This window comes from Nymphaea colorata, chromosome 2 (genome assembly GCF_008831285.2).
Source record: "Nymphaea colorata isolate Beijing-Zhang1983 chromosome 2, ASM883128v2, whole genome shotgun sequence".
Classification (NCBI taxonomy): domain Eukaryota; kingdom Viridiplantae; phylum Streptophyta; class Magnoliopsida; order Nymphaeales; family Nymphaeaceae; genus Nymphaea; species Nymphaea colorata.
Window position 1 is genome coordinate 22,329,419 of NC_045139.1, and position 72,089 is coordinate 22,401,507.

Consider the following 72,089-nt stretch of genomic DNA (forward strand, 5'->3'; position numbering starts at 1 on the left):
CTTGAAGACTTAGAGTTTCTCTTGAGCTCTCTCTCTCTCTCCCTCTTCCTCTTTTCATTTCCTTCTCCAACTTAGAGCAAGCACTTTTGGAGCTTCATTCAAAAGGGGATCTTCAAGTGAAGATGTTCATCTTCCTTAAGTTATTTCCCATTAGAGGTATGTAATCTTCATCTCTCTCATTTCTCTCTTCTTTCTTTTCATTAATGTTCTTATTATTATGTTATTTCTTTCTCTTAAACATAGTGTTGTTGTTGTTTTCATTTTCTCTTCTCATCTTCATCTCCCCATGGCCAAAGGAGATAGCACTCAACCTCTTTTTAGAGACAAGATGCTATGCTCAAATGCACCGGGAGCATGAAAAGATGAGATGATATCTTATTTTATGATTAAATCATGTTCTTTCAAGTATTCTTGTTGTTCTTGTTCTTTCTCTATATTAATATCTTATTGCTCTTTCTTCTCTTCAATAATATATTCTTGTTGTTGTTATTCTTTTCCTTAATGAATATATTTTTGTTGTTATTGTTATTTCATTTCTTCAATAGTCTTGTCCTTGTTATTTTCTTTTTTTTTTTTCTTTCTTCTTCCTCTTTCTATGACCAAAGGAGATAGCCCTCAATCTCTTTTTAGAGACAAGAGGCTATGCTCAAGTGCATTGGGAGTGTGAAAAGATGAGAAGATCTTTCGTTTCATGATTGAATCATGTTTTCTCTTTTATTAAATATAACATTGTATCTCTTTCTTCATCTCCCCACGGCTAAAAAAGGTAGCTCTCAATCTCTTTTTAGAGACAAGAGGCTATACTCAAAGTGCACCGGGAGCATGGAAAGATGAGATGATCTTTCATTTTAATCATGTTCTTTCTTTTCATGAATACATTCTTATTGTTTTTTTTTTTGTTTCCTCTTATTTTCCTCTCTTCCTCATTTCTCCATGGCCAAAAGAGATAGCTCTCAATCTCTATTTTAGAGTCAAGAGGCTATACTCAAGTGCACCGGGAACATGAGAAGATGAAGTGGTATATCAATTCATAGTTACATCATGTCTTCCCTCTTAATTGAACTTTGCTTTTTCCATCATTCTCTTTCTTTCTTTCATTCCTTGAATGTTATCTATAAATTATGCACGCATGATTGCTTGGTTCTTTACTTACATGTGAATGTATGGCGGGAATGAGAGTGTGGTTTGGGGACTCTTTATTTTCATATTAATTTTTGAGGTTGGGACTTGTCCAACCCGGGATAAACCCTCACGAAAATGTACATGTTAATATGCATTTTCATGGCATTTTGCGCTAGATTCTTTCTTAATCATCACATTAGGAACCCTAACGAGTGCTTCGTTATGTTGCTTGTTTTCTTTCATACCCAACGGTGGAAGAAATATATCCCTTACAACAAACTAAATAATAACATTCTATACTTATATAAATCATATTTTCCAAAACATTTTCAAAAAGAACCTTCTAATATGGCCTTAGGGACTTAGCTTAGACTCTTGCATGAGTCCAAGCTCCCCTCCGGCCCACATTAAATTTGAAGTTGGTAATTTTAAGTTGTTCCTTGATTTTTTTTAATCTTGTGAAGGTATGGATGTATACACATGTTATATACATTTATGCCAACATGATGACCCCCATCTTTCTCTCTCTATGCTTTCACTTTCTATTTTATAAATTTTCATATGTGCATGGATACGTATGTACATGTGTTCCATCTCCTCTCTTTCAAATATTTATTCCTCTTTTCAAGACAAATATCTTCTCTTACAACATTTCTCATACCCATATATGCGTATGATATTTTTCTTTTCCTCTAAAATCTCTCTTTCTCTTCGAATCAATACATCTTTTTCTCTTTATATGTGATGATATGTACACAAGTATGCATGTCTTTCTCTATATCTCTCTCTTTCCTTTCATAAGAGTGTTTTATCTCTTGTATTCTTCTTAACATTCTCATCTCATGAACTTTCTATTTACCAACTTCAATAAGACCACAAATCAAGTAATGACCCAATATTGGAATCATGCTTGATGGTCTACAATCTCTATCCATTTTCAAAAACTTTTCCTTCTTATATATAATAATTATAACAACGAAATCTTAGATGTATGTTATGGTAGGAATGATATTAGATGAATGTTGTGGTAGGAATGTTTTACTTTTTTTCAATCATATAGTGTAAATGCATTCATGCATTCTCACCCACTTTATTTCACTTATGATCACAAGCACCTCTCTAAAAGAACTTAAGCAAGAAGGGATGGAGCTCTAGCTAGGTGGTAACCGAATTAGAGCAAAATCTCAAACCTACTTAAAGTCTTAAGAGAACACTAAAGTGATTTCAAAATGTTTTCACAAGTTTTTCAAATGATATTTACTAGTTTCACTTTTTCCTCAAAACATTTCACTTTTTCAAGCAATTCTTCAAGAACCTTTTCAAAAGTTTGAAACTCCAAACTTTCAATATTTTCTACACCGCATATAGAATCAAAAAGATGTTTAAGTTAAAACGAAATGCATCAATGATAAACATAGTCCTTGGGTTGATTACCCCCGGTAAAGGCACCGGGAATGGTCGATCCTCGTACCGACGGGCGAGTCCCTTTCTTTCCTCTTTCAAAACAAAAACCTTATTTTTCTGGAGCACTCCAAAACCAATGAAAATTTTGAGATGCAAACACGTAGTTATATTTATACAAATATGTATATATAATAGGTTAAATGAGAGTGAATAGATTGTAAGATTTCGTAGTCTTCATGTTTGGGCATAGTGTTTGAGAAAAGGTGTAGATGACTACTTACGTAACTATATAAAGGTAGACCTGAAAATAGTCACATGTAGAGTTAAGAAGGTTAATTACAATGTTGAGCATGACACTAAATCAAATCATGATAATAAGGAGTAGACATGATGGTCAACCTATCGGAAATTCAGGATGCGATACAATATAAAGAGAACCTTTTATATTCCATGAATGCATAAATGTATATGATTTGAACAAATCTATGTGAAGACATGAACAGGCCTCATTGTCAACTATGTTTGAAGTCTTGTGATTCCATGTCAACAGATTTCGTGTGACCAATTTGTTGGGTAGAAAAAATCACTTGTATGAACATAACTACAAAAATAAGTAAATATGTATATATGTTTGTACATATATTGTTTTGTTATTCTTATTTAGAATGTGAAGATCATTTCAATTTAGCATTCTATGACAGAAAAGGAAATAAAGAAAGAAAGGAAGCTAGTGACGACCTTGTACCAGAATTTATACAATTTAGAATGTTGTTGACACAGAGAAACCATACTATGACTTCTAGAATGTCTCATGATTTAGTTAGTGATTGAATAGGGCTATGAAGTTATGGCACCAGCATGAGGTTAAGAAATATTTCATCCACCAAATGAAATCTAGTGACAATAGTGTATGAAGTAATAGATTTTGCATGTTCACTAAAAAAGCAGTAAGAAGAAATGCAAAAGAGAATCAATGTGGATGATTAAATCTGGATGGTTACTAGCTGTAGGAATTATTGCAAATTCCTTAAGTACTTTACATAGAAATATATAATCCTAGATTAGCCATCTGATTAGAAGGATCTGTCCAGCCCAGCAATTGTTACATGCTGAGTTTGTCTTATGCTTCCCAATTACTGTTTTCTAGAGACAAACATAATAATATTTAAGATGCCTCTAGACACACATTACTATGCATTCTAATCCAACTATCTAATGAAGAATTTTTGGAATCAGTTTTATTTCCTAAAAACAATGCAGATAGGCTTGAACCTGCTACGTCTTTTATCGATGTGTTGACTTACAAAAACTCTAGTGGCTGTCAATGATCATATTTCAATATGATGATGTTTCCCCTTTTTGCAAACATGCTGATCAGAAACAAAGAGCTTCCTAGGGCAGGGAAGAAAAGACGTACCAAAAAAAAAAACCATGGAAAAGAAATATGCTTAGCTTGTGAAATTCCATACATAGGAATAAAGGAAAATTGGGGACAGGATGAAGGGATCCATAGAAGCCATTCTGCTATTGGATTTTAATTTCATTCAAAGGAATCAAGGTCACATTACTCTAGAAGTCTCTTAATGGAGGGAGCAATGTAGAATGTTATTAGACTTGGGAAAAATCTGAAGAACATAAGAAATAAGAAGGCAATGGAATACTGGTGATGCTTAATGATCATATTTATATTAGATAGTGTCTAAGCTTTTGTATTGCCTTCTAACCCTTTTTACAGCATGCTGTCCAGTTGTATACATCTACATGAGTCCTTTTAATATGAATTATGGTATGACTATATGCTCATGTCCTATTTCTGAGAGTTTTATTTACCACATTTAGTTTGCTAAGTTTTTAAGATGTTGGTGTTTTAAAATGAGCTCTTTACAATGAGCTCTTTACAATTGACCAAAGGCCTTGACTGCTTTTCAGCCTTAAAATTTGATCATCGAGCTTTTATGATAGAGCTTCTAAACTATGATAAAGATAATTCCCTATAAAGATTTTCATCAGTAGTATAAGGAATCTATGCGAGTGCAATTGTTATATTGAAAAGAACATAATCTAAGGAAAGTAAACCACGTCAAGGGTTCCTATACATGATGATGCATGATGCATAGGTTTAGCCCCAAGTTTCTCTAAGGATTGGTGGTCCTTAGAATTGAAATGGCCTTGGGAATTGTGTCAAAGGTGTAATTCTATGGAAATCACTAGAATGTGTTCTATAATGCCAAATCCTTGTGTAGACACATAAAAGTAAACATTGATTAGGTCTTATGCAATGGCACTAGTGAGTGCGAGCTGAGTCTTGTGGTTGGTTTTATCCTGGAAGATAGTGGTGTAGTATGATCGCATTACGACCCCTCGCTTCTCTGTCTACACTAGTCTGCCCACAGGGTATTAGGCAGCATAAGTACTCGAGCTTCTATTTTTTGTTACTATTGGAGAGCAAGGCTTCTCCTGATCCCTCAACCCGGGGGGCCGGTCTATCTAGTAAGTACTCGCTAGTAAGTATGGTCGCCTAGTGAAAGGGTTTTGTTCTACTTTTGATTGTGCCTATAGGGATTTTCTACTAACGACCATATTTACTAGCCATTTGGACTATTGGTGTAAATTTGTAACCCATAATGGATGGTGTTACTATGTTTGTGGTAGTAAGCTATAACCGATAGTGAGCCATAATTCTGAGTTGTATACTAATTCTATTTTGAAATAATTGTTTATCTATTTTTCTGCACCATGATCTACCTATGGTATGAATTTTTCCATACTCAGAGCAACCTGACCCTCTCCCTTCTATCTCTATAGGTAGCTCTTGATTGACTGATGGATTTTTTGACAGACTCTCTCAGTTTTGCGATGGACTGGCCTTGGTGATCTAGGCATTGGGTCGAGTCTAGGATTTTTGTGGTTGTTGTCATTTGAGTCGATGTAGTCTTTTGTTTGGGCTCTACATGGGTCCTTGTCACATTGTCATTATTTGTTTTGATGGTCATTACTAAGGATTTGATTTGCTTTTTAAGACTCGTTGTTCATTTCCATCATATCTATGAAAAAAATTGGTGTCAAAACTTGGGTCAAGACAAAATCAAATGAACTGGTGTTTTTAGGGTTATAGTAGAAAATACAAAGGACATGTCTATTTAAATCCAAAATCTAGCAAGGTCCTTGTAACCCAAAATGCCATCTTTGACAAAATGGGTTTTTTAGAAAAACTTCAACCTTCATCCTAACTTCCTCAACTTACTTATACCAATATTGCTCCCTCATCAACTTCCACCAATTTAACATGTATCTACTTACTTCTATTTAGCTTGTTATCCCCCCTACCACTCATGGAACCCAATTTCTTTAAGCAGCCTTGTAAAGACGCCAATTGGAATTGTTGTTATGTTAAAAAGTACCACACTCTTAGAAAAATTGCAAGTGGGAGCTTCTTCATCTTCTTTCAAATCAAAACATCGTTACCTCAAATTGAATTTTCAAAATAAAACATAAGATTCATGGTACATTGGAACACTACAAATCTTGTCTTGTAGCTCAAGGCTACATGTAACAAGCAGGCTATCAATTATTTTGACATAGTCAATTTGGTTGTCAAACCCACTAAAACTAAGAACTATTCTATCCATTGTAGTTTTTTCAAATGGATGGTTAGACTATGTAACATTCACAATGTCTTCCTCAATGTTTGCTTAGGCTGTCCTATGATATGGCTGTACATATGTCTACAAACTAAGGAAAGATATTTACAAACTCAAACAAGCACCTCATGCCTGATATTAGAAACTCAGTTTTGGTCCATAGTTTAAAGTTTTCATACTTCTCACATTGGCAACTCTTTTGTTTATCCGTAAAAAATGAATTACTTTCATCCTAGTATATGTGAACGACATTTTCATTATAGGCTGGCCCTTATCTCCTCTTAGTTATTTGGCTTGGCAAAAACTCGTTCAAAGATATTGTAAATTCACATGTTTTCTCAGCATTGAAGCTTGTTAGACCTTACAAGCCCTTCTCCTATATTAGAAAAGGTGTTGTGATGATATTTTTACAAAAAATGAATGTGGTTGGTGCTAAACTAGCTCCAACTCTCATTTTGAATCCAAAATTCTAGGACAAATAACTACAACAATTTTTCTTGATCTGATTGAGTATAGAATCATGGTATGTGCTCCCCAATACCTTATTTCAATTAGGTCAAACTTCTCCCACATTGTTGTTGACGTGAGAGAAAGAGAGAGAAGAAAACTCGTAATTCTTGTTATTGGTCTCTTACCCTAACCCTCACTTAAGGGAGAATTAGGGTAAACAATAGAATTACAATGAAAACTTGAAAGTTATCTAAAATTATTAAAGAGCGGTCAGGTTCTTTAATATTCAAAAATCTGCCTCATCATCAATACTCTCCCTCAAATTGGAGCATAGATATCTACATGCTCAGCTTGCTACAACACTTTCAAAACTCACTAATTGCAAGAGCTTTAGTAAAGATATCAGCAGTTTGTTCCTCAGAGACCATGTAAGTGGTAGAGATCACTCTTCCTTAAACTAAATCACGAATGTAATGACAATCTACTTTAATGTTGGAATGTCTAGGCTTTCGAACATGGATTTAACCCACGTTAATTCTGTTGCTGTTTGGGCCATAGCTCTATATTCTAACTCTGCATTAGACCGTGAGACCACATTTTGTTTCTTGCTCTTCCAAGATATAAGATTTCCTCCTAAAAAAATGCAAAAACCAGTAGTAGATTTTCTATCTTCAACAGATCCTGCGTAGTCTGCATCACTGTAGGCTTGGATATCTAAGGTTTTCCCTTTATTGAATAACAGTCTTTTGCCAGGAGAAGATTTTAAGTATTTGAGTATCATCAACGTAGCTTCCCAATGAACCTTCCTTGGTTTTTCCATAAACTGACTCAGCTTTCCCACAACAAAGCTAATATCTGGTCATGTAACTGTCACATAAAGAAGCTTTCCAATCAAAGATCTATACGTCTTAGAATCTACATGCTCTGCCTACTCATCATGTAAATGCAATCGTGGATGCATGGGAATGGTGGCAGATTTTCCCCAACATTTTTGTTTCTTGTAATAGGTCTAAAATGTATTTTCTTTGAGAGAAAACCATTCCTTCCTTACCACGAGCCACTTTTATCCTAAGAAAATATCTCAAATGTCCAAGGTCTTTGGTGACAAAGTGCTTTTGAAGAAATTCTTTGGTCTCAGTTATACCTTGTTTATAGTTGCCCATGAATATAATATCATCAACATATATTGCCAAGATAACCATTCACAATGCTCCCTTCTTAACAAACACTGAATGATCAAGAGGTGACCTCTAGAATCCACTCTGTGAAACAATATCAGATAGTTTATGAAACCATGCATGGGAACTTTGTTTCAGTCCATATATGGCCTTTCTCAATTTGCACACCTTCCCACACTCTCCCTGAACCTTGAAACCAGGTGGTTGTTGCATATATACTGTCTCCTCAAGATCGCCATACAAGAACACATTTTTAACATCCAATTGATGCATCTGCTAGTCATAGTGAACTTTAAGAGAAATCAAAAGACGAATGGTCCATAACCGAGCAACTAGCGAGAAGGTGTCAAAGAAATCAATACCATACATCTGAGTATATCCTTTTGTAACCAGCCGAGCTTTATAGCGTTCAAGGGTCCCATCTGCATGGTATTTTACAATAAATACCCATTTAGAGTCAACAATATCACAACCTGAAGGTGGATCAACCAAGTCTCATGTGTGGCATTCCTGTAAAGTATGTATTTCCTCTTCCATAGCCCGACCCCAATTAGGGTATAGTAATGTTTGCTAATGACAAGTCAGAGTAGTATAAGTAGATAGAGCATGAACGAATTGTCGCACCTTGTCACTTACATATTCAGAAGTCATGTACTATGAAATGGGATGAATGGTGCACTGACGTTTACCCTTCCTCAAGGTAATAGAGAGATCCTGCAAGTTAGAGATAACCGGAGGTGAGGAATCAGGTACACTTACCTCAGGAGAGGATGACGGAGGAGAGCCATGTGAGAGACCCGGTCAACGAGAGTAGACTAAAGGAGGATTTGAAAAACGACTCCGGGGTGGAGATGGACTCAGAAGGGACATAAGTGGGAAAGGTGAGATTGACAAAGGACATTAAGGGAGATTTTCAGAGCAAGAAATAGGTGGTTGTGGGTAGTATGGATGAGACTCAAAAAATGTGACGTCCGCACTGACATACTCTTTCTGGGTGAGAGGGTCAAAACATTGGTAGCCTCGTTGGTTCTTCAGATAACCAATGAAGATACATTTTCGGGCTTGGGCAGCAAGTTTATCTCGCTTTGGTCCAAGAATATGAACAAAACATTTGCATCCAAATACACGAGGTGGAGTTCAAAACAATGGACGATCAAGATAAAGCATTTGAATTGGAATTTTGTTACGTATAGATGAGGATGGTAGGTGATTAATGAGGTAACATGCAGTTAATATTACATCCCCCAAAAAAAAAGATGGTACATGGCTCTATATCATGAGTGTACGAGCGACTTCCAACAAATGTCGATGCTTTCTCTCTACAACACCATTCTATTGCGTGGTATGTGGACAGGTAAATTGAGGAACAATTCCATGGTTTGAGTAAAATTGTAAAAGGTTGGACGATTTGAATTTCAGAGCATTGTCAGCTTTCAATAATAGGATTTTGAAGGATACATATAGCAGTAGACCATTCCTTCAAAAGGAAAACCCAACTAACACGAGAAAAATCATCCACTACTACCAGATAATACCAAAATTTAGACCGGTTAGCAGTACGGCTAGGCCCCCACACATCAACATGAAGTAAGTCAAACAGACTATGACTTGCAGGATTTAGACTCGACAAAAAACTACTCCTAGTGTGTTTTCCAAGTTGACAGGCTTCACACTGGAGTGACTCTGACACGAAAAGTTGAGGAAACAAGCAACGAAGTTTTGACACTGATGAATACCCAAGTCTGAGATGCCACTAAAGACAGGTAGGTTTGGATGGGACTGATGTAGCAACTATGTCCATGGCCTCAGACAGGAAGTTGACTCCCCCTCGTTGATGGCCTCCACCAATCATCCTCTCAGTCTGCAAGTCCTGGAACCAACACGAACCAAGATAAAAAAATGACTCTACAGTTCAAATCATGAGTCAGCCCTATAACTGAGAGAAAGTGAGTGGGAAAATCAAGAGCAAACAATACATTATTCACAGTTAAACAATCAGAAATTTTCACACTGCCCCAACCGACAACGGGGGAGAATTTCCCATCTGCAAGCTTCACCTGTCTAGGTTGAGGAAAATGGTGAAGCATAGTGAATAAATTTAGTTGACTGCAGAAGTGGTTGGAGGCTCCAGAATCAACAATCCATGACATACCTAGATCTTGGTTCTACATAGTGATGGAAAAAGCGGAATCACCCACAACCATAGATGCTAAGGTGGAAGAGGAGCATTTTTGAGCAAGAAATTGTTCATACTCAGATTTACTAATACTAATAGTGACCTTTTCAGCAGATTCTGTAGTATCATCTTCAACATGTGAGGCTTTGGGATATGAGCAGAACCCTTGATCTGTGATGACTTAGAGCCTCGCATCATTGGCTGACTATGTTTATTCTAGCATCTATCTTCTAGATGTCCAAGTCTTCCTCAGAACGTGCACTAAAATCTACCACGTCCACCTCTTGGACCACGACCCCCCTCTCCCTCTATAGAAGCCCTGTCCTCGACTTCCTGATATGGCTAAGGCCTACCCACAGCCTCTTGGAACAACATCAATTGAGGATGGAGTAACTGTCACTGCCAGACGACTAAGCCTGTTATAGGCTTCAGCAAGGTCTGGAATTTTAGCCTTAGTCAACATTTGGGCTTTTGCCACTGCAAACTTAGGAGATAACCCAACTAAAAATTTGGCCACCATGTGCTTTTCAAAGTGAGTTTTGTAGCATGATTGTCAAGGGGGACGTAGAGCTTTTAGTCTCTCATAGGTGATTTGACTGACATAAAGTATTAGGCCAGATCTGAGTCACCTTGTTGGAGCTTGAGAAGTTCTTCTTCAACCTGCAAAATTTTGCTCATATTCTTATCGTGGGAGTAAGTTTGCTTCATAAATTCCCACATCTGTTTGGCAGAGGTGTACTACGCAATTGTAGGAGTGATGTGTGTCTGCATGCTATTCATAATCCATGCCATAACAATATTGTTATCTTCTTCCCATGTAGAATATTTTTCAGACGTAGTTAGGAGTTCCTCTTCTTCAATAACATGTTTTTTTTTGTGCCCCTTAACAGACATCATAAAAACACGAGACCAAATTTCATAATTTGTGCCATCCAACTTCACTGTCGACCCAAATGAAAGAAGACTCCCAGAACCTTTATGGTCTCCTTGCATATCAGTAATAGTATCTCTCTGTTCCATATTTATGATCAAAACAGAATATGTATGCTCACTTTATATGGACAGAAATGATATGTGTGTGCAGGCAGGTAAAAGAAGTCACAAAATTTCCCTTGGTTTCCCAGACGTTATTAACATAGGCAGAAGTCACCCCTTTCCACACGACCCTAAACAGACAAAAGAAATTTTGCTGACAATGACTGCTGCAAAGAAAAACTTACAGACAACTACTGTCGCTGCTTCTGTTGTTCCCACATCAACCTCTCAAACAAAAAGTCCACATCTTGTTGTTCCACAATCAGTAATATCAACAGATCATTTCCACGATCAGCAACACGTCTCTACGAATAGCAACAACATCCAACCATCTCCAGTAGTTGTTGTTCCACCATCAGCCGCATCAGACAACCATCTCTAGCAGTGTCGACCTTCTCCACGAAAAAAACCTACTGCACATGTTCCACCAATGGAATCTGATCACGCTTTCCACATAGGCGTGATCAGACTCCACCAACCAGCAAGTAGTAGAGAGGAGGAAGAAGAAGAAGACGAGAGAGGAGAGAAAGAGGTCTGAAAAACACTAGAAAGAGAGTCGCTGAAAGTCTGCCAATTGCCAGAAAATAGAAGGGATCACTCCGCCACCGCTGACTCTGATACCATGTTGACGTGAGAGAAAGAGAGAGAAGAAAACTTGTAATTCTTGTTATTGATCTCTTACCCTAACCCTTACTTAAGTAGAGAATTAGGGTAAACAATAGAATTACAATGAAAACCAGAAAGTTATTTAAAATTATTAAAGAGCGGTCAGATTCTTTAATAATCAAAAACCTACCTCATCATCAACAATTGTTAACCAGGTTTGCCAATTCATACAAAAGTCAACTTAAAATCACTGGTTGGTCATAAAATGTTTTTTAGAAATGTGAAAGGCACCATATACTTGGGCTTTCCTTCACATAGATTTGTTCAAATCATATACATATATGCATTCATGGAATATAAAAGGTTTTCTTTATATTGTATCACATCCTGAATTTCTGATGGGTTGACCATCATGTCTACTCCTTATTATCATGATTCGTTTTAGTGTCATTCTCAACATCATAATCTTGTAATTAACCTTCTTAACTCTACATGTGATTATTTTCAGGTCTACCTTTACATGATTACATAAGTATTCATCTACACCTTTCTCAAACACTATGCCCAAACATGAAGACTACGAAATCTTACAATCTATTCACTCTCATTGAACCTATTATATATACATATTTGTATAAATATAACTAACAGTAATCCAAATCACACACCACCATTCAAACAATCAGTCTATATTTCAAATCTATACACCGTTTCATAACATCTAAAGCTTATTTCTTCTAAGCAGCTCTTTGTATGAATCCTATATAGACTTGCAGTTAAGCTTAATTTCCTACAACATATTTAGCTCATCGTATCAATCTTAGCATGCTGTTGTCCTTGCACACATTCTTAACTGCAACATGCAGTCATGCATATAAGAGTACATATACTCAATTTGGGTACACATACATTCATACTGATCCATTTACAAATGAGCACAAGAAAAGGCACAATAACTATATATGGCACCAACTATGAATTTTCTCAAAGTCCACATTTCTAAATTCAGCATGCAATCAATCCGTTTTATGCATCAGTCCCTATACTCAACTCTGCATATTGCTGAATATACTCAACTCTGCATATTGTTGAATATATATATATATATATATATATATATATATATATATATATATATATATATATATATATATATATATATATATATATATATATATCAGCATGCAATCAATCCGTTTTATGCATCAGTCCCTATACTCAACTCTGCATATTGCTGAATATATGTATATATATATATATATCCACCCATATATATGTTTATATATCTTTACATACATATAAATGCAGCAACATATGGGAACTACATGCTACACTCATGCTTGAATATCCTCATACATGCAAGTCTAAAAAGAATCTGGTTCGGCCCATAGGTCTACCTATTCCAGAACAGTCCACCAACACTGCAGCAGTTCACCTTTCACCCTTGCAACATACATTCATTTATATATAATCAGGTTGTAACTTATCCATTAGAAATTATGTTTATGTTGGCGTACAGCTCCATGATTAAGTCTCAATATTGACTTGAGTCTCCCAATAGAGACAACCCTAATTTACTGACCGTTCAGTTTCCTCCTTTCTCAATCTACACACACACATATATATAACTACATGTTATAAGATGTGCACTTAAACAAAACTGTATATATATAAAGACTAGTTGCCAAACCTGTTAGGGGCAACACTCACCAGATTTAAGTCTGAATAGGAGGAGCTCTGATTCGGCAGAACCTCCCTTGACTTCTTAGCTCCTTTGGAAGTCCACAGCCAAGTCAATGGCAGAAGTAAAAAAAAGTTGACTCTTGCTTCAGATATTGACCAAAAATGCAAACAAAAGCGACTCTTTCCTCACCTATTTTTCTCGATTTCTGTTGTTGAACCTTATTCCTCTAAGGCAGTAGAAAAATAACGACTAGAATGGTGTAGCATAAGGTTAAATAGACCCTTTACTAGACTAACCCCCACAATTCCGCATTTTCTTCTCTCTCCTCCCCAAGGTGACTCTTCAATTTCCTTCTACTAAAAAGGTAGTTATGTTTACTAGAAATCATAGCTCTCTCTTCCTTTTCAACAACTTCCTTTATCATTGCTACAGCTACCTCGTAATGATTGGTTTAATAATTAGTTTGACTAATTTGCAGGCTATACATAAATAAATAGACAAATAATATATATATATATATATTCTTTACTTACAATTATCTCTTAACTATATCTATTATATGCATTTACATGCATATCTCTATTTTCACTTATTTCAAATTGTAGGGTCTTATAGATTCAATATCAATTTTTTTCATAGGGTCTTAAGCATGGAAGCATGCATATAGAAACACTTTCAAAGAAGTGTAGTTTAGTGGAAGTTTGAATACTTTTTCCAAATGACTTATGTGACATGGGATACAGGATGACATCTTACTAATGAGATAATCAATGGTAGCAAACAAATTCATCCAGAATTTTGGAGGCATATTGGTTTGATTTGAAGACCCATGGCAATTTCTACAATGCATCTATGCTACGATTTGACAACACCATTTTGTTCATAGTATGAGGACTAGAAAAACCTATGAGTAATTCCATGTTGTCAAGATTTGTTTGATCATAGTGCACTTTCCTCCTCCATTGGGTTAAAGAATTTCATCTTTTAACTAGACAGTTTTAGCCTTTTTCTTAAAGTTTTTAAACATAGTAATGACATCTTATTTGTGAACTAGAAAATATATTAAAGTAAATCTAGAATAAGCATCAGTAAAGTGCAATTATATCTATACTTGTCAATGCTTAAAGTTTCCCTATAGCACCAACATCAGAAAAAAATAACTCAAGTGGTGTAGAAACTTTAGGTAAGGAATCATAGAATAAAAGAAGATGAAATTTCCTTCTTTGGCAATCATTGCAAATGAGGTTTTCTAACTGTCCAACATGAGGAAGATCAAAACATTGCACAATTCATTAAACCACTTTATATGGAACATGTCTTCATGGTTGTTGCCACTATTCAATTGACCTTATCTCCAATGGATGCCTCTTTATTCTTGCCATTCTCTTCCATTTTGTCAAACTAATATTTATAAAGGCCATTGTGGTCAGTCATCACATAAACTCTTTCTTGGTCACTATATTCTTTATCATACAAATATTAGGGTGAAGCTCTATCATAACTTGACTATCATTGTGAACTTGTGAACTGAAAATAATTTTTTTGTAATCTCTTAAACATGTAAAATATCTTTCAAAAGGAGGTCATGAAAATGAGACTATAGTATATCATGAATATCCAAGTGTGCTTCATTTCCAACATGAACTGTCTCCTTTCCTTTCATAGGGATTTTGTATACTTATAGAACTCAGGTCATTGGAGACATGGTATAATGCACCAAAGTCTAGATACCAACCAAAATCATCCAATGAGGAGGAAGACACGTGAAAAGTGTAGGGAGAAGATGAACTTCTATTTAGAGAGATGAATTGTTGTAGTTATCTTCTAGTTTGTTGATTTTGAAGCACATTTTGGCCCTGTGACTAGGTTTGTGACAACATTGGTATACCATCTGCCCAAACTTGTAGTTATTTTAAGTAATGCCATCAACCACCACATCCACAGTTTGATTGTTGTTTCCATACTATCCCTAAGACATAGTTTTAACATTGTTAAACAAAGTTGGCAAACAAGTTGTTGGATAGCTCTTCACTCTTATTTCACCAAGTTGAGGTTCATGCATGAGTAAGAGATTGTGTAGTTTGGCCACAAAAAATTGGTCAGATTGGGTGGTAAGAGAAGTTCTTAATGCAACATATTCAAAGGAAAGAGTGCAAAGAGTAGGATCATATCATTTTCTATAATAGGATTGGATGCCATAGCAAGTTAGTGGCCTATCATCTTCACTTTTTTAGAAGTCTAAGGAAACAATGTTATTGTTTACATACCAAATGAGGGGTTTCTTAATTTGGTAGGTCCTATTTGGCAAAAGTAATGTACATCCATGTTTAATTAACCCCTTGAGCATCACACATACTAATTCGTAATCAGCACATGAAATTGTACATCTGAGATGACATATAAACTATATGGACTTGAAGATTGCAATTTCCAGTTGCCATGGACTTCACCGTGGTCAAGTTATTGTAGAAAATGAAGGATTTTCTACTAGAACTCAAACCCACCAAATGAGTAAAGTTGGCCCATGGGGTCCTAAAACAAACCACTTAGAACTACATGTTACTTTAAAACTCCATTTTCATTCACCCATATGTAGAAAAAAAATTATAATTTGCATATAGAGGGGCTACACCCTTATGTGCAGATGTTTTCTCTTTCCTTTGATCTTTGATGAAGCTTCACATGTAGGAAAAGAATCCATCTTCCGCCATAGGTTTGTTCATCATCCTCGGGTGATATGGTCTCTGTCATTTTTTACCTCATCACTCCTAGTTGTTCAACTGCTTTGGTATATGCTTCTTCATTCAAGATGCATTATAGTTGCTTCATGAATATAGATGTAGTGGAAGAGACTTATTGAGTGTCATCAACTGCCTTCAAAAATATTGGTTCATCACGTGCAATAGCAATGAAATTAATTAGTGGACGTCTTTGAACATCTGTCCACCCATCAAAAACAATTGATACCACAGTCGTGTTCCATGTAAACTTTTTCCTTTCTAAACTTTGCTCAACCTCGTTTTTTTTTCATTTTTGAAGAAGTGATGTATGCAACCTTTCTGAACAGGGAGGTATATATCCTGATAATTTACTATTTTCAAGCATAGTACAAGGCTTCTTCCAAAATGGATTTCTAGCTACATTGAAAGGAATGCAATTAGAATAGAAAAACGTAGCAATCACTTTATCTATTTCTGCCCTTCCGCAAGAATCAAAACATTTCTTTTCTTATTAGAACACTTAGGATTTGTCACAATAATACTTGTTTTCTTCTTGTTGTGGATTGCATCAGCACGATCTTGCAACCTCTTGAACTCTCGAGTTTTTTCTGTAGAAATTTTTTTACATCCTCGAATTCCATAACCTGACAACTTCAACAAATGTGTCTTAATTCTTGTGTAAGATCCTACAAATGTAGCTTCACAATATTTGTATATAAAATGCACATTTCCACCACCACTGCCTACATCTTTAGTGACCGCTTTCATTTCTTTCCACAGTGGTTGTTCTTCAGATGCATATGCTTCACCAGGTACTGTAGAAGACTTTGAAACATCACCTTCATCCACATTCACACTAGATGAAGAACCTATTGCAGGAGAAACTGAAACAACTTCTTTTCCTTTCCTTCTATTTGCCATCTTTTATGGTTTATCACTTTATCTAGTGTTGACCAGCTCTTGCACTGTTGCACAGTAGAACATCGAACAATGAGCTTTAATTTTAAAACTATCTATGGATATGAAACAATAATTGCAAAAATTCAAGTGACATTCAGGTTGAATAAATGACAAGAGGTTAGCAAGTGAGAAAATCAAGAAACCAAATCTTAACATTAAGCACCAATCAAGCATAAGGAGAGCTAGCATTTTGATCAACCACCACATCAGCCATCATGCATAGGTTCAGCCCAAGTGCCAATGGCACAAGATGACAAGAATAACAGGAAAAAAAATAGAACAAGAAAGGGAGAATCATGATATGCAGACAACTATGATAATCGAGCATGACTCAACAACTCCTGAAGCTGAACCTTTGCCGAATTACCTGAATCAGCCTATTCAAATGGAAACAGACCTCTTCAGCATTTAACAATTAACACATGGTTCAATTCGAGGACAACACACGGAGCGTAATCATGGTTCCAACACTTTATATTTTCAAGTTTATTCATTTTGTTGCTCTCTAATTTTTTCACATAAAAGAGAGATCATTTTAACTTCGACACAAGTCATAAACGATTCCAATTTGATTCAGCTGATTCACTGAACCATTGTTCACATCAGAGTGCCAACAATGAATTCATTGCTGTCCATTGGCCTTGAGATCAATATTTCACTATTTCAGATTAAAAAAAAATTACTTTGAGATCCATTGGCTTGAACGAGCCATAGATGAAACTATTTGACAAAGCAATCTTTCAAACTATTTGATTTTGATATATGATAAACCAAACGATAGAATGCCAAAAAAAAAATTGTGAACAAAAGAAAATAAATAATGTCAGCCAATAAACTATGATACCAATATACCATGGTGCGGCTAAAAAATTTGCATTCATTCTTTGCTTTCATTAACGACAAAGAGCAGCCAATAAAATTTCAGAGCAGTACTGCTAACCCCACCATGTTTGCAAATGTGATGAGAGCAGCCATGACGTATGAAACTTGCGAAGAAGGAGAAAGCAATCAAGCATGCTTAAGAAGTTATATCATATATGATGCTAACCAATAACCTATGCTACCCTGTAACAGTAATCGAGAGAGAAAGTCTGCAATAGGCAATAGCCATTATGGTAATACCATGTCCTAAGAACAAGGTCACAAATACATACAAGTCCATGCTTGAATCAGGTTTTTCTCTACGAATGTGACTTGCAGAATTTTGAAAATATTAGATTTTAAACCATTCAGTTCATGAGAAATTTTCCACCATTTTAATCCAGGTATCAAGGATTCAAGAAAAACGATTCACTTGCCTAGAATGTGGCGCCACTTAAATCACTCATGCAACGAGGCTCATTCATGAATTAATGAAAAAGGAAACGTAAAACTCATCATTAAATCAGGAGGAGCAAAGCCTGGAACAAGAGAAAAAGGAGAAACAAGGACACGAAAGTTAGCTGCAGAAAGCGACCGCAAGAAAGGTCGGCAAGAACCTAAAGCGGCACAGTGAAGACAATAGAAACAGCAACAAAGAAAGAAAGAAAGAAAGCAGAAGAAGAAGAAGGAGGAGGAGGAGAAAGATGGCTGGAGAAAACGAGAGAAAACAAGGGCATTGAAATTTGAAAGATGGTTGAGGTTGAGGAAGAAAACGAAATGGGGAAAACAGTGGAGGGAGACAAATGGCTGGAGAAAACAAAATACCTGGATGCTGCCGAAAGAGATGATCGCAGCCAACGCCGGTCGCCGGACAGAGAAGAAACTACCGCCGGTCGCCAGACAGAGAGGAAACTACCGCTGGTCGCCGGACAGGGAGGAAGCTACCGCTAGTGGAAGGGATTGCAGTAGAGAGAGAGAACGAAGAAGGCTTCAAAGGGGGAAAAAAGTTCGTGGACTCATGCCCGACTAATTTGGTTCATTTCTTTAAATTTGAAAATCTTAAAAAACCCTAAAAAGAGGACAAAAATGGCCAGACTGGTTTTTTACCGCACCTGACTCGCGTTTGACGCGAGTCCGGCGCGTGTCAATAAATGACATTTTTAGTCTGGTACGTCTGACCGCACCCGACTCATTGTTGACGGTCTTGGGTGCGCATCAGGGTCGCACCCGCATTGCGTCAACGCAGGTGTGGATTCGAGTGCGGGTGCGCATCAACCACACCATGGTATCATAGTTCTACACGTAGGGATGTTAATAAATCCTATTTAGATATGATACCTGATTGAACCACATAAAAAATGGATATTTTTTTAAGCATGACACTGTTGGAGAGTTTTGCATATGATGAGCAGCCATTCCATAAGGTACCTCAATGAGTCTATTGGCTGTAGTATGCATGTGTTTGTGATGTTCTTTGGAATCATTACTATGCTAGAAGGTGCCCCACTTTGTGTCTACACTCTCAAAGTTCTTGTCTACAAGGTTTAATCTTCAACAGCAACTCTTTACAAAACACACAAGAGGAGGTGCATAGGCACATCTACAAGTCATTATTGGCCAATTGTTGCAACATAGGGAGTGCTCTACTTCCTTGCGTGTAGATAGGGCTGCACACGAGCCGAGTCGAGCTCGAGCTTGCCCAGCTCGAGCTCGAGCTCGAGCTTGCCCAGCTCGAGCTCGAGCTCGAACTCGACTCGAACTCGAGTCGAGCTACCTAACACAAGCTCGAGCTCGACTCGATTAAATAAAGTCGAGCTCGAGCTCGACTCGATTAACTCGATTAGCTCGTCTAAATAAAATATGATCCTTCTTTTTAAAAATATGATCCTTCTTTTTAAAATATCTAGTAAATTTCATGACGTGGGATGAAATTTGTTTACTCGTCGAGTATAAACGAGTCGAGTCGAGTATAAACGAGTCGAGTTCTTAAAACTCGAACTCGACTCGTTCACTCATTCGAGTTTCATTGTAAGCTCGAACTCGACTCGTTTATAAACGAGTCGAGCTCGAGCCGAGTTTAACCGGGCGAGTTCGAGTCGAGCCCGAGCTGGCTCGACTCGTTGTGCAGCCCTACGTGTAGAACACATGTATGGAGTGCCAACCCTCACCATATTCCCTCTTACCTGTAGTCTCATCTCAGCTACTAAATGTGTGATGAATCCTCAACACATAATCCCAAGCTCCTCATCCATTATCTTACTTCTTTGATAATAGGCATGGGGCACATTTAGAATTTTGATATCCAATTACGAATTCAGATAAGATTCAAATATAAGAAATGACATCTGATCGCATTCATATTCAAATTTAAATAAATACTGAGCAGATTGGCATTGAGATTCAGATCACATATTGTTTGGATTCAGTTTAAAAATCAGATTCATATGTTAACCTAAAAATTGAACTCATATCAGATTCAAATTATAAATTCAAATTTTGGATTCGGATAAGGCATAGATTTCTTTCATTGGAATTTGAAAAAGGAGATATGGTAAAGTGTATATCTGATTTGAATTTCATCTGTTAACATCCATTTCATCTGTGAACATCCCTATCTCCCATGAGAGAAGCATCATGAGAATGGCTTCCCTAGTGAATATGAGAGGGTTTGGGGCCACTTTCTAGCCCAATTAGGGTTGATTGCTTGATGCACTAGGCCCTAATTACCCCATGCATTGCCCTCTTTCCAACTCCTTAAGTTAGTGTTCGGTAGAATTAGATCTTCAATCTGAGGCTACTTTAAAAGGTGTGCCATGAAATATGCCCTCTTTAAACAAACAAGGGTATCTTACTTGCATGGATCTCAACTCCAAGCGACAAATAGAAAATATGGATTTGAGGTCATGTTTTTTTTTTTTGAGAAAATATTGTGGGGGACGGGGTTGGGGGGTCCAACCTCCAATCAATGAATATGAGATCGTGGCAATCTCAAAACATCATAGACCTTAGATCTATAGTAAAACGAATGCAGACTAGAGGTTTTGGCTGGGGAGACTGGTGCATGTAGTTGGTACTATCCTTAATGGCCAATGATTAAGTCTTCATCCATTTGGGCTTGAGAAAGAGTTCCTCTACCATAGCTTGCCTACATAGGTTGAGATGGTTTTAACAATAGACAACCCTCTTAAGATGACTCCTACCATCCATTTATGTTTAAACAAAATGGAGATCTTAGTATTGTGGATATCAAATCCAAGCTGCATTTAGAAAACTATATATTTGAGCTCAGTTTTTTTTTTTTTTTTTTTGCCTATGTAGCCCATGTGCCAATCCTAAGGTAGCAGCTGGCCTAGGCACATGCTAGCCGCCATGCCTCTTTTCTCATCTTATGGCGAGGAGTGGGTTTGGTAAGGCTCGTCATGACCTGGCCTCTTTTTCTTCCCAGTCGCATCTAACAATTGCAGGTTATATTTGGACAAATGTTGCTTTTATCAAAGAGAAGCTGAGTAGGTTTATGGCAATTCAAATTCCAAATCTAGTTACTGTGTCCATCCTTATCTAAGTCTGAATCCACGTACAAGGTCCCAATAAATCTCCTTCAGGCTTTCCTTCTCTAGGGTCTAGAGTTTGGATTCATGCAGCGTCCAATTCGCAGCCTTATTTACTGGTAGGGTCTGCCCAAATGCGGCCACGAAATCACCAAAGTGCAGCCGAAGACCCTCTCCATGATCTAGGAGGAGATTGCCGTTCAAGGGTTTAAAATGTTAAATACAAATTTAGGTTCCTGCCGGACAGTCACCCCAGCTCAAAGTAGGTCAAGTGAGTACATGTATGGCTTCCCCAAACCCGGCTTGATCCTACTACAAATGACTAGAATAGGTGTGAGACTTAATACAAATCGCAGCGATACAATATATCACTCTCCTCACTCAACATTCATCAAACCATTCAAACCACCCTGTCATACAATCTCTAGTCGGAACAAACCACACCCTTACTCCTAGGTGGTCCACAACCCGGAAATCGTGTCCTTGGCAAGGTGCCTTGGAGGGATTCCAACCGGTTGTCAATGCCAATGGCGGGTTAGAAAGCAAGAACTCCCTTTCCCCGGATCTATAGGGTGATCTGATGTTACCTCCCAAGGCCTCGCTTGAGGACTCCTCGTGCTCACCGAAGGCAAATTCCAGCAACACATAAGTTGCCCTTCGGTATTTGGCTCCCTTCAATTCCGGGCAGCAATACTCCTCTAGGAATGAACGATAGAGAGAGAGGGAGTATCGTCACCAGATTCCCAATCAACCCCAAGAGTGAACGTAAAGTCGATTGGGGGAAACTATCGTCGATTTCACCCGGCGGATGCGGTTCCTTCTCTCTCTCAGGCTGCAATCTCGCACGGGTAGGTGATGAAGCCCACGTTCTCCTTGCTGGAATTAAGATATCATGGACGAAACCAACAAGTATCAAGTAATAGAAGCGAACAAGGAATCAACTTCTAGAAGAGGAAAGCCTTCACCCGTAAGACCAATTTAACCCCGGTCTTTTGTGTCGAGAGGAGAGTGCAATCACCGGAGCGCCGGCGGATGTCGAGGCAATCCTCAAGTTACACTCCTTCTCCTCCGTTCACGACCTCTACTAAGCCACGGACAAGCCTCCTCCACTTGCACGATTCGTATGAGAGAAATAGCAATCAAGACTCAATCAAATAAGATAAGAAAGTCAAGAGGCGGATGCACTTCACCGGTTTCGCAAAAGACCCCTAGGAAGCAACGTAGATAGGGGGAAGCAAGTGTTGAAAGCGCCAACACACGCGTATCTTCCTTCTTTTCCGGTGGAAGTGGAAGCTCCGGCAAGGAATGTTCATCGGACTCCGATGGATCAACTCCCCTTTTGCTCACCGTGGCTCCTTGATAGTTCTAAGGCGAGTAGGCCTCCTCACGCGAGTTAGGGCTGATAGGCCTTCCCTGGTCGTGAGACTCCCTCCTAGGATCGTGGAAAAATCTCCTTTGATCGTGCATTGAGAATCTCCAAGGATGGCGCCAAGATCTTGCCTTAGTTGGATAATGTCCAGGTGCAATGCACCTAACCCACGAATCCAACTCCTTCCTATTTCGTTGGAGATGAGATAGGAAAGGGGAATCTTGCAAGAGTAGAAGCAAGCTGATCCTGACCATGTGGAGGGTCCAGATCTCTAAAGAATCTCCCGGGATATGGTGAGAATCGGACCTTAGATGGAGGGCGTCTAGATGCAATGAATTTGACCGTAATTCGAATCCTTTCCTATTTCGTTGGAGAAGAAATAGGAAAGGAGATCTTGCTCATGTAGGAACGAGCTGCCCCCGTCCACGTGTCCTCCCGTCCAGCTGCCACCTAGCTCCTTCCTTTTTGGTGGCCGTCAAGATGCAATGAACCTTCTAGCGCGGGAGATCTTCTTTCCAAATCTTTAGGAACAGAATCGGAAAGAAATCACCCCTTGATTGGCGCGCATGACACTTGTCGCGCCTTCCTATCTTCTTGCGGCACCTTCCAATTCCGTCGAGATTGCGTTGGCCAGCTAGATGGCGCCTACTTCCTCGTGCTGCCACCTGTCCCCCACGCTATCCGTGACCGATCTCCCTTCCAAATGCGTCGCCAAAGAGATAGGGCAAGGATATTGGCGCCAAGGGTTGCCTTTTTGATACCCTTATGCGCTAGGGTTTTCCCTTCCACCTTCGGACGTAATTGCCCATGATTATTGAATAATTAATCCAAGTAAAAACAAGATTCAGTAGGGGCAGACTGGGAACTAATCAACCAATTATCGGATTTGGCCGGAGGTCACCGGATCTGGCCGTAATGTAGCCTGAAAAACTGAGCTATACCATGAAATCTGACGAACAGGTTTCTAGAACTTGCAGACGATGATTCAATGGTCAAATGGACTCCAAATACCTTGAATTTTGATATGTTGCAGATCTTCTGATTACGAATCCAAATGTATATGGCTCGCCTAAAAACTCCACCAGAATCGCCGGAAACAGCCTCTGCAAGTGGCGGTTACGGAAACAGCGAACTTCCGCAGCAGTTTTGACTGCCTTCCCGTAGTCCGATCGACCTGAAATTTTAGTATGTTATAGATGAGGCCGATAACTTTCCAACGAGCTATAGATCGCCATGAAACTCCCATTGCATCTCCAGATATAGCAATTTTATCTGGGATAACTCATGTCTCCCTTTTCAGAAATCCGAATCTCGCCTCTTCCCGTGATTTTCCTTCTTCTTTCCGCTTTTGCTCCTATTTCTTTCACACGTCTTCTTCCTCCTCGTTCCTAGTCCTCCCTTTATGACTCAGAATTATGGTAGGGTCTTAGGGTCGTCTTATCTAACTCGGATTCACTAGAGAAATACCAGAATTTAGGCGGCTGGGAAGATTCCAACTGGATGCTCTTGAAACTCCTCACAATGCCTCCGAAGATAGATCTTCTTCTCCATGCGATACCGCTGGTCCAGTCCTAGTTAGACGAAGAGTTTCCCCTTCGAATGCAAGGCTGGGGCCTTCGTTGATGTTGTGGTTAAGGGGATACCGAAATCTCATCCACCAAGTATTAGGAAGAGCGGAATACTTGGCTATCCGGATGATGATCTCGCCGGATGTCGTTGATGAAGAACCAGCGGGCAGAACCACGACACGTCATCTTCTTCACCTCCCTATGGAGCAGCTGCCTCAAGATCCCTTCGTGATCAATGAAAATACACAGCCGACCACCCAAGGACTCCTCGGTTAGGGAACGTTGTAGAAACCCACCGTCAATGGCTACCGGCGGCCATTGATCTCACGAATTTCTCCATTGATCTCACGTCAAAGGTGAGAGTTGTTGTATAGTGCTTAAGATTGTGCCACGCCCAAAGGACCAAAGTATTCTCCACGCATGGAGGAAAGAGAAACTTCCAACTTCATTAAGCAAGAATAATCAAGGTGTCTCGGATTTGGCTTAAATACAAGTGCCAAACCGGTTCAAAGCAATGTCTCGTGATGAGACGTAAAACAAATCGAGTCTAACATAAAAACGATGCAAAATCAAATCAACTTAAGTAAAGAGTCTAAATCTGATTTGGGGCCACTTGCCACCTTGTGCTTACCCGTGGCTGATCTAGGCTGCATCGCACCCTTTTCACCATGCCGGGCTGGGCTGCTAATGATGCCCTTGGTCAAGTAACTAGGTTCGGCCTTGGCTGCCTCACCTTGAACATGGTATGCTGCTACAAGGGTGATAACCTCCCTCAACTCCTCATTGCCTTTGGGAGCCCACTTGGTCTTGTCAGTGTCTTGTGAATGATTAACCTCACTAAGATTTTGACCTTTGGTGCCTACAAGACGCTCTCCTGCCTTAGCCTCCCTTAACTCTAACACATCCTCACTAGTTGGCCCAACCTTGCGCACCGCACCATCTTCACTTGGGAGATTAACCTCACTTAGGATTTGAGCACTCTTGACAGCGCCTTGGGCATTCTTCGATATGGTCCCAATTTGGCACTTATCATTTACTATGTGAAAGCCTCGCCTCGAAACTTCACATGGCCATTATAATCCCAAATATGACATCTAAAAATATCTGCGCATTAGGAATCCGCCGTTTCCGTGGACAAGCTTTCTCTCCCTCGAGGATGCTGAAGAACATATACTCCTGTTTTATTCGGAGTAAACTGGTTTTGAGGCCTCAATGGCACGTAAACAAAAGGCGCCCAACTAGGGTAATGCCGCTATGCTTTTGTTGTTGGGTCCAGCCCACTGGTGCCGAGCTCGGAAGCTACTCCGGAGGCGCTGCTCAAGTTGTGGCTTCTCGTCCTTTCATCAATCCATTGTACCCGCCGACGAGCGCCTTACATCCTTTTGCCGTTCTACACGGAGAAGTTTAAGAAGGCTTTTTACCTTAGCAACCTCAGGTGAGAGAAACATCCGGTGTATTTGGAGTCCGTGGGTTCTGAGAGGAGATAGATAGATAGAGGGGAAGAGCAGTGGTGGGGAACTGGAAAGCCGAGCCCCAATCCTCTTCTGATTAGAGAGAGAGAGAGCAGTGGTGGTGAACTCTGGAAAGCCTAGCCCCAATCCTCTTCTGATAGAGAGAGAGAGAGAGAGAGCAGTGGTGGGGAACTGGAAAGCCGAGCCCCAATCCTCTTCTGATAGAGAGAGAGAGAGAGAAACCCAGCCCCAGCCTTGATCCTCTGCTTTGATTTGTGGGGCAGCGTTCATTCCCCCCTACGGAGCAGCTTTCCTCCTCTTCCATCCATATCAAGACCTTCCCTCAACCTCATACTTGTTGAGAAAGAAGAAGGAATAATGAGCGGCGCGAACGACGGTGGAGGAGGAGGAGGCGGTGGAGATGGTTCATCCGAGGAGCAGCAGAAGCGGTCGGAAATCTACACGTACGAGGCACCCTGGCACATCTTCGCCATGAATTGGAGCGTGCGCAGGGACAAGAAATACCGGTTGGCCATCGCCAGCATGCTCGAGCAATACGCCAATCGCGTGGAGATCGTGCAGCTGGACGACTCGACGGGCGACATCAGATCCGACCCCAGATTGGCCTTCGACCATCCCTACCCGGCAACCAAGGTTATGTTCATTCCGGACAAGGAATGTGCGCGGCCGGACCTTCTGGCCACGTCCGGCGACTCGCTCCGCGTCTGGCAGGTCCGAGACGACCGGGTCGATCTCAAGAGCTTCCTCAACAGCAACAAGAACAGCGAGTTTTGCGGGCCTCTGACGTCCTTCGACTGGAACGAGGCGGAGCCGAGGCGCGTGGGCACCTCCAGCATCGACACCACCTGCACCATCTGGGACATCGACAAGGAGGCAGTCGATACGCAACTCATTGCTCACGACAAGGAGGTATACGACATCGCCTGGGGCGGCGTCGGCGTCTTCGCCTCCGTCTCCGCCGACGGCTCCGTCCGTGTCTTCGACTTGCGAGACAAGGAACACTCTACCATCATCTACGAGAGCTCGGAGCCCGACACTCCGCTGGTGCGGCTGGGTTGGAACAAGCAGGATCCCAGGTACATGGCTACCATCATCATGGACAGCCCCAAGGTGGTGGTGCTGGATATCAGGTACCCCACTCTCCCCGTCGTAGAACTGCAGCGCCACCAGGCCAGCGTCAATGCCATCGCCTGGGCTCCCCACAGCTCATGCCACATCTGCACCGCCGGGGACGACTCGCAGGCCCTCATCTGGGACCTCTCGTCGATGGGCCAACCCGTCGAGGGCGGTCTGGACCCCATCCTCGCCTACACTGCCGGTGCGGAGATTGAGCAGCTGCAGTGGTCTTCCTCCCAGCCTGACTGGGTTGCCATCGCCTTTTCCACAAAGCTACAGATCCTGAGGGTTTAAGAGCGTATTTCGCTGGCTGTACTAGTTCTTTTCCCAACCGTAACCGCTCCTTTTCTTTTGCGTATCCATCCCCTTCGTTGGCCCAAAATTTCCTCTTGAACATAGCGTGGAAGAAGGTTGATTTGTTTTCTGGAACTAGGTGAAACATAACATAGTGGTTGCTGATACTGGGTTTAATATGGTTCTTCCTGTCTAATCTCTATTTCTTTGGTTTTTCAATGCCTCAATCTTTCTCTTTCCTTTTTCTTTGTAGTGAATGGCGTAAGTATTTTGTTTTCTTACTTGCTTATTGAGTGCTCAGCGTAACTTTCTGGAATTTTAAAATATTTCTCCTTCTTTTTCTTGGTTATGCAACCTTACGAAGTTTTAAGCTATTTCCATCTTAGCTAAGACCAGCTTAAACATTCAGATGTGTGGTCTAACACATGAAGACGCGTGTTTGCTGAAGGGGTGGATTATAACATTTTAAATATGAATAACTGTTCGAGAATAGGGCCATATCTAAGAGTTTGAAGTATATCAATAAAGGTATATATCTTTTCAATACTAATGTGTTTGGTTGCTATTTTTTCTGCCGCAAAAAATGAAGGTGGCTATGAGGTTGATTAGGATTTGTCATCTTTTCCCGCATGCTGGGTTTATTTTCGAGCTTGGCTGCTACAATCTTTGCAATCGGCATGATGTCTTATGAGAATAAGACAAGGAAAATGGGAAGTGCAAGTGCAGACAGCTAATAAGCCACTAAAATTAGCATTATAAACTGATACTCATGAGTTCATTTATTTTATAGTTGAAAAATGCTCAAATAATACTCAATTCAATAAATGTATCCTGGATGATGGTTTGAGGAACTGCAATTCAACATGAGATCTAGGTAGTGAAAAGTGCTACTAAGGACCTAGGTGGAAAGTCTCCTGGACAGTTTAATTTGGACATAAGGCAGGAGTAGCAGGGTGTCCTTGAGATCTTAAAAATCGACTGAATTAAAAATGTTGTAATTAATATTTACAAAATGAAAGGAATTATAAAAACAATTGCTTCCTTTTCACATAGAAAACCAAAAAAGAAAAAAGAAATAGGTTATCCTTTTCAGATGGCAATTTATACTGTTAAACTAGCTACTGGTTAGTGGAACTAGTTTTGAGCTTTGACTAGTCAGCCTAGGCATCTGTCAGCTGACTAGTTCTGGGCCTGAAAACTGCCAAGCCTGTAGGTTAGGCCAACGAGTCGTCAATTGATCACTCATCAATTTGTAGGTACTTAACATTTGCTAAATTAGTTGTTTCCCTTATAATATAGTATCTATATATATTTATAAGAGAGCTTTTCCCTTATATGACATATAAATGTGTGTGTTTGTATCTTGGTTTTTGTTTTTGTTTTTAATTTATTTGCAATTGTTTAGGAAGGCTAGTGATGTTTGTGTATGTGTCTTTTTGTAGATATTTTATGTAGACACCGAAGCAGAAGCACACACACACACACACACACATATCTTCTTTTAGATTAGTGATTTTAAACTGTAAACTCTTGCCTTGTTAGATATTAAATTTCAATTTACCGTTGTGTGATGTCTGGTTGAAATATGGTTTACATGATCGTAGTGATATTTGATGTCTTCTATTCCTTCTACATTACAAACGTGTAACTTTTTATACTTCCTTATAGACATTATTTTAGTCAACCTATTTGGGCTTGCTAGTATCGACTAATCATTTTAGAGCCTTGATCAACCTGGGATTGACTTTTGATTTTGACAACTTTGACTACTACGGAAGGCACCTGGATGTTGGACTGATGACTACGATGTGTAGGAAGGTTTTTGTCACAGGTTTTGACTACATTGCATGAGATTTGTTAATTGAAAATGATTCATCATCACTGAGCCAGAGATAGTGTAAATTAATTGATACAATGTTAAAGCTTAACATGACTGAAGTTGAAGTTTAGTAAAATTGTAAAGAGCGTCTTTTTATGGTAAAATGCCATGCTTTCAGTGTGGGAAATCACAATAATCTGTGAGAGCTTGGAAAACAGAAGAAAAAAGCACAAAGCTCAGAATGTGGCATTTTCCCATACGATAGAAACATTCACAGTTTTCCATATTTTTATGGAAGCATCATTAATGTGCATTACAGAAACATCACGTTTTTAATTGTGGGAAGGATGTATTGCTAACTGAACCTTCAGTTGGTCTCTTATTTTCGTATTATTTTGTAATGTATCTTTTTTTGTGTTTTGCCAATTTTTATGGTTTCTTTTCATCTCTAACCATAAAACGTATTGTTCTTTTCTGGAATTTAAGAAGCATCTTTTTCCATCGCTGAAAGAAAAAGTTTGTTGTGACTGGAGGAATGAAAGTCATGGTAGAAGTAGAAAAGCATTAGCTTGTACTTTGTGACAGCTTTCCCCTGTGGAACATTGGAAATCCTTTAACCAACAACTTTTACCCTTTTACAAAAATATATTATCAGTCTCAACAATTTAATATAACTTTGAGCTTTGAAGGAGAGCAATCAATCTTAAAGGAAAATCCTTGACAAATGAAAAAATGAAGTTTGAACCATTGGATATCATGATAGAGTATCTATATGTTTATATTTTCATGAGTTTTTTGTGCTTTCTTGGGATGATATATGCTTTACCTATAAGTTTTCATTTCATTTTGTTTGGTAGATGCTTGTGTATGGTGTACACAGTACACTGCAAATAGATTCCAATCAAATAACAATTAGATGCTACTGAACTTTTTGTGAACTAGGGCATTCTGATCCAGCTAAGTTAAGGGAGACAGCACAGGACGTGAAGCATTTGTCTGTCAGTGAAATAAATAAGCAGCAGGCTGAACTACTTAACTGATCCTTCTGATTCTGTAAGGAACTGTCTAGAGATTCTATGTGTTGCCCACATATTCCGTACCTCTTTACGCACATATAAAACCATGGGTTACACCATTTTTGGCGATGACAGAATGAGACTTTTATGCACAGAATAAGACTTTTGTGCATGTAAACTGAGCTTTGAATAGTCCAATGATCTCCTGGCTCACTTTCTAATCTTCATATCTGGGACTGTGGAACCTTGTAGACTATATGTAGTAGTAACATTGCTGTTGCATGTTATTAGTTTCTACATTTTCTTTTGCCACTTAAAGTGCCTATTCCAGCCCAGGCTGTAGATTCTACTCATAGCCTAGGCTCCATGTAGACTGGACTAGGCACTTTAAGCAGTACCTCAAAAAAAAAAAAAGGAAAAATGAAGAAACTAATAAAATGCAACACTAAATATTATTATATATAATCACATGTATAAACAAATATACAATTGCATGCAGTTACGTAAAGATTATTAAACTGAATCAAAATAATTCAACTAAATACACACAGTCACATTGAGCCATATATAATATATATATATATATAATTATATATATATATAATTATATATATATTGAAAAATAGTTAAAAATGAATTTATCTTGATTTTAACGCGATTTTTAAATTTTATTTTTTATTTCATTTTCTGTTTTGATTTTTTTTCAAGTTTTGTTGCATTGTTTTATTTCCTCTTGTTTTAGGTATTTAACATAACCTCCTAAATGCAATACAATACTTATTAGTTTTTCATTCTTGTATTTTTACCTAACATTTTGATTTTTTTTTTAAATTCTAAGATTTTCCCAGAAAAAAACTTTGCTGATAAATGCCCAAGAAAAACCTTGGCAATAAAAACCCTAGAACAATATTTGTGGCTATGATATATATATATATATAGATGTGCATGCGTGTGTGTATATAACTATATATAGGTGCAGCCTAAGCAGTTTGGCAGGCCTAGAGCCTAGGCAGAACTAGGCATATTAAGTGGGATACTACCCAAACAGGAACAAAAAAAATGGAATACTGATTATTAAAATTAATTGCCAAACTGAAGCATTTCTCCATAGAAAACCTATGACTGTCAACTTATGACAATAAAACAATTAAAATGCGTGATAACACAAACACATTAAACATTTCACAATATGATAATGAACATAATTAGAAGTTGGAGAGAGCAAATTTGATGAAGTAAAATTACTAAAGTTAACAAGTTATAGCACAAAGGAAAAAAAAAAACTTGCAAGTAATATCAATTGTTTTCAATGTTATATAGCATGCAAAACCTTTCCCTTTCCAAAATGCCAACAGCTAAATTTCTAATGTTAATCTAAAGGTAAAACCCTTTTCTATGTCACATGGGTAAAGGCACGGGTTTGGACATGGGTGCAGAGCAATTTGGCAACACTTGGGTATTCATGTGAAATCTGAAAACTTGATATTTCATAAACTTAATATCACAGCAAACGGATTAAAGTTGAAAAAGAAAAACAGATTATAAGATGCTAAGATGTGTTATAAATCAGATTATTTAATAAAACCATAACTGGTTGCATGCATATTGAAAGGTCAGACTGATAAAAAATAATTTCATTGTATGCCCCACAAACACCCCCCCAACCCCTGAAAAAAAAGAAAAGAAAAAGAAAAAAAGGAGGGATGGAATAACTAAGGGAAACTTGGAACGAGGACTGAGAGAAACTGAGGATGAGAAAAGGAGACAGACAGAGAAAAACTGAAAAAGAGAAAGGGCATTGGACAAAAGAGCAGCAAGAGAGGGTGATGGAGAAAAATAAGTCCGAGGGAGAGGTGATGGAGAAAAGAGGGAGGCAGACAGAGAAAAACTGAGAAAAAGGAGGAAGAAGGGGCAGCAGAGAAAAGAGCAGCAAGAGAGGGCAATGGAGAAAAATAAGGCCGAGGGAGAGGGGGATGGGGAAAAGAGGCAGTCATACTTGTTGCTGAAGAGAAGAAAAGTAACTTGCTTGGCACATTGGAAAGAAGAAAAGCAGCTGCTAGAGGCAATAGTTTTGCCAGTATCTGTAGATGCTCAGATGCTATATCTGGAGAAAGTGGCAGGCCGCTAGAGACAAGCAGGGTTTTGTTTTTGGTGGCTCAAAAAGTTTCTGCTTTGTGTGGTGCAGGAGAGCTTTCTACTTCGGTTGAGGGCAACAGTTCTCCCATGAATATACATGGTGAATAAAAAAAGAACACTTAATCGTTGGATGAAAATGGACTTCATCAATTTTAACTGAATCTAAAAATTGTCGAACTTGGCTTTGCTTGCATCTGATATGGTTAAAAATGTTTCTGGGCTGTACCCAGACCTGCACCCATGTCCAAGCGTGTAAACATGGTTGCATCTTCCATTTAGAAGCATCTGTGTTACATATCTTAAAGAAAAACCTAAGACTACTCATCTAATTAAAAAAAGGTAATATAAATCCTCAATATAATCATATTTCATGTTAACCTTGCTTGCCATAAAATGGTCTTCTATTATAATTTTTATAAACAAGAAAATTTTGGAAACATAAATATATATTATAATAGTATGTGAATTGTAACTGTAACTATAACTGCACATGCAGACACAAACAAGATATACACTTGTAAATTGTAATGCAACATCACATGCAACAAAAAAAAGGTGAAAAAACTTTGCAAAAAAGAGGAAAAGAAGTTCTGTCTCAGAAGAAGAAAATAAAGAGAGAATAAGAAAAATATGAGGTTGTCAATGAGAAAAGCATAGGCTGTTGAGTGCTTAAGCGAGCATGGGCATCCTAGGGAATGTTTTAGGCACTATCAAATGGCAGGTTTCCAGACAATAAGTGGCCTTGACAATTAGGAAGCTTGAGTGTTTAAGCCCTGTGAAATTTTGACAGCACAGCTCACAAGTGCACTAAAGCACATAAATATGGAAAAGAAAATCCTTTATTAGAGGCCAAATGCTTTGAGAAGCATAGTAAAAAGGGGAGAAACCCATAACTATGTTATGTACCATGCAAAGCTCACTGTAACTGCTAACAGTGTAGCTGTTGAAGATAGCGAAGGTTTAGCTATATCTTGGTCAAGGGCTAAAAATGGCCAGATATTAAGTTACAAACGAAGAAAATAAACTAAAAAAAAGTTAAAAAATTACATATTTAATGCGTTAGGTAATATGTTTGCATGTATACTTATGCAACAATGTAGACATATATTATGGCTGTATATACAAATGTATATGATCACTGCATCCATATAAAGTAAATGTATGTATGTAACTATGCATTTACATATAACACCCTCCATCAAACTTCTGTAATACAGACAAAAGTTTGCCAAGTAGAAAATGGAGCCTTGGGCATGTAAAAAAGCCAGCCATTTGAAATTTTGAAGTAACATAAATAAGATGAATGCGGTTCTTGAAGTATTTTATCCAATGTTGTACGTATCGTACGATACGACCCCGTATCGTACGATACGTATCGTATCGTTTGAAGAAAACGATACGATACACCCCCCGTATCGTAAAAAGGGGGTGTATCGGCCCTGTATGGCACGTATCGTACGATACGGGGCGATACACCCCGTATCGTACGATACGGCCTAAAAACGCAAAAGGGGGCCGAGACCTACTTATTCGGTTTCTTTTTCAAATTTTTCTTCCGTTCTTCATTTCTAACGCTTGGATAGTGCCGTGAGGGAGGGCGATCGTTCATTTTCACCGTGAAAAACTTGATTTTCATCGTCAAATCGAAGATTAAGTGGTCGATTTGTGCGTGGGTGCTTGATTTTCGTGGGAAGGAAAGGGGTTTTCTTCATTTCAGACATTTCTTCTTCGTAAGGTATGAAATCTCATGTTCTTACCATGTATTCTTAATTTTTTACCGTATAATCGTAGATTTGAAGACTTTGAGTGTTTTTCATTAAGTTTACCATAGGATTTCGTTTTTTTTTTGAAGATATGGATCCTACATGGCAATGGTGCGAAAGGGTGAAGGAGAATAACCGTTTGAAACTCAAATGTGGCTTCTGTGGGAATACACTTTCAGGAGGGATTATTAGAATGAAACACCATTTGGCAGGGACCTCCAAAGATGCGTCTCCTTGTGTTGGAGGACCAAACAAACCTTTGCCTCCATTTGTGCGTCAACAATGTTTAGATATGCTTCATGCTTTACGTCAAAAGAGAATACAAAAAGAAATTGAAGATGCAGATGTAGGCTATATTTTTATCTAACATGGTGATAGCCAACTATGCTTGGTCCTCTAACGAGAAGTATGGTTTGTTCCTGCCTATGTTGTTAAAAGAGTTAGGCAGAGAGCGAGGTGATGAGTAGATTCTATAGCCTATGTGTGCATGGGCTGGACTAGGTGCTTTAAGCAGCACCAGGAGAAAAAAAAGACAATATAGAAACTAATAAAATGCAATACCAAATATTATCATATAGGCACATATATATAATGACATAGACGTTGTTAAAGTAATGCAAAATTGTTCAAGTTTTACATATGACTTATGTCATATATACAGTCTTACAGTCTCACATTAAGTCTCTATCTCACACACATACTCACACACACACACACAGATATACACACACACACAGATGGAGAAATCCTTTGTCCTTTCACAGCACATGGCCTGACGCATTGCATTGGGCGGTGTGTTTAATCACCCCCACCCGATGCTGTGTTTAGATGGAACTTAAGATCTTCGGAGGATTTCAGCTTTTCGATATATATATATACATATATATATGTATATAACACGGTTCTCTCAAAGATGGAAACTGATAAAATGCAATACTAATTATTAAATGACAATGAAACTGGAGCTTCTTTCTAATGAAGAACCTATAACTATCACCTTATAACAATAAAATAAAGCAATTAAAATGCACGATAACATAAACACATCAAACATTTCATAACATGATAATGAACATAATTATAAATTGGAACTATTAAATTTATGAAGTTGATCAGGCAAAGTTAAGAAGTTAAATGGCATAAAGGAAAGCTTACAAGTAAATATGAACTCTTTTCACTGTTACAGAACATCTAAACCTCACCATCTCCTTACTGCTAAGTCTTTAATTCTGAATTTTAGAATTGAACTTCTAAAAAAAAAGAAAAATCTAAAATTATTGATCTAATTGAAAAAAAGGGGAACATAAATCCCTGATAATAGGAGCTTTTATGTAACTAGTTCTTGACATAATACATGTCTGTATGCAATGCAGAGTTGAAAACCAAATTGATATACAAATATTACAATAGTATATGAATTGTAACTATAATTATAAATGTGCTTGCACACAAACACATGTATATGTTATTTTAATGGCTCCTGAATGTATAAACAGTATCAATGGTGGGTAGTTTACTTTGAAGCTTCATTCCATCTCCCTTCCAATGGCGGTCAGTGTAAGACAATGGTCTCTAGCATTATGAACTATTTTAGAATATGGATCTGGAATAATTTCTTCTTCTACTATCTGTTTTTTGCTGCTTTCCATTATCCATGTGGCACTTATTCTTCCCAATGCCAGAATTAATTATATATTGTTAGAAACTAGAAAGCTTGTAAATACTGAGTTTATAAGTCTGTGAATACTTATTCCAGAAAGTGTTTTCTCTTAATGGAGATAATGCTTTAATGGAGTTCCTTTGGTTGATGAGTTGGATTTGTGCTCATTTGTCAAGCAAAACTTGGTGACAAGTGTTGTTTTCACCTTAAGATAGTGATTGACTGCTGTTGTTTGGTTACAGTATGGATGTATACAGTTTATGAGATTCCATGAACAGCTTTAGGGGAGCTAGGAGCTTAGTATTGTTGATTGTTCAGAACTTTTCTGTTGATTCACGTGTTCGTATTGATTTTGCCATATAATCTAGTTCTTATTTATGTCATGCCTTCGTATCATGAAGAGGGAGGGTTCTTGTTTTTGCATGTCTTGTGGATTACTGTGGCTTGATGTTTTCCAGAAGTTTCTTGTAGTTGTAGATGTAGGTCACACCATAGGAGGCATCTAATGGTACACCATGGAAGTAAATTTGGAACTGATTATAATTTCCTACTGCTGGTTTGGGTTGCAGTTTTATAGGATATCAAATGTGTATGTGGTCCTTTGGTTGTGCTTGTTTGATAGTGAATGAGATATATAATCATTTTCTTATGAAGGAAGATAATTGGATTGTCACTTTTTCGTGGTTGGATTGTTTTGTCATTCTATTACCTTGTCATTTCCACATTTACAGTAAGCCTTAGGCCTTGGAGAAAAGTTCAACTATGAGGAGGATTTGGTGGATGGATTGCACACACATATTAACACTGAATGGTGGTGTGCCATCTAAAAATTTGGTGAGAAAGAGTTGTTTGTTTATAACTATTAACTAGCAAGATGCAGTCATACCTTGGGTGAGTGGTATTTGACAAAGGCCAAGAGAGGAATATGTTCTTATGCTCAAAGTTGTTACTGTGATGGTCAAATCTTCCTGGTAATTTCAGAACTTCTGAACCGTTTCTCATAAAGTGTATTTAATAAAAATGGTAAACAACCTTCAACGTATCCTATCATAGGAGGGGGAGGTGACCTAGAGAGGGAAAACATTTTTGCAGCATTGTGGCTTCTTTTGTTGTTGCAGATTGCACATATTATTAGTTAGTTAGAGGTTTCTTGGATTTAGCAAAAGATGTGATGGGTGAAGGAGATGCGAGATGCAAATGTATTGTTGCCCTTGTGATGAACGCAAAGTTGGTGTTGGGAAATGAAAATAATGGTTGTTGCAGGAGCATAAGACCATCCAAAGTGTTATATGCTGAAGGCTGAAACTGTTACTTTGTTTCCAATGTGTCACCATTTCAGTATGAATAATTCATCCATTGCTGCTCAAGGGAAAACTTTCTAGCTTTAATCTGTTTTCTGGAAGGTAAGGAAAGATGGTGACAGCTTTTGATATTGGCAAGAGTTAACCTACAATCCTCCTATTGTTTCTGATGGGCTATCTTGATCGGAGAGGCAAATTGTTCAAACTCAAACCTAATAAATCAGCGGTTGTTTCCAGTTCAGGCTTTGTACGGCCAGAATTTGCAAAATCTGCTACTGAAAAGGTATGCCTGTGTGAGATCTTTCTAGTTTGTTACTGATGTTATTTATGTTTTGCTTCGTTGTCAATTATTTTGCCATGTTATGAGCCTATTTGAGCTGCTATCTTGTTGGATGTCAGTATGTTGCACATATTATTCTAAGGAAAAAGTTTATTAGCTACTTATCCTTGTGTTTTAGCCGCTCAAGTGTAGGTGCTAGAGCAAGGGGTTGTTGCTCATATTGTTCCCAAGGCAAAAGTCTAGTAGATACTGATACATTGTGTTTTTTAGCCTTTAATGTAGTTGCCAGAGAACGGGTCCAGTGGCAACAGCTTCTACAGAAGGCTTGGACCTTAACTGTGGAAATTTTCGTAAAGAACAATTTGAGAAAATTTGAGAAAATGCATCTACGGTTTATAAGCTAAATGTAAAGCGAGTGACTTGGGTGAAACATAGCAAGTTGTGTTGACTTGGGGTGAACCATAGCAAGTTGGATCTGCATAAGGAGAAATAGGCTTGACCTAGCTTCCCAGCAAAATGGAGAACCGAAATTTCTTGCATGAATAGTTTGTACTCCTTTGCTTCAGTCGGTATGTCCAGTTTTCATCGGATGCAGCTTAACAAGATTCTGGATGAAAACCCTCCGGTGTTGACAACTGTGGGGCAAATTTAGGAAAAAAGATGATGGCAGCAGATTATTCCTAAGGCCAACAACTATGATTAATTTGAACAGTATAAAAGTGCATAGAGATAAATTTATCCATTTCATAGAGAAGAAATTGGTACAATGTGAGGACTAATATGGAGAAACATGCTATGCCAACAGGATCGGTAAGTATGCTCGGAACTAATTGATCAGCATCTGTGTGGGTGATTTAACCAACAAATTGTTTCCTTATTTTATTATCAATAAAATTCTGATTTATTAATTATTATTATTATTATTATTCTTTTTGGTGGATCACTTTTATCTCATAGTTTGCTGGAGGGATTTAAGAAACCAAAATCCTCGATCACCGATGGAGGTTTTTTAATAACCGTAGAGTTAGCGTAGTACACTTCAGAACGTAAAGTTGCATACTTTATATGATGCTTTTGATTATCTTTGTTCGCTATGTGGAAGGTTTCACCTACATAATCAATTTGATGAGCTCGAAGTTGGGGAATTAATGGTTTATTTATTCTGGTAAGACCTTTCCTATATTACCAGTTCGACATGAAAGCACATAATGAACTGACGAACAAAATATTTTCTGTGGTTTGTTCGCATTATGCTACTTGATGAAGCAATATATTGTGGGAGACCCTGTTATGTCATATTTTAATCTCTTGAATGATAAATATGTGAGTGACTAAAGATGTTAACCCTAATAATCGCTTTGCATCATGCTGGTGTCGAACTGGAGGATAGTGGGTAGAAGCTATTTGTCAAAACTGGTTACAATTTTTCAGTCTGTAGGGAGGAGGCTGTGACGAATTTGGATGTTGAAGTTGTTCGTTGGATTAAATATTTTGACGAAATACTGAATTGATGTGGTTGGGCAGAATTAGAAACGTTTGGGATCTACTATATCATAGGTCTTGATTAGACGCGTCGCTATTAAGAATCGATGTTGTAAATGTCGGTTTTCGTCTCCCATCAAAGAAGTTGATGTGCATCCCAATATGCATACTTCCCCCCCCCCCCAAAAAAAAGTTGTAAAGTGACAATAATCTTATTTTGCATCTTGTTAATATGCTTGTGCAGGGCCGATTTCTTAAGGAGTCAATATTAGCTGCAGAACGGATGTTGACAAGGGTGTAATAACAAGACAGGAGTTGCATGCTTTGAAACTTCACCTGTGTTATTTCGTTCGGCCAGTAAGCCGTAAGCTTTCGCCTGTTCAAGTGGGCGTAGATCACTTGAATGTTTTTTTAAAAACTCAAGACACAAAGTACACAAAAAGTGGAAAGAAAGCTCGTAATATATTCACTTAAACAATTGAGTACTTCACGAGGAAAAACAAGTAAGTTTTTACATTTTACTTACAAAGGATGATCGAAGCCATTTACAAAATTTTCATGCCAGTCATCCAAAACAAGGAATCTCAATCATCCAAAACAAGGAATCCCAATCTTACACGTGGGGTCGGTTTGGGAGGGTGCTCCGATACAGGTGAACATTCGAGCTTACACTAAAACTTAACATAAACAAAACAAAAGCAAATGATGACCGTACAAACACGACACAAGGGAACATACTCCTTCCTTCAAATCAAGCGCCGTCTTCGACACTAGCAGCTTCATGGTAGATCCTGACTTCTTCTGGATGGTTTTGTTTCAAACCAAAGACATACTCCAATGTTGGTTGGTCTTCATCTACCTACTTGACTAAGTATCGCTTCGGTTCATCAAGGTTGTTGACTTTGTGTCGAAAGATCTGGTCTAACAATCGGTCGGTGACCCTTCGGGTCGAAGGAGCTCGTTGCAAGATCGGCTCTCGTCGCGGCTGGTTTTTGTTCGGATCTTCATCATCAGCATAGAAGGGCTTAAGGTTGTAGACGAGAAACACATAATGTACATTGAAGTCTAACGTATATGCTAGCTTTCCAATCCTCTTGACCACAGTAAACGACCCTTCATACTTTCGGATCAGTGCTCGGTGTCGTTCACGGAAGATACCTGAGCGGTCTGGGTATAGTTTGACAAGAACTTGGTCTCGCACTCGAAATTCAGCAGGTCTCCGATTCTTGTCAACCCATTTCTTCATCTTTTTGACGGCCTTGTGCAAGAACGCCTTAGCTACTTCCGTCTGTTCTTGCCAGTCATAGGCGAAGCTAGGTCTTCCCTTCTCTTAGGCAGCAAGAGTGTGAGGCATCAACGGTTGCTGTCCGGTGGCTACTTCGAAGGGACTGTGGTCAGAAGACTCGCTCTTCTGTAGGTTGTAACAGAATTGGACAACATCAAGCAGCTTTACCCAGTTTTTCTGGTTGGCACTGACAAAGTGCCGCAGGTACTGTTCCAACAAGGCATTGATGCGTTTGGTTTAGCCATCAGTTTGCAGGTGGAAGCTTGTGGAAAACAACAAGTCTGAGTCAAACAACTGAAATACTTCACGCCAAAACTTGCCCATGAAGCGAACATTCACGATCGCTCACAATACTCTTCGGCACACTCCAGTACTTCACGATGTTTTTCACAAACATCTCTGCTGTCTTCTCCGCTGGCTTTCCTTCGTAGTTGGGATGAACGTGGCATACTTAAAAAACCTATCTACAACAACGAAGATAAAGCTGTGGCCATCAACTCTGGGTAGACTCACAATTAAGTCCATGGAGATGCTCTCCCACGAACGCTCCAGAATAGACAGAGGCTCGAGCAGGCCGGTAGGCTTCTAGTTACCCCCCTTGTCCTATTGGCAGATGAGGCAGGTCTTCGCGTATCGTGGTACTCATTTGTTAGCTCCCGCCGAAGATTGCCCCATTTCGGCACGAAAACGCGTCCGTCCTTGGTGAGGAGCAATCCATCTTGTAGCCAGAATCTTCGAGTCTTTCTCGCTTCGGCTAAGGCAACCAAGTGTTGGGCCGATGAGTCCTGCCGCATTCCTTCATGAACCCGCTCGAGGAGCGCACCCTCCAATTGGGCTTCAGAGGTCCCCACTCGAGAGGCTGCAAGTTCTGCATTTGGACTCAATGCATCTGCTACCACGTTGGTCTTACCAACCTTGTATTCCAAAACGAAATCAAACTCCGCCAAGAATTCCTACCAACGAGCCTGCTTCGGAGTTAACTTCTTCTAAGTCTTGAAGTAGCTGGTGACGACATTATATGTCTCGACGACAAACTCTGCCCCCAGTAGGTAATGCCTCCATATGCGCAAGCAATGATGGTCATCTTTCGTTCATGCACTGTGTACCGCTTCTCATGGTCCTTTAGCTTTCGGCTCTCATAGGCGATCGGATGACTGTCCTGCATTAGTACTCTACCGATGGCAAAATCTGAGGCGTCCGTGTGTACTTCAAAGGGCTTTGAGTGATCTGGCAACTTGAGAACAAGCTTTTGTACAAGGGCACGCTTCAGGCCTTCAAAGGCATCTTGGGCTGACTGAGTCCAAATCTAGAATCGATTCTTTTTGAGAAGGTCAGTGAGGGGCGCCGCTATCAATGAGTACCCCATGATGAACCGTCGATAATAATTGGCCAACCCAAGAAAGCACCGCAATTCAGACACATTTGAGGGCGGCTTTCAATCTTGGACACCTTTCACTTTCTTCGGGTCCATTCGTAGTTGGCCATCTCCTAAAATATGGATGAGGAAACTGATATCTCTTTAGCCAAAGAGACACTTCTCCTTCTTCACATAGAGATCATTTTCTTTGAGTACCTAGAACACCGTCCTCAAGTGACCGACATGCTCTTCTAGGTTGCTGCGAAAGACCACAATGTCATCAAGGTAAACTACCACAAACTTGTCAAGGTAGAGGTAGAATATCTTGTTCATGAGAGTCGAGAAAGTCGCAGGGGCATTCGTCAACCCGAATGGCATGACTAGGAACTCATACGCTTCATAGCGGGTGACGTAAGTTGTCTTTGGTTCATCACCTTCTACGATTCTGACTTGCCAGTAGTCGCATCGAAAGTCTAGCTTCGAAAAGATCCTCGTCTTGCCCAACTGGTCAAACAAGTCTGCAATCAAAAGCAATTGATACTTGTTCTTCACCGTCACTTTGTTCAAAGTGCGGTTATCCACACAGAGTCTCTTGGAGTCATCATGCTTCGTTTGGAACAACACAGGGGCTCCAAAGGGTGCCTTAGAGGGACGGATGATCCCTGACTCAATCATGTCGTCAAGCTGTTTCTGCAGCTCCTTCAGTTTGGCCGGATCTATTCTGTAGGGGATCATAGCTTGTGGCTTGGCTCTGGGAACCAAGTCAATCTCATGATCAACTTCACGTCTGGGAGGTAGGCATTTGGGCAGCTCGACATCACTCCCTCGAACTGTTTCAGGAAAGGGACTAGCCCTAGGGGAATGACTCTCGGCTGAGGGCCATCTTCTTGTAGACGTACAGCCACGAGGAATGTTTGTTCCTATGACGAACGCCCTTCTTCACTTGCATTGTCAACAACGTCGACTGGGACTTGTTTCTGGTGGAGTGGCAATGCACTGTATGGAACTGATTCGCACGTCAATGTGTTGAATTTTGGCAACGTCATTTTCTGACATCTAAGGAACTCCATTCTAAGAATCACATTGAAATCGTCCAGGGGTACCACGAAGAAGTTGGTGACTCCCGTCCAGCCTTCAATCTGAACCGTTACACCTTCACTTTTCCTAGGATGGGCCTGGCTTCAGAGTTCACCGTTTTAAGGATCCTCTGCTGCGGCATAGGCCTCAATCCCACTCACTTCGCCTCCTCTCTTGAGACGAAGTTATCCGTTGCCCCGGAGTCTACCATTGCAACAGTAGACATTACATTTCAGAGTGACATCTAGGTACATCAACTCCTTGTTCACCATACTGCTAGACACTACGCGACTTTGGACAACATTGATCGTCTGGGCAGCACCCATCCGTGTTTGCCCTTCTTCGGCCTCGCCTTCGGTGGCCCTCACGGCATTGGCCTACCCGGTAGGTCCCACACGTTTCGGGCAGACGCGCATGATGCTTTCTTCTGCAGACCCAACAAGTCACTTCTCTTGGTGGCCCAGTGTAGTCCTTGCGAAAGAAGGGTTCTCTCTCGGTTGGCTTCTGGGACGACGATTCATTTTTGGTGTCTCGTCACTTCTCTTGGTGGCCTAATGTAGTCCAAGATTGGAGCCCTATGATGAACCAGTGAAGTTTATCTTTTTCTAGCATCATAGACACGTCTAACATGACCTTTTGGTAGACCCTGATATAATCTCTCAAGGCGTCTGTCTGCGTCAGGTTCGCAACCAACCGATAGGTATGTCTTTCAGCATTCACGGGCATGAAGTATCCCTTCAATTGCTTGCGAAAGTCATCGAAGGTACGAATCATGCAGTCTGCATTCTCAATGTCCAATATTTTTTGCCTCCACTAAGCCACATCTCCCTCTAACATCGTTGCGGTTTTGATCTTTAAGTCCTCTTCTACTACGTTCTGTAAGTCCAGGTAGTAGTCAACTTGGAACAGAAAGTTGTTGATCGCCCTGACATCCAGGCTACAACTGTACTTCACCGAACGTTGAACGTCAACCCTACTAGTTCTTTCTTGACTACTACTGGCTGAATTAGTACGTAGCAATTTCTGGTTTGAAGCCTGAAGTCCAGCAACATCATCTTGTAGGGTCTTCATCAAGTCAGAGAGTGATCGGTTCATGGCCACTGACTCGGCCATCTGTTCCCGCTTCAACTTCATCTCCTTGAATCTGTCAAAGGTTTCGACAACGAAGCTGAGAACTTCCTCATGAGTGGCCACATCTGCGACCAACCGGTTCACCGTCTCCTTCAGGTTTCCCTGGTCATGGGCCGGGTTCGTATCCTCTGGGCCGGTTCCTTGCTTTTGGCACATCGCAAATTGTATTGTGATGTCATGGCGTCCTCCTCAACAGCAGCAAGTCGGCGTGAAGTTCTACACCGACTCTCCAATTGCTTTCTCAGATTGAGTAGAAACTGGGCTTTGATACCAGCTGTCATGGGCCGACTCATTCGGACCGTGCGACATGGTAAACTCTAGCCAGTAAGCCGCAAGCCTTCGCTTTGTTCAAGTGAGCGCAGATCACTTGAACGCTTTTTTGAAAACTCAAGACACAAAGTACACAAAGAGTGGAAATAAAACTTGCAATATATTCACTTAAATAGTTGAGTATCTTACGAGGACAAGTAAGTAAACTTTTATACTTTACTTACAAAGAATGACTGAAGTCACTTACAAAACTTTCATACCGACCATCTAAAACAAAGAATCTCAATCTTACACTTGAAACTGGTTTTGGGAAGGTGTTCCGATACAGGTAAACATTCGAGTTTACATCGAGACTCAACATAAATAAATCAAATACAGCAAAAGCACAACAAAGGAACATACGCAATGGCTTCAATTTGTCCACGTATCACTATGCCCTTTTTTTACCTAGCTAAAAGCCTGGAAGAACAGAGTCTCTTTTTCCTCTATTTATTTTTTGAACAGTGAACAGAAACTGCGAGAATCACTGATAGAGATAGTGGACAAAAAATCTAGAGGGAATCCACCGTTCTCTTTGAGTCGTGTACTCCAGGTCTGGCTCCAAAAGCAGCTGATTTGAAGATTTCGACTGTTGACAAGAAACGGGATTTATTTCTTTGCTTTTCATATGAAACTGCTCTCTGTAAGATGGCCTTCCTTTGTATTCTTGTTCCCTTTCCCACCCAACTGCACCTTCCTTCAAAAAGTCTTCCTTTCTGTCCTAATGCCAATAGTTGGAGGTTACGAGTCCTTGTCAGAAATTCAAGGTTAGTAAATGAGAGCAAACAGTATGCAATGACCAGACAGTTTGTAGCGTCATGGTCATAATTCCCCAACAAGCAACAGATAACAAGGAAATCTTTTCAGCTTAATTTTTTTATAAATGTTCTCTTGGAAACTTTTCCAATCGCTGGATATCACTGTTAATTCATGAAAAGTTCAACAAACGGAGTAAAGAATGATCGTATAAAAAAATAGGAACATGAATACAAAGAAAGGCCATGGGAGTCCATCCCAAGCAGGAAAAGTTCAATCATCGCGAGTGTTTGCCATATGAACTGCAGGCGTCACACGTTTGCTTGTCCAACTGTGGCATTAGGTTGAAGTGGGAACGTCAGATCTTACCAATAATCCCTGCATGAGCAAACACCCTTCTCAAAATGATGGAAACGGTTTGAATCTCTTAAAGTGATCTTCCTCCTGTACATGTTAGAGATAAACTTGAATACTATATGGCAATCACAACAAACCCTGAGATTGTTGGTAACCTGTATTGGTGTGCCGGGAGATGTATGCATTAGACCAAAAGCGAGCGCCAGTTTCTCACTATGGAAACTGAGAATGTGTTCCTTATCTTCATCCTCAACATCATGCAGCACGCAGCTCCGGTCAGGCAAGTAACCAAGCCCTCTTATTTCCATCACCAACGTCTCTGCTTGCCTGTACAGCGGTCCTAAATCAGGGCAGGAACGGTCTGACGAATAGAATGCGTGAACTTCTCCATCAAACTCGATCATACTACACGCAGCCGGCTTCTTTAATCCTTTAAACCTCATAATCTCTCTCAGTTTCCCCACCTCCTTCCATTTTCCAGATGCAGCATAGACGTTGGACATGAGGACATAGTAACCAGCGTGATCCGGCTCCAAATGAAACAGGTTATTTGCTGCGTACTCCCCCAGTCCCAAGTTCCTGTGGATTCTACAGGCACCCAGCAAGGCTCCCCATACACTGTCATTTGGTTGGGATGGCATCTCCGCTATCAAGTTGCGAGCTTCGTCCAAAAATCCGGCACGGCCAAGCATGTCCACCATGCAGGCATAATGCTTCACAGTAGGTACCACGCCTGTCCGCCGCATGAGGTAGAAGCATTCCCTGCCCTTATCCACGAGTCCAGCATGGCTGCAAGCGGAAAGGAGGCATGTAAAGGTAACGTGATTTGGTTCGAACCCGTCGTCTTGCATACGGTAGAACAAGGCGACGGCATCTTTTCCGTAGCCATGCATCCCATAACTGCAGATTATCACGTTCCAGGAGCTCGTATTTCTTTCATGCATGGTCTCGAATAGTTGGACAGCAGTGTCCAAGTCCCCACATTTTGCATACATGTCTACAATTGCATTCCGTAACGTATTGTCAAACTCGATCCCGTTATCAATGATAAACCTGTGAATTGCCTTGCCGACTTGCAGAGATCCAAGGCATGCACATGCAGATACCACAGTCAACACAGTAACAGAGTTGGGCTTCACACCGGAAAGTTTCATCTGATCGAAAAGCAGAAGAGAATCCCTGGTATGTCCATTTTGGCTGTAGCCCGAAAGCATCGAATTCCAAGAAATGCGATCTCTATCCGACATTCTATCAAACACCCTGCGCGCAAGACCAACATCCCCACATCTAGCGTACATGGATACAAGGGAATTGTCGACCGAGAGGTCCTCCTCGAAGCCATTGCGAATAACACAGGCGTGGATGGACTTGGCCTCTTTAAGAGCCCCTAGCTGAGCAACGGCCGATGCAACGGTCACCAACGTCACGCAATCCGGCACGAAGCCTTCTTTCTGCATCTTCAGAAACATTTCCAAGGAGTCGTCGGCACATTCGGACTGCTCATAGCCGGTAATCATGGCCGTCCAGGAAACTAAGTCTCTCCTGAACATTTTATCGAACACTTTGCGGGCTGCTCTAACATCACCGCATTTGGCATACATATCGACCAAACCAGCTTCAACGTAGGCGTCCGACCCGAAGCCAGTGCGAAGAATTTGGCCATGAATCAGCTTGCCCTCGAGCAGCTGTGACGCCGTCGCACAGGCCTTGAGAGCAAACGGGAAAGTGAAGTTATCCGATGGGACGGCGGAGTTGTGCATAAGCGCGTAAAGTTGGAGAGCTTCCTGGGAGGAGCCGGCATTGGCGTATCCTCTGATGAGGGTGTTCCAAACAAAAGAATCTCTGCAGTCTAGCGCATCAAAAAGCGATCGTGCATCATCCAACATTCCAAGTCCAGAATAGTTGAAGATGACTCGGGAGCTCAATCGCGGACGTCCTCGAATGAGGCCGCTAGTGGTTAGGGATGAATGGATCCGCTTCAGTGCATCCAAGTCACTACTGCAGGACTGTAAAAGAAGATCATAATGATGGGGGTCGCAGATAGCAGCTTCCCAGAACCATCTTCGATGGGATTTCGAAGCAGGAGCAGAGGACTCAGGCGCACGACAAACCAGAGAGTGCAATACGCACCGAGTGGAGGTCGGAACTCCTGATACGGTCCAGGCACAACCATTGAGCGGTCGAGGATGGAAGATGCCACGCATACCTCAAGAAGCACGTTCCATTGGACTGGTGGAGTCCTACACTTGTAGTTTCTTACGGATACCACATTATCAGACTTTCAGGATTCTCCTGACCGTCGGGCTTTCCAGAGAAGATAAGGCCACCGATTAAGGAAGAAGGGAGAAAGAGTTAAAAACGATCGACAGAAGAAAACAGTGGGAGATTTACAACAATGATGAGCTAGAACCAGTGAAAGGGCTTGACTTGAGCTAGAACCAGTCGAACTGTCCTAAGGCTTGTTCATTCCTAAACCATTACCGTATACAAGTACGAATTTGGCACTCCCGGTCTGTGACCGTCTGCTACATCGGCCGATTTTTTACAAATTTGACTGGTTTTCTTCAAAAAGGTCGAACACTATGGATTTAATTTTACGAAAATTTCCGGTGCAATGCTGCTGGGAGCCTGGGAGAGAGGGGCTCCTTCCCTTGCTATTAATAAAAAAATAATGGAAAGACATACAGAAGGCCACAAAGAACAAAGAAACAAAAAGAAACGGACAAAAGGACTCAGCCTTGACAACATCCTAGCCCAAAAAAACTTGGCAGTTGCCCGAATGTTAGGTAATTGTCCCATTCAACAGCTGAGTCAAGAGATCGTTCATACAAACAATCAAAACGGAGAAGTTCAATGGCCTTTTTAGCAGGACTACAGTTCAGCATCGATATATTCCGTTCCTTCTTCTCTCTAAAGAATACGCCCATGCCTACTGAACAAAGCTCCATGAATGCACTTTTCATCTAAATCCTCCATCGTTTAGTACCAAAAACCATTTTAATCTCACCATGGGTTTGACAGATCAAGTTTATAATATGCCGGTCCCTCGCCTCCAATCTTCTCGACCATGGTTTCCTACAGCGACCAGCTTTCACGTACGCACCAACTTTTGATCCTATAATATATGTTACTTCCTAGACTGCTATCTTCTATCTTCTATATATACTGACAGGACAAGCACCTGCTCCTTCACATGGCGGCCACAGGTTCCCCAAGTTAACCATAAAGAAATTCCTTTTTGCAATTTAACAGTCCACTTATCATTGTTTAGTACTTTCTTGATATCCTCCCAAATAGAATTACATATCCCACCTGTGCTGAAATGTCTCTTGCTTCATGAATCACCAGTTTTCTATATTTCCATAATTTCCAAATTACCAGGGGAAAGGACATTCTCCATGCTCGAAACGACTTTGTTTTGAATTTTCTCTCCCACCACCATCTCCAAGTTAAAGAAAACGGACAATAAAGAAGGCAATAGTTAACGTGGTTCAATTCTGTATACAGAATTTACGTCCACGATGACAGGTTTTTTTTTTTTTCCTTAATTCTTGCTCTATATATTTACATTCACCATCATGGGAAAACAAATACATGAGATTTCAGCAGTTAGGCTTCTAGGCAGCACAACGGTTGGGAGGGAGCACAACTGTTACCGCTCACACTTGAATTTGAATTCTCAATGTTCCCCCTCAAATGAAGCCTACTAATGAGGCTGAGTTTCCTTCGGAGAGCCAAAAATTCCTTCGTCCCTAATGGCTTGGTGGAGAAATCAGCAAGTTATTTATGAGATTCAACATATTTCGGAATTAAACTGCTCTTTTCCACCATCTCTCGAACATAAGAAAATCAATTTGGATGTGTTTCAACCGATCATGAAAGCAAGGTTCTTTGTTATATGTAAAGCACTTACATCGTCACAATATAGAATAGGAGGTTTCTTGGTCATCACTCCAACATCTTCAAGAACTTGAAGAAACCTAGTCAAATCCGGCAGCTGTAGAAGCCATGGATAGATAATCGGCCTCTGTGCTTGACCTGGCCACAATGCTTTGTTTCTTGGCACTCCATGAGATACAATTTGCGCCAAGAAAAGTGCAATAGCTAGAAGTAGATTGCCTTGAAAATTTACCGTCTGCCCAATCCACATGAAAAAGCATGTAGGTCTAGAGAACCTTGAGCCAAAACTTGTAATCCAAGATCCAAAGAGCCTTTAATATAGCGAAGAATCCACTTGACGAGTTGAAATTGCCTGTCAACAGGTGAATGCATAATGCATAAATTTACTAACAAAGCTGGCAACATATGAGAACTCAGGTCTAATATTGTTCAGGTATTGTAGGGCTCCCACAAGAGACCTATATTCAGTGGCATTTTCAACTACCTTTCAATTGAAAAATTAACATCTATTTTGATGGCCATTGGTGTAGAAATCGACTTACAATCAAGCATTTTTGCTTTTTTTCTAGAATATCTTGAACATATTTGGCTTGGCTTAGAAAAAGTCCATAAGTGTATAAAGTATCTCAATTCCAAGGAAATATTGTAGTGCCCTATATCCTTCACTGGAAATTCATTTTTTGAAATTTTATATAAGCTTAGAAATAAAATGCAAAATGCTCCCAGTAAGCACCATGTCGTCCACATAGACAAGACGTATAAGAGTATCACAACCATTGTGAGGGTAGTTGGAAACAAAACCATATTGCTGAAGAAAATCACTTAACCTATCAAACCAAGCTTTTAAAGCTTGTTTGAGGCCGCAAAGAGCCTTGTTATGTTTGCAAACATGAGTTGGATATCGTGAACTCTCGAACCTTGGAGATTGAGCCATATATACAATTTCTTGAAGACATCCATGAAAAAAAGCATTTTTTATATCAAGTTCACGAATTTCCCATTTTTTGATAATGGCAATAGATAAAACGATGCAAATACTTGATGGCCTTATAACTAGTGAAAAAATCTCTTTGATCCTTGATCTCAAATTGCTTGTTAGGAAATGTCTTCACGCAAAGCATAAAAATGTCATCATCACCTGTTAATATAATGTCATCAACATAGACCAAGAGGATACTAATTTTAGATTCATGAATACAAATAAACGTGGGGTAATATGCATAACTTCGTATGAAACCACATTGAACAAGGGCATCACTAAGGCGAGCAAACCATGTCCGAGGAGATTGCTTGAGACCATAAAGAGCCTTTTTTAGCTTGCATGCATAGCTACTCGTACTGCTCACACCAAGAGGGATTTCCATGTACACTTCCTCAGTAAGTTCCCCATTGAGGAAGATGTTTTTCACATCATGTTGCATCAAGTCCCACTGCTTATTTGCAGCAATAAACAACAAAGTTCTGACTGTATTCATTTTTACAACGGGAGCAAATGTTTTAGAGTAGTCAATTCCTTTAGTTTGAGTGAACCCCTTCGCAACAAGTCATGCCTTGAACCGTTCAATAGTTTCATCACTTTTGTATTTGGTCTTGTATATCCACTTGCAGCCTAAATTCTTTTTCCTCAGAAAGAGGCACCAAATACCAAGTCTGATTCTTCTCTAGGGCATTCAATTCTTCTTTCATAGCTTCCTTCCACTGAACATGTTTGATGGCCTCTTCAAAGTTTTTTGGTTCAGTGTAGAGATATGTATTGAGGACATAGTTCCTATAGGTTTGTGAGATGTTTAGGGGTTAAGTATTGGTTTGTAGTGAGGTAGGTGTAATAATCACCGAGTTTTGTAGGTGGTCTAGTAAGGCGGGATGATCGACGCACATGTTGGTCTTTAAGGGGTATGTCTTGAGGTAGAGTGATAGGTTCTTCAAGGACAGGGTTAGTAATAGGTTGATGAGCTTCAATAGGCGAGTTGAATGAGCTAGGGCTACAAGATGAGTGGGGAGTACCAAGAGTGGTAGATATTTATGGTTCGAGTAAAAGGTCCATGATAGGTCGAACAGTTTAGTGGTAAGGTTGGAGGAGTTCATGAAACTGTTATTGGTTTTCTCCGCCTGATTTGGCGTCTCAAAGAATGGTTCCTGCTAAAAAAATTTAACATCACGAGAGACAAGCAGTTTTCTAGAAATAGTATCATAGCATTTATAACCTCTATTTTTTGCTAGAATATCCCAAAAAAACAAACTTAACAGCATGTTTCTCAAACTTATTTCTAAGATGGTCTTGAATATACACATAACATTTGCAGCCAAACACTTTTAGATGTTGAATAGAGCACTTTCTATCAAGAAGAAGCTAAATAGGGATTTCATAATTTATACTGGAATTTGGTATTCTATTAGACAGGTAACATACAGTGGCAATAGCATCAGTCCAAAAACAAGCAGGAACATTCATATGCATCATAAGAGCATGGGCAATATTAAGTAATTGATGGTTTTTTCTTTCAGCGACACCATTTTGTTGAGGTGTCCCTGAGTAGGTGTACTAAGGCTCAATGCCTTACTTTGCCAAAGATGATTTTAGAGTATCATTGACATACTCCCCACCATTGCCAGACCAAAATTTTTTAATTTTCACATTGTACTGAGTTACGATCATGCTATAATAGTCTTCAAAGACCTTAGGCACCTTACTTTTATTATGAAGAAAGTAGATCCATGTCATTCTAGATTTATCATCAATGAAAGAAACATAGTACTTGAATCCTACATAAGAGGCCTCAGGGGCAGGTCCCCAAACATCAGAGAAAACAAGATCAAAAAAATTAGAGGACCTTTTACTAGAAGTGTGGAAAGTAACCTTGTAAATTTTGTAAATTCACAAGCATCACATGCCCAATTTTCAGTGACAAGATTAGGAACAAACTGCTGCAAACTGCTATCCAATATGTGGCCGAGCCGAGCATGTCACTCCTTGTAGTCTCACTCGTTCAAGTTTTTCCTACTAGTAAGATACTAAAAGTCACACGAATCCATGACATAGAGACCACCCTATTCTTGACCTCTACAAATCACTTTCTTCGTGCCTTGTTCTTGAAAATTCACCTCCTTTGATGAGAAAATAACCAAACAGTTATGAGATTTGGTTAATTTGCTAATAGATATTAAGCTAGAACTTATTTTTGAAACATACAAGACATTAGACATCATTCCTTTGTCAAAAAAGCTAGTTTCGCCAATGCCATCAACACTAATTGGACTCCTGTGAGTAGTAAAGACATGCTGTTTTTTTTTTTTTCTTTGTCTATCTCACCTAGATTTCTTGGGTCACTGGTTACATGATCAGTGGCTCCAGAATCAATCAGCCAAGGTGAACATTTTGAAATTATCATTAAAGCAAAGTTCTTACCTTCACTCGAGTTCCCAATAGGTTGAGATGTTATAAGGTTGGTAGCAATGTTGTAAGAAGCGTACGCTTCTTACAAAAATAAACCGGCTCAAGGCATTTTTTTCTAAAAACGCCTTGAGGCAGGCCTGTGAGGTGCACACATCCCTGAAGCGTGCACCTCATTTGGTAGAGGCATACACCTCATCTGTGGTACGTTTAATGCTTGAGGCATACGCCCCATGGACAAATTTGTGATATCATCGTCATCAATCCTATCCTTTCCCTTCCCCATTTCTTATTTGCCGTGGCCACAACCAACACAAAACCGACCACCATAAAAAATCAATATCAACACGACACAAAGAAGAGGGGAAAGTCATGGGGAGTTCCTAGATACGCACCTTTTGGGTCACTCGGATTGGTGTACTCACGAACTTCTCTCCCCGCCATAGACACGAACCTTCACCGCCTCGCCTACCCTTTCTTGATTGTTGTTGTTCTATGATGGATGAGGTAAGAAGGAAACTTTACCGGAACGTAACCGGCGACGACAATCATGTAAAGCGAGGGTCGAGTGAGAACAAATCGCCGAGATGGGAAGAAGGGGATAGAGGGTGGTCCAAACTCCGAAGCCAAAGGGCATCCCCCTCCAAGCACTAGGCGGTACATATGGACTCACCGGCAGGCTGAACGGGTCTAGGTGCAAACAGGTAGGATTTAGATCTGAATCATGTCTGACATCCATTTCTATTTCTTCGGTTGATCCAACGCCGGTGTCATATCAGATGTTTTAGCTCCCAGACCACCAGCCCGATACAGAGCCCACTCCAACTTCTAGACAGATCTCCCCAACAGAGCCCTCCAACATTGCTGTTCATTCTCATACCTTTAAAACCACCTCTCCATGCTGTTTATGATTATTTGCACATGAAACTATAGTGGAACTTCACATCAGCTTGGTTTTCTGTTCAAGGTCAGAATTAAGTTTGGTTTAAACAATCTGTTATTCAAGTATAAATGAGCCTGCTTCATGCGTTGTGTATTCAAGGCTGCAATCCCAACCATGAAAATGCATGTCAAAACCCCTTTTTACCTATAGGCTTCATAAGTTTTATTTCTTGCTTAGTATTGTAGTCATTTTTTTCAGTTTTGTTATTATTTTTTATAAATATTATATGATTCACAAATTTGTCCGTGAAGCTTATGCTTCAATTAACGCCTCGCCTCGCCTTGCCTCGTTTTCTCGCCTTTTACAACATTGGTTGGTAGTCTTTGCAAATTTCTGGAAACATTTCATAAGGTCATCTTTAGTCACAAAGTTCACAAAATCTGGTGGCCTTGAAGATTTTTGTCTGCTAGGACGTCCAGCCAGCTCCCAACAGTGTTGTCGGGTATGCCTGTTTTCTTGTAGTGAGTGCATTTCAGGCATAATCGATTCATTTGGCCATTAAAGCTCTCGACACCTGATTTGAATTCGCTTTGCTTGTTCTCGCCTTTTGTATAACATAGCATCTTGTCACTATTTTCTTCAGTGACGTTGAGTTTTGGAGGGACATTGATAACTTTCCTTCGAGCCACTTCATGTTGTATCATTTGGTACACACTATTACAAGATGGTAGGGGATTAGAATTAAGTACCTGGCTGCACAGAGCCTCATAATCACTTCCAAGGCCAGCAAGAACCTTAGAGATCTTGTCTTCATCAAATCTTTTTTATATACTTCAGGATCGGAAGTGGCTAGACGATATTGAAGCAATTCATCATATAGGTTGCGCATTTGACCGAGGTAAAGAGTAATTGCTTTTTCTCCCATAGTGAATTGTGTAATCTCATATTTGATTTCATAAACATGAGCAAGATTGTTCTGCTCACCAAACATTTCTTTCAAGTTGTCCCAAATGTCCTTTGCCATCTCCACATAGAGAAGAAGATTTGTGATAGAAGAATCCATGAAATTAGTTAGCCATGTCATGACCATGTCATTCTCACACTTCCACTCACAATACTTTGGATCATCCCTTGCCGGTGGCTTCTTGTCACCATTAATGTATCCCACCTTTGAACGACTGTTCAAAAAACGTTTGGCTGCCTTTGCCCAACTTAGATAGTTTGGGCCTGTGACAAGCTGTGAGGTTATCTTCATAGTGTTATTTCCTTGGTTTGATGATCCACTTCAAACAAAAGCTTCCTTCTTGGTGTGTTGTTGCCATGGTTAAAGAATAGAACGGATGATGGAACTCACACCTGCTCTAATACCAAGTTAATAATCATGGAGTAGAAGAAAGCAGAGAAACAAGGGTTTAAAGAGACAAAGAAGCACACACGATTACATGGTTTGGCATTACTACCTACATCCACAAGGGAAGGAGACGAGCTTCATTATGTGGTCGTTGCTGATCTGTGTTACATGCCCTTGCTTTGTTACTTTCAACTTTTAAAGACAAGGGATAAGGATGACAATTACTGAGCCAACAAGAATAACTCAAGATGGCAACCTATCCCACTAATCTTGGTAATCAGATCTGTTGCCTATATTGTTTCAACTAACAGATTTTACCGAGTGAATATTAACATGTGCTACACCTCCTTCCATAATAAGTAAACAAGGCATTGGGTGATTTTCTTGGGGGCGCGAAAATTCCCTGTATTATTTTCTTGATAAATTTCAAGGAAAAGGGCTGCAATTTCATTTTCATTGTGTAGGAATATGTGATCAGTTGTTTGTTTTTTCTATCTCCTTAATTTGGGGTTCTCTAAATTGATTGTTTTCCCCTTCTATTGATACTTGTTCCATGCGGATGAATTCCCTTTTACCTTTTAGCAATATGCTTTAATTTCAGAGCAGATTTTTTTGGACTCGCATAAAACATGCCTTGAACATAGAACCCAAAACACCAGGTCGTTCTAGAAACAAGTGCAGTCTATCTTCTTAAATGTGAGGCATATTTAATGTTCAACACTCAACTATTAAACTCAATAGTCAGGTGTTAAAATGACAAACATATCCTTTGTGATAGAGAGGTGTGGCCCCCTACAAGCACAAAACATTGAAAGGTGACAAAAAATCACCTTTATAGAAAGACAAAATAACCTCCCCATGACTAGCAAAGGGACAAAAAATTCCATATAGAGAGACTTGAAAGAGTTAAGTGGTGGACCTGTATACCCATAGTAGTGGCCTATTCAAATATGTATGAGATGAACCAAGCTTTGTTGGCTGCCAAATAGCAAATCATGGACAATGAATCATTGTTGAAAAGTACCATTTCTGGTTCCATGAAATTGGCAATCCAGCTCTGGAGGAAAAAGAAACTACTGATGACTAACATGATGAATGAATGAATATGAAAAATTTTATCCAAAGAAAATGGTGCCAACATTGCTTAAAACTCATTAAGTGGATAACTGGATTTTTTCTTACTATACTACAAATAGAGAATCAATTTGTGGTTTCTTCTGTTAATTTGGACGGTCATTTCTTTGTTCTCCAATTTCTTCTCTTACTTACATTATATAACATTCAAAAATGGGATCAAAGAAAGAAGGCAAACAAATTAACAAAGGTACTTCATGAGCCACAAAAAGGATACGTGAAAAGAGAGAGGGTTATAAACGTATGCAAGATAGAGAAACCTATATATATATATATATATATATATATACATACACACACACACACACACACACAATACAAAAGAAAACATGGATTCACCAATGTGTGGGAAAGTGACCATCAGTGAAAGTCCATTTTGCCAATGTTTAGGAGTTTATATCCATAAAGATTGACTTTCACCGACATCCAACTGAAGACGTCGATGAACATTATCCTTCATCCACGAGTGTGAGATACATGTCTTTGAAAATTAGTCTTTACCAATGGGCGGGAAATGGATGTCAGTAAAAATATAGTTTTTCACTGACATGTACTATTCCTCACATCAGTGTAAGTGCTTTTCAGAGAAACATTATCGACGTCTAGTTTGAGCATTGGCATAAGTTGCCATTTCATTGACGCCTTATTTTTGAACGTTAGTAATAATGGTTTTGCAACATCCTCTACGTGTCAGTGAAAGTTTTTCCAATACTTTTACTGATGTTTCTTACATGTTGGTAAAAGCTTCTTTGACTTTTTATATCCACCCGATCCCATCTTTTCCTTTCTTGTTCTTCCCTCTTTTCCTTTTTCCTCCCTCTTCCCACTGGCAATTACCACACATTTTTGGTGATTACCATGGGTTTTCATTGATTTTTGGTGTCCAAACATTACAAAGGTAGGTTCCTCCATCTTCAAGTTTAGTTTTTATCCATTTGTAAGTGATTTTAGTGTATAATATTGTTTTAGGCTATGTAAATGAAATTTTTCTATGAAATTCACCATTTTTCAATCAGATTTGGCTTTGAAACTTTTTAATAACCTTTGTGGAGTTTAGTACTATCAATTTGATATATTAACTCCATGAAATATCTGCACATGCACAACACTCTCATTTTTTTCTTTAATTTTTTATCTTCCCTAGCCTTTTATCCACCTACTAGGTGTTCGATGAATCATTTGAACAACTTATGACTTGGAATCGCTTCGGACCACTTTAACTATAGCTTCATTTAGATATCATATAGCATGTTTCATCATTAGATGGTGCAATGGACCAATTGTTAATGATCTTTGAGTTAGGAATAACATGATGTTTGTGTTGTATATATATTCAAGGCACTATTTTATGACATTCATTGAAAAACGTAGGATTATGAAAAAAGAATGATTAGGTACTTGATAAAAAGATTGCATGACAAGCTATCAAACGAGTTTTAATTGCATGAATCAGAAAGCAAATCGTTAAAATATAGCATTCACAATATAATAGGTTGATCATATTGAATTTGCTTGTACAGACCCATTATAGAATGGATAATTGAAATTAGATTATGAAAAGAAGAGACAGTTTTAAATATGTAATTGGTGTGAAACAATTTGTAACTTTTCTATCACACATAATGCAAATAGTGAATGAAATATGGGATGCAATAGTGTCCTTATAGCTAAAGATGTTTTTGAACATATCATCTATAATGGATTTATATAAACACATGTTTATTGGAAATATCATGGTGAGATAAGAATGTCACAAGAATCTGCTTCGAAAACAGTTGTCAAAAACATTCATGGTTTATTGTTGGACATGTGCCATGTACAACCAGATGCATTGTCTTTTCAAAGAACAAGTAATACTAAAGATGGTCAAAACAACGATGACTATGAAAGATTGATTAAACAAGTCGAACATCCTTTATATTCAGAGTGCAACAGATTTACAAAGAAGAGTTTTTTAATACAGTTGGGTGGACTAGCAAAAACTTTAGTTTGTTGCTTGAGTTATTAATAGATGCATTTCTTATGAGGCTAGAGCTGCCAAAGATAGTTTATGAAGCAAAAAAAAAAATGAGAGTTGGGGTTTGATTGCTAAAAAATTGATATGTGTCTTAATAATTATATGTTATTTAGGAATGAAAAAACAATAAAAGATACATAAGCATCAAAGGACACAAATGAAGACTCTATGAATTTTTTTCATACTACATGATTGAAGAGAATGTTCGCAATGACTAAGCAAAACATATGTCATGGCATAGTGACCAATGTGTGAAGAATGAAGTCCTAAGATATCCAATAGATGGTGCAATATAGAAGAATTTTATGAGATTCGCCCATCATTTGCATTAGAAGATTGAAATGTAAGCTTGAGTTCAACTAGTGATGGCTTCAATCCATTTAAAAATTTGAGTTCAACCTACAACATATGACCTATTTTGTTGGTGGCATACAATTGGTCACATTGAATATGCCTAAAATAACCCTATATGTTGTTATCATTAATCATCTCAAGACCAAAAGTCCCAAACACAACTAGCATGAATGTCTACCTACAACCATTGGTTGATGAATTGAATCTGTTATGGGCTAAAGGAGTATGTGTATTTGACTTTCATATATGATAATATTTTTAAATGCTTGCAATTTTATTGTAGACCATACCTGACTTTTTGATATATGCATGCATATCGGGTTGGAGTACAAAGGGTAAACTAGCTTGTCCCGTTTGTAATAAAGATACATGTAGTTGTAGATTAAAACATAATAAGAAGATGTGTTATATGGGTCATTCTCATTTGGCTACCTTGGACTCAAAGATATAAAAAAACAAACAAACACATTTTTTTACAGTAAAGTAGAATTGAGATCAACAAATGATTGTAGGGTTGGAATGGTTGCACGATATGATGTTCAACACAAATATAGTGAAATGACTTAGATATAATTGAAAAAAAAAATGGTATTTTGTTCATTTTGCCATATTTGGAGCATAACATACTATGTCTCAATTTTGATGTTATGCACATGGAAGAGAACATCTATGACAACATCATTGGTACATTATTAAATATATGAAGCAAATCAAAAAATCATTTGAATGCTAAAATTGACTTGAAGGAAACTAACATAAGGGGGTCACTTCATGCAAACAACATCCAAATTCAGATAGGTTGATAATATGAACAGGACTGAAAAAGATATCTTTTGTCACATGTTGAAGAATTTAATAGTTTCAGATGATTATTCAAGCACCAGATACAGTAAAGTAGTTGTGAAAAGACACAACATTTATAATATGAATAGTCATGATCATTACGTACTCCTACGATAATTTTTTTTTTTTTTTGGCTTTAGGGAGATCTCTATCTAAGAAAGTTAGCCTCGTGTTGATGAAAATATTATGAGCTTCAGCAAATTGTATAAAGGCCATAACAGTTGTTGAGTTACAAGAATTAGAATAGCAAATTACACTACTACTTTGTTAATTAGAAATGATACTTTCATCAAGTTTTTTCAATGTAATGGTACATTTGACAATTTATTTAGCAATGTGGTTCGATTGGGTGGACCAATGCAATACTGTTGTATGTGTCCTATGGAAATGTACATTATTTATTTTACTTTCTGTTTGAAACAAGTTGTAAACAATATTACTTGCCTTCACACTATTACATTATGCTTGTGCCAAGTACTTATTTATGTTGAAGAGGTATGTATGTAATAAAAGTCAACCAAAAAAGTCAAATGCAATGGAATACTTGGCAGATGAATGTATAACATTCTGTTTAACATATTTCTAAGATATGGAATTAAGAATGAATAAACCTGAAAGGAATGCCAAAGACATTATTGTTTATCCAAAAGATGAATCCAATGTGAAGAGAGTGAGGCATTCATCAGGCGCATTAGAGTTGGTAAACATGGACACCTTAACTCACCATCAAGTGCATGTACATACTATTAAATTGTAAAGCTGTTCTACCATATATTGTAAGAATATCATGAACTTCACTTATATATAATACGTTGTTCATAAAATATATATTGATGTTATGACATGAACTTTTTGTGTTATAGGTAACACTTGAGGTTGTAACAATGAGTGAATAATCCCAATGACGCACAGTGCCTCCAAAAAACAAAGTTTCTAGATTAGGTTGAAAAACATGTATAGTTTATACATATTTACATATCCCCTTGTTGTTTACATTATTTATGACATTTATCTATGTATATGTACTGTTACAAATTAGAAAAAAATGTGATCAAGTAAATCAATGTATACCAGAAGATATTGTTTGGTTGAATTAATTCCCAAATGGTAATGAATTCAGATGTAAATGGTTCATATCAAATGGATTCAAATTTCATACAAGGGATAATGATACATTCATGAAATACCAGAATAGTGGTCTTCTTGTAATGCACATACTCCTGATGTCGGTAGAGTTGAATACTATAGATAGATACATCACTGATATCATGAAGGTTGGTACTATCAAAGATTAAAGTATGTTATATTCAAATGCAAATGATATGAGGTCTTAATTTCATGTGAGAGAGGCAACTAAGTTGATGAATTTTGGTTCACATGTGTTAACATCAACTATAGATCTATGAAGGACAAACCATTTATTTGAGCATCCCAATGTCAACAAATTTTTTATGTGGAGGATTCAATAGACAACAATTGGCATGTTGTCGTTAAAACAAAACCAAAAGACTTGTACACCAGATTGAGACATATACTAGAATGTGATATAGATGTACAAAGCAGGCCAAGTAGTCAAGCTAACAACATCGATGAAGATATTGATTGGGTTAGGGATGATCAACATATAATATTAGTTAATAACTGGTATGGTTATATCTATTTCTATCCTTGCATTGTACAAAAATCAATTTTATTATTTCATTATGTATATTTCTTCATTTGTTGTTATTTTATTTGAATAGTTGAAACTAATACATTCATGTGTGTTTATGTTATAGATGGCGAGTACATATAGGAGAAATGTTATTCTTTCAACATATGAGACTGACTCATAGACGAAGGAAGAATACAAAAGCATGAAGACCGAAAATGCGGGTAGTAAAGAGCAAACAAATGATGCACATCCTTTTAGTAATTAATATGAATATATTCTTAGGTGTCTAGTCTATCAACATATTGTTGTTAATATGTATTAACCTTATCTAATTTATTTGTAGACCCTCCAAGTATAAATACACGTGGGATCACTCGTGCATTAGCTACAACCAATTTAAGAAGAAAATGCATTACTGAAAGATAAAGTTTTCATGCTTGAGTCCCCAATGCTGCAAGCTCAAGAATTTCAAAAAAAGGTCACTCAGTTTATGACACAACAACTTAGCAATTTCAGTTACATAAAGTTTAATTTTATGTAATGGGTTCCATTTGTTAAACTTCATTCATGATCGTTTTAACTTGTTTTCTTAATGTTCATTGTAGGGATTCCGGCACCACCAAACTTTGCACACTTTCCAACTTAGCAATGACATTTAGGTTATAGAACCTTGGATATTTACATAACTTCGAACTTTCGTTATTCAATTGTGGTATAATACAAGTTCTTATATATATTTGTTTAGTCATGAACATGTAACTACTTGGATGGATTTATTTAAGCAGACCTATATTTGCATATGTATTTTTGATTTTTGGAACTAACTTCGATTGTAGATTAAAAAAATTAACAAATCTTTACCAACACATGGAAGTGCATCGATAAAAAATACTTCCGATGTTTGGTTGATTGTTGGTCAAAGTATTACTGATGTCCACGAGCGTGTCAATAAAAACTTTTACCAACGTTCATTAGTGTCGATAAATTTTTTTTACCGATGTCCTAATGAATGTTGGTAAAAATTATTGCCGATGTCCGCAGACATCAATCATAGTTTATTTAACTACGTTTCCAATGTGTTGATGAAGATATGTACATCAACACATGCCATGGAAATGTTGGTGACAATTTTCATTAAGATTCTCTTCACTGATTACCGATCTAAACATCGTAAAAGTTTTACCGATTTCTTTTACCAGCATTTTTCGGTCGGCGGTAAAATGCCATTTTATATTTTATATATATAAGCTGACTATCTTTAGGGCCATAACATTGTTTTTCATTTTGAGTTGCTAAAAACCATCGTAAAAGATGCATTTGTGACAGCCGGTTGCTTGACCATGGTTTTGAGTGATTCAATGCACATTTCATGATTATTTTTAGCAAAACGAAATTAACAAATAACCTAGTGTTCACTATTATTGCCTGGATTCTCGAAGGAAATATAGTGGCATTAGGCACCAAATAGTGTAGAGAAAGTTCAATGAAGTAACACCCTCAAGTGACACTTAATAGACCTCATCAAATTACTCATGTATGTCAATGATGGGATCACAAGCATATCCAAAAATACATTAATTATGAAAAGGATACATTACTCCAAGCATTCCAATCACTTCAATGAGGACTTTCATTTTAACATAGAACTCCTACAATTGAGAAAAGTTTATGTAATGTGATCACTAATTTGAATATCAACATATGATATTGAAAAACACTGGCTTAGCCCTAGCTGCTCATGGTGTTTTTAGTTCTCTTTTTGCCATTTTAGTATTATGAGGAATTTGTTCAGCAAGAGCAAACCCATTCCTCTTAAGTAGTAGGCACGATTCAGCAACTATGCTACTGGCAATAATCAATCTTAGGCATTCTTTCCTGGTGGTTGATGGAGATCTTCAAACATCAAATTGAACATCTTAAACCGGTATCAACAACATTTAGACACATAAATCAAGTGAAAAAGGATAGCTGTGAGAAGCATAGAAGCAGCTAGGAGATTATTTTCTTGAACTGCCCATTTGACCTCCCTTTCACCATCGACCATGTAACTCCACTCCCCTTTCCCCATTTCATCCTCTTCCACCACCTCAATAGATGAAGCCAAACATTGGACATGGTCTGTATAGCATATATAGAACATGCTAATAGTTAATAAAAACAAGTCCACCAAATGGTATGCATAACAAACTATGTAATATATGAGGCACGATTGATATTTGAGATGCCATTATTAAATTCCTGCATGTGAACAGGTTGGAACTAGCACTTTGAGTCATCTTGCATTGGGTCTATATAATTTTCCATATTTATTGATTGACTACCAATGAATTGCGTGTTGACACCAAACCCCTAGCATTTTAAGGTTTCATCATGCTGATATAACAGAAAAGAGAGACAAAGTGAGCAATGCAACTGTTGACCCCTAGTTGAATTTGACCTATAGTTTACCATTATGGAGAAGTCATTTATTGGGGTTAAAATTTATGCAATGTTAATGAATATAAAAAAAAATATAGGTACCACCATAACATAAACAAGTTGTTCTCACTAATATAAATAAGAAGATCATAGTTCTCTATAATTACCTTCTCATCATGGTGAAACAATAAATGAAGAAATTAAGGACTTTGCGAGTAGTAATTGAATGGCTATGATGATGGCATTCTCTTTACAAACTACATATTACAAGTCAAAGATTAAATAGATTTTTTTAGTATTTTAAGCACATGTAGATAATGTCATATGACAGTAAGGTACAAAATGAAGTAACACTTGAAAAGAACCATAAACTGATAGCAGTCTAAGTGATTTATATAACATATGTCAAATATAAACAAAATGTGATGTAAACAGGTAGTAGATGAGCTAAAATCATAATAAATGATGAAAGGAAGTCATGCACAAACTTGGAAGGCTGAATTTGATGCTCATTGTCAACTTCACAATTGTTAGATTGTCCTCTATGTCTATGCCAGTACAACAGTCCTTACACAATGGCACATGCCTTATGTTTTCTCAGTCATACCTTGTTAGGTGCTTGGTCATCATCCTAGAGAGGACTTCATTTGGGATTCACAAGGGCTTTGTTATGCTATATAGTGAAAAATGAGGTATTAGGCACATTTCAATGTACATATTCTTTTAATCTTTAGTGTCTATATATCTACCATAAATTATTTATTAGAAAGATAAAAGTGAATAAATTCAAGAGGGGAAAAAACTAAGTAAATGCAACAGAGGGAAAAAACCATGACCAAAGTTCGTGTGACTACCATGAGAGTGAACAAAAAGTGCATAATTAGATATCGCAATTAGAAAATAGTAGCATGCTACCACAAAAAAAGGACATTCAAGGGAATTTCCACCCTCATATCTTTCTCCAAAGAAACTCAATATTCATATTTCTCAGCCAATATGAAATAGTAATGTTAGCACCCCAAATTTTTCAACTCCAAAATTGAAGCAATGTCAAAATTTTACAAAAGAATTGTGTAAAATGCTATTGTAAAGCCAATTTTCAATCTAAAGAACAATTTAGATTCAAATCATGAATTTAACTCGTGACACGAATCTCAATACAAGATTACGAGTCAAAACTATGTCTACATTAGGATTTGACATCCAAATCCAATTACAAATGTCATTTGATATTCAAATTCAATTACAAATATCATTTGAAATTCAAATCCAATTGCAACATTCAAATTTGGATTTAAATTCGAGAATTGGATCTAATTCAGTCTAAAATGCTACATGGGACACACAGTGGGCCCCACCTAGCCCGTGTGATCAAGAGCCCCCTAGGGGTCATGCACCTCCATTTTAAATATATATATATATATATATATATATATATATATATATATATATATATATTCTCTCAATTAAATGAAAAAAAATCATTTTCAAGAAAAAATATTTGTCCAAGCCCCCTTCCCCTTTCTCCCATTTTCTTCTTCATTTTCCTCTATTCTCTCCATTGATTTTGCTAAGTTAGGGTGCTTAAGTGAACTCTTATTTAGGATTTTCGTAGTGAGAAGCTCTCTTTCCCACTGTAAATTCCAGCAAGCAAGCTATTCTTCTTCTAGGTTTGCTAAGCTCGAACCTAAGCTTGGATTCTTGCTTAGGATTGCTCGATTTAGAAAGCAAGTGAAGAAAAAGATCAGACATCAAGACCGACTGACTGCAAGGTAGGTGATTTTAACTCATTTATCATCTACTTTAGCTTCTTGTTGATTCATTTTAATTTTAAAAAATTTGTGGGAGGGGTTTATTTTCATTTATTTTATAGCTGGGAATGATGTCCAGCTAGGAGAAACCTACGATTAAGTGTACATGTTAATGCATAATGCAGCATGAATCGGTTTTTCTAAAAAGATGAACCTATGAATCAAATTTTGAAAAGGACCCCATGGCCATGTTCATTTCAAAACAACTAGCCTAAAACCCATTTTGAACTACCCACCATGAGAGAATCTCATGGTGAGAGAGTGATTTTGTTGCAATATATATGACGAAAAAACCTATTAAGGATGGATGCATTCTCATGAATGTAATCCACCTTTACATGGCGAAACTAAGGATGGACTAGCTTGAGCATTCATTCATCTCTTTTTATTTAAAATTATTTTATTTCATACTTTTTCAATTGATCAAGGGTAGTAGGAGAGATTTGAAACAAGTTTTCAATCTTCCTACATAAAAGAACCCAACCATGAATCATCATGATTCGTGAGTTATGTGGTCCATTGGTAAAATTTCATTTTGAAGAGTAAGGTATGTATATGTATATATTGTTGTATATATATATATATACATGTGCAATCTCTTGTTAAAAATCATTTTCCTCTCTTAAAATCAGGTTGGAACACGTTTCCAAACTGGTTTTTAAGAAAATGGATCATTTTTTTTATTTTCATAGTACAAAGCTATGAGATCACTTTCATTTTATCTTAAAATTTGTTTAATTTCAACAATCTATATGTAATGTGTATGTAAGTTGTTGAAATCAGACCATGTTTTATTGGAATTAGCTTAAGAATTTCAAATTTTATATATTTGAGATGCAAATTTTCACCCACAAAGTGGCTAAGTTTTGAAGAACAATAAAAAAGTTCTAGCCCTACTTAATCGGCTCTCTAGAAGCCTTTTGGAAATTTTTTATTTCATTCACCAATTTTCAAATTTACATCTGATTGATTGAGTCTCAAGAACAATGTAAGATCACATTTCAAAAACCTAATCTTTGTATCCCTTAAAAAACAAGATTAAAAGTGTTTTAATAGTCCAAGAAATGAATTGATCTTCTTGGATAAGAATCGGAAATTTTGCTTGATTTTGGGGTGAAAGAAAGGTTCTTAGAACTCCATGACATGAATGAGAACATATGGTACATGATTTTTGCCAACTTGGATGTTTAGTTCATATAGAGTAAAACTGAATTTCATCATTTTCCAAGAATCAAACACTCTTAGAATCAATATTTTAATTTTAATCCATTTAAATCAGAATAAAATCTGATTTTTATGAACATTTTGAGGAAAATCTCCACGTTTCCTCTATATTTTAAAGTTTGATTTCATTCTCATTTGCCTAATTCTTAATTGTGTTGAGTTTCTCATCTATGACTCAAGCTTGTGGACTGCATCTCTAATTCATGTGCTTAATAAATAATGAGCACATTTAGAGAAAGTCCTACATTTTAATCAAAATCAATCTTCATGCATAGAGTGTATGACGTGTGATTGCAATGAATGAATTTTGAGAGATTATGAGAGAGTAAAGAATGTATGTTTCATATGAAAATCTTGAGAGATTATGAGAGAGAGAGAAATGAATGTTTCATATAGTTTTTCTTCTCATTTCATGCATTGATTTTCACCCAAAGTCAATAACACCACATGCACATTCTCAAGAAGTTAAGTGATTCAAATTTGAGTTGTAAAAAGTGACCAAGTCATATTGTAACAAGAATTTATAAACTTCACTTAACTTCCAAAGAAAACATAAGCAATGTATTCATAATCTTGGCCAAAATATGTTTAGAAAACAACACGTTTTCTAACAATTTGGAATCTATGTTTCTTCATCACAAGTTTTTAAATATCTTAGACCCAATCACATGATTTGGCTCAATTTTGATCATAAGATGGTCACAATTTCAACTCATGAATCATCTTGAGTTCACAACAAAGAACTCAATTTTAATTTTCAAAATCCCCAAGAATTGTGGATTTCAAATCAAATAGCACCAAAACAAAGGTTTTTAAATCAACTTGAAAACCCTCCAATCTTCAAATTCATTTTCAAAACAAGTTCAAATCACATATTCAAAATGAATTTTGGTTCTTGAATCCAAAACTTCAATGCATAAGCATATAGGATTTGCATCAATAACTCGTACATGATCCAAATGATCTTTAGTCCTTGGTCCAATTACCCTTGTTAAAGGCGCAAGAACAGTTGGACCTCATACCAATGGGCAGGACCCCTTTCTCTTAAAACATTTTTCCTCAAAACTTCAATTTTGAAAGAATTTTGCTGATTCACATTTCGACACCCTTTGAGAAGAGGGTAGGGTTTGAACAAGTAGCTATGTTGTAGTCTTATAGAACCATTTTATATCTAAATATTTTTCATCTAGTTGGAGAATAGAACTATATAAGAAAAATAGTGGTGAATCTCCCCTCAATAAAAGCTTTCTTTTGTATATAAAATTTAAAAAATACTATGATAATGACATGCATAAAAAAAAAGGATGCCCATGAAATTCACGCTTAAAAGCTCCCTAAGACCTTAATCAGATCCAAAAGAGAAGTCACTTTAAACCAATTCTAGGTTTAAAACTGATTCAACATAATTTCATACTCTGGAACAACAATGATCAATTTTTGAATTATGACCAGATTCTTATCCAATGACATGACAAAAAAAAAATCCATTATGCAGTTAATTAAGCACGAAAAATACAAAGAAATATACCTAGCAATAAGTGAGAAGATCAAGGTATCATTGTATGATGTGGACTACAACTAACCAAAATGACCGTGAAGTCTATGATGTATCAGCTTTCTAAAGGGCAATTATGCAGCTCAAAATGCCTTGGTAGAAGCTAAACTTTAGAGAAGTCATTTAGGAAGATCCATAAATGCAGAAATAAATGTGTTCGACAGAGGATGTCGTTTATATGAGAGAAGAATATTGATGTTGTAACTAGATGCAGATATAACCTCAACAGAAAGTATCATAATCTCTATGATGGGAAGCATAACTGGTGAAGTCTGATTTTCAACATACAAGTCAATAAAGGGTCTAGATCATCTCCATTTGACACCATATACAAACTTCTATAGTTCTTGTATACTTGTTCTTGCATTCCATGAACATTCAACAAACATATTTGCTCACAAATTCTTTTTTCTAAAGCAATGATAACATTAAAAATAACTGCCCCAAAAGGAGTCTCTCATGGCCCACAATTTAATGGACCTTGTCTCAACTGTTTTTAACTGTTACTGATTGGACTTCCTGTCCCTTTGGTCTAGAAACAACATGGGTTATGTAGGTAACACAACAGCACCCTAGTTAGCTAAGCAGCTAAATAAATGGGAATAGAACAACTGTGCAACATATAGTAGTTTGCATAAGAACATAAATTTAATGGTTGATAGCTAGCATCTATAGTATTTTGAAAATGTTTGCACTAATTCTTGGCTTAATATCAGCATTTGAAGATATCATATGATAAAATTGGTGGCAAATTTCAACTAATAATATTTGTGAAGTTTTTTGCAATTGCTACATCATAGAATTAGAAAGAAAACCTCAAACATGAAACTTTAGAGAGCAACTATGGTTGTTTACTTGCTTTTATTGCAAGATGTAGGAGCAAAATAAGAGATAAAATTTAGTGGGTTGTTTTTCATATGGAAAACAAAGAGAGCCATGGCCACCTTCCATGTTGCATTGGTTAATTGAAATTGACAACCCTCCTAAACTACATTACAAATGCTTTAAGGCTAATAATGTCAAAACTAGTAGGCTATAAAGGAAAGGTGCATAGCAACATTCTGTTGTAAAGTCACTATTGGAGTTGCAAAACATTTGGAAGTTTAAAAATTGTAAAAGACCTCCAGATCAAAGAAACATCAAATTTAATCATGCATACTAAAAAGTCATATATGTCATATTAAAGCTTGCCCTTATAAAAAGCACTTCAAAAACTAGAGTTGAACAATTCTAGAACCTATGCCCTCTATCATGGGCAACATGCGAGACTATCATGCACTGCTTCTGTGCATAAGAACAGGGATGGCTGCATGAAGCAGCAAAAAAATTTTGAAATTGGTTTTGGTTTCAAAAATTTTAGGAAATGGAATCTGTCCATCGGTACAAGGTCCGACTGTTTTTGCCACCTTTAACGGTGGTAAGCGGGCCAGTGTCTAATATTTCTCAAATTATACAAGTCATTTGATTGAACCTCCTATATGATTGCAGGAATTTGATATTCATTTCAACTGAATTTCAATTTTAACAATTGAAGAGTTGTTTGAAAATTGAAAATTGAAAATTCTTTTGAATTTCAACAATTTGGAAATTGGTCGTGACTATTTGTTTAATCCCAAGATTGGATTGATTGAAATTTGTTTGAGAGTTTGATTAAAGATTTGGATTTGATAAAAAAAAACTATATTTGAATGTTTGAAGGTTTGAGAATTGATTTGAATAGGGATTATTAGTTTTAATCCAAGACATGAAATTTGAGATTGGAAAATCGAAAGTAAAAATTTAAGAAATTGAAGGTTTAGATTCTAAACCCATTTTGAGATTGAATCTCTTTTGGAAATAGATTGGATTTGAACTTCTTTTGAAGAGGCGAAACGCCAATTTTGATCTCTTATTTTGGAATACTTAAAATGGAATTATCTTTTAGAAAACTCTGGATTTGCAAGCTTCAAGTTTTGAAGATCATTTTGGAATATGATTGAATGTTAGTGGCTTTGAGATAAGCAAGAGTTCCAAATCTTTGTTGCAATATGACTTTGTCATGGTAACAACTCTAAAATGGTTTGCTTATCTTTGTGCTTTGTGAGTTATGTGCTTGTGTAGTGGGTGAATGTATGCTTGGCAAAAGCAAACTACATATTTTATTCATACCTCGTTCTTCCATCTGTCCATAATTTACTTGGTCTTCATAGTATTGATGATTTTTAGATTGTTGAATGGCTTCTAAGCTCACTCTTGGAATTTTGGATCGACAGTGCGTTTTAGTGGTGAAACCTTGAGCTTGGTTTGATTTTAGAAACCAAGGTTTTTGGAGTTTCAATTTGGTTTTGAACATCCGGTGGATTTGGTTCTCTAGCTATGAAGATTGTTTCCTGCTTTCAAGCTGAAATGTGGACAATTTTTTTTATTGAAATGCCACCTAAAACCATACTTTGTGGATTTTGAAGTGTTTTGACAGTTGAGCTTTATCCATAAGGGCTCTTGAAAATCCATTTTGAATACTTGGCTTATGATTTTGAAATCCATTTGGTTTGACAAGTTTTGAAAAACTGATTTCAACTTCTGAAGCTGCAATATAATTGATTTTTAATTCGGTTTGAATACTTGTATTGCTCTTTGAGGATTTCAAAAATATTTTGGAATACTTAGAATCTGCTCCAAAGGAATTTTGGCTTGAACACGTGGATTTGGGATCTGGATTTTGTAAGTTTTGAGAAATGATCCGACCATCCAACACTTTGAATTGATTTTGGTGACCCTATCTTTTCTTTTACAAAGATCAATCCTATTTTGAAATATAATTTAGACATGTTTTGACAAATTCACTTTCGTGAAATTGTATTGATTTCTAAAATTTTCAAAAATAATATGTTTGATACAAGTTCGTTGAAATTATTTTAGTGATGCTCAAGATGGATTAAACTACTTGTTTGAGCAAATCCAATCTTGGATTGACTAGAAATAGATGATTGGGTATTTTATAGGGTTTACAAGGCCATCGGGGCATGATTCGTCATACATTCATTTCTTATCATCTCCCTCTCTCACGTACCAGCTGAAAATGGGAGAAACATATTAACATTTAAACAAATGAGCCGATCATTCTTTCCTGATTTGAGAATTTTCTCACTGTAGCTTTGCACCATTTAGGACTTTTCGAAATTGGATTTTAGTCCTTGGGTAGGCTAATTTGGAAAACCTTGTTTTCCTTGCTTTGAAAACAGGTGTTGGTTGGGTGATTGCCAAATTCTCATGAATGCATTCATCAATGCTTTAGTATGTACATTTTCACGTGTGGAGACCTGGCTGGATATCATTCCCAGCCTTAATAGAATGAACGAAAATCCCCACCCCATATGTTGGCTCTTCCTTCCATCATACACAAGGCAACAAAAATAAGATCGCATAGAATACTTACCTTGTTCTGGTGAAATGAGTTCCTATAACAAGATGGATTAGTTTAAAAAGGAATGGACATGGCTTTGGAAAAATCATAATATGGACGTAGCGGTGTCAAGGCAACCCAATCAAACAAAATAAAAAATGACTAGACTTAGTGAAGAGAGTGGTCTAACCGGGTTGACCCAATAGAGGAGGAAACTGATGACATGATCTACATGTTTGCCCCAAACTAGAAAAAAAAGACATGCTAAGAGGTGGATTTACAGGAAGAGGTAATACTTGGACTCCTGGATGGTTTTGACAAAGAAAATAGGAGTTCCATCTTTAGAAATTCACGTCCAATTTTTTAAAAGAGTTTATTACCTAAGGCAAAATAAATATTGAAAATACAAAGATGCACACGTAGCACAGCCTAAATGATACGGCTCTATGATGCATATTTGAAAATAGCTTAGAATTATAAACTACATCTCCTAAGGTTCGTGATCGGTAGTAGTTCCAAGACAAGTTATGCCTATATACTTGGATGAAATCCCTTGTACGTAGCATAGATTCTTCTATGGGTTATACATTTCAAGATTCCCAATTCTCTGTGGACCTTACCGATATACGAGAGTATTGTCCCAATACATGGTAAGAGGAGGGCCGATACTTGTATAAGTTCAAGAAAAGTTCAAAATCTAAATTATGATGAGCTATACTTAATCACAGATCTATGTGAACATAAGAATTCCTCTCAATTATAAGTCCTAATGCAAAAAAAAAAGAAAATGCACACATCACATGAGGACGCCTAAATGGCTCTATGATTTGGAGGGAAATAAGAACTTGGTGATATGGAGCACTTAATGTAGTCAAAACAGAGACAGATCCCACCACGGTCGCCACTGTTATTTATATGCAAAATTTTCAGCCTTATATATGGCCATTCATATGAAAAATATTAAAAAAATGTAAACACCTCCATTTTTTTTGCAAAAAATTATGAGAGAGAGAGAACCCAACTTGTCGACACAAGATGTGACCATTCCTAGCGCTTTTACCAAAGGTAATTAATTCAAAGAATATATTAAATATTTTGGATTCTGAATTATCATTATCGTCCAGATCCTAAAGGGAGAAACAAACCCTAATTTTGAAAATATTAAAATTTTGGAAAAGTTAAGTACATGAATTGAAAAATTTTTGGAACTTAGGGATATATCATCATTGATCCATACAA

The 72,089-nt window shown here is 38.0% G+C and overlaps 2 protein-coding genes across 3 annotated transcripts; one reads left to right on the top strand and one right to left on the bottom strand.

Annotated features, from left to right (window-relative positions):
* Window positions 1-25,581: 25,581 nt before the first annotated feature.
* LOC116248794 (WD repeat-containing protein LWD1) lies at window positions 25,582-27,423 on the top strand. Its single transcript, XM_031621767.2, has one exon. The coding sequence runs from the start codon at window positions 26,152-26,154 to the stop codon at window positions 27,202-27,204; it is 1,053 nt and encodes a 350-aa protein (XP_031477627.1). The 5' UTR covers window positions 25,582-26,151; the 3' UTR covers window positions 27,205-27,423.
* A 17,244-nt stretch (window positions 27,424-44,667) lies between these two features.
* LOC116248998 (pentatricopeptide repeat-containing protein At3g26782, mitochondrial-like) lies at window positions 44,668-47,617 on the bottom strand. Of its 2 annotated transcripts, XM_031622081.2 has the most exons (2): window positions 45,089-47,617; window positions 44,668-44,954 (listed from the first exon to the last, which is right to left on the bottom strand). In XM_031622081.2, exons 1-2 carry the CDS (start codon window positions 47,135-47,137, stop codon window positions 44,916-44,918), a joined length of 2,088 nt encoding a protein of 695 aa, XP_031477941.1. In that variant the 5' UTR covers window positions 47,138-47,617; the 3' UTR covers window positions 44,668-44,915. The 2 variants fall into 2 exon arrangements, with proteins under 2 accessions (XP_031477941.1, XP_031477940.1); XM_031622080.2 differs by having other exon boundaries at window positions 44,668-47,616.
* Between the last annotated feature and the right edge of the window lie 24,472 nt (window positions 47,618-72,089).

Coding starts and splice junctions, on each gene's coding strand:
- LOC116248998 (XM_031622080.2), bottom strand. CDS start 47,137: ATGCGTGGCATCTTCCATCCTCGACCGCTCAATGGTTGTGCCTGGACC.
- LOC116248794 (XM_031621767.2), top strand. CDS start 26,152: ATGAGCGGCGCGAACGACGGTGGAGGAGGAGGAGGCGGTGGAGATGGT.